At 39.8% G+C, this 72,089-nt stretch overlaps 1 protein-coding gene and 1 non-coding gene across 2 annotated transcripts; both read left to right on the top strand.

Moving 5' to 3' along the window:
* The first annotated feature begins 27,741 nt into the window (after positions 1 to 27,741).
* On the top strand, positions 27,742 to 27,848 carry LOC116646195. The gene has a single exon (XR_004302092.1). It is a non-coding gene; the product is annotated as a U6 spliceosomal RNA (small nuclear RNA).
* A 2,969-nt stretch (positions 27,849 to 30,817) lies between these two features.
* LOC116646002 (zinc finger protein OZF-like) lies at positions 30,818 to 32,302 on the top strand. Its single transcript, XM_032426483.1, has one exon. The coding sequence runs from the start codon at positions 30,818 to 30,820 to the stop codon at positions 32,300 to 32,302; it is 1,485 nt and encodes a 494-aa protein (XP_032282374.1).
* Positions 32,303 to 72,089: the final 39,787 nt, after the last annotated feature.

The raw sequence follows: 72,089 nt of genomic DNA, 5'->3' as shown, positions 1-72,089 counted from the left end.
AAATTCCTTTCCAATCAAAACTTGTCTCTTGAGTATTGGCCTTTCCAGCATACGAGCAGCCAAACTTGGGTTTGGTAACACAAATGCAGTGGAGTTTATGACCAAGACTGCCCTTAGCAGAAAACAAATGGACATTACACAGTCTGGCAGAAGGACTCTTCTATCATGTGGGCACTGCAACTAAAGGGCACAGTGGAAGGATTGGTACCACATAGAAACATTTTCAGAGAAATGAAACAGCAAAAAATCAGACAGAAATTACAATGTATTTCTATAAAGTTACACTGAGTGTGCCTACCTCTCCTGCCCCTCATTTCACCTGAACCTCTTCCTCTGCCACCTCTCAGACAGCAAGACCAACCCTTCCTCTTCCTCCTCCTCAGCCCACTCAATGTATTTCACTCCACTTCTTCTGCCTCTGCCACCCTTGAGGCAGCAAGACCAACCCCCACTCTTCCTCCTCCTCCTCAGTCCACTTGACACGAAGAGACAGGATGAAGACCAATGGTCCACTTCCACTTAATGGATAGCAAATAAGCATCAAACCATACAGTTAAATAAACTTATATGCTGTATATGTGTATGAGTGTCTTCATGTGAAAATCTACCAACTGGCTAATTGAATGTAATAATAAAAAAATTAAAAAATATGTATCTGTTAAAAAAAAAAAGAAAAGGGGCGCCTGGGTGGCTCAGTCGTTAAGCGTCTGCCTTCGGCTCAGGTCATGATCCCAGGGTCCTGGGATCGAGCCCCACATCGGGCTCCCTGCTCGGCGGGAAGCCTGCTTCTCCCTTTCCCACTCCCCCTGCTTGTGTTCCCTCTCTCGCTGTGTCTCTCTCTGTCAAATAAATAAATAAAATCGTTAAAAAAAAAAAAAGAAAATCTAACCGTATGACAAGAAATGTATGTTTCTGTGTCTTCATCATCATCATCATCATCATCGCGTAAGTATTCATTGTGTAGAACGTAGTGTGCAAGTCTTGTATGGAAGTTGTTAGCCTAAGGTGAGTGATATTTAATATAAAATTAGTAATGTGTTAGTTTTACTGTTTTCTAACTTTGCTTTCAAAGAATTATATTAACATACAGTATGCCTCTCTCTTGTAATTGAAGAAACTGTGTATCAGACTATCATCATAGGTAAGTGGCTTTTTAAAAATGTAACAATGTTTCCAATACTGTATTATGAATATGACTGTAATGCTATATGCCATAAAAATTTTTCTAACAATTCATTTATTAATGTATAGGCTTGCTACCATGAAGCAATCTTATCAATTATACTAGGCTAATGTAAAGCAATTACATTGCTGCTTCTTTGTTAATGCATGAATTGTAATGCCTATAAATAAATATAAATCTCTTTGCACATTATCTTTTCATTTTTGATACCTCATGTTAGCAATAAGTACATCTATAGTGTATTGTGTCATATAAGACAATATTGATGTAGATACTGACACAATTCATCTTATGAAGAGACAATGTAACCTTACAGTATTGATAAATACAGTACTGTAAATGTCTTTTCTCTTCCTTATGATTTTCATAGTAATATTTTATTTTCTCTAGCTTACTTTAAGAATGCAGTATGTGATAACTATAACATACAAAATAGGTGTTAATCGACTGTTTATGTTATTGGTAAGGCTTCCAGTCAACAGTAGACAATAGTCTAATAGCTAAGTTTGGGGGGATTCAAAAGTTATATACACATTTTTAACCCGTGTTGTTCAAGAGTCAACAGTAGTTTAAAATCAAAATGAAGCATATCATAGAGCATTTCACCTCAAGGAATGAAGATCCCTATCACTTTATTATTTTCCTAATATGGTTTGGCACTTTGTAGCCTTGAAATTGAAGAAAATGGCCAAGGATTTGCAACCAACCGTAAAATTCAAGCTTCTGCTTGGCTGTCCTAAGAGTAACAAAGGGGCCAGTTGGTAAAAATGATTATGGGTCAGTCTATTCACTACATCTCAAGGTAATGGAATGTGATAACTCTATTAGCTACAGTATCTTCAGTTTTTATTTTTTGTTTTTGTTTTTTTTCGTTGATAAAACCTTAAGTTTTATTTTTTTTTTAATTTAAATTTTGTTAGTTATATAGTGCAATATTTGTTTCTGGAGTAGACTTCAGTGACTCATCACTTACATACAACGCCCAGTGCTCATCACAACTGCCCTCTTTAATCCCCATCCCCCATCTAGCCCATTCCCCACCCACATCCCTCCATCAACCCTCAGTTTGTTCTCTATCGTTAAGAGTCATTTATGGCTTATTTCCCTCTCTCCTTTTCCCCCCCTTCCCAGATGTTTTCTTTCTTAAATTCCACATGAGTAAGATCATATGGTATTTGTCTTTGACTGACTTATTTCGCTTAGCATAATACACTCTAGCTCCATCCATGTCGATGCAAATGGCAAGATTTCATTCTTTTTGATGGCTGAGTAATATTCCATTGTATATATATACCACATCTTCTTTATCCATTCATCAGTCGATGGACATTTGGGCTCTCTCCATAGTTTGGCTATTGTTAATAATCCTGCTATATACATCAGGGCGCATATACCCCTTGGAATCTGTATTTTTGTATCCTTTGGGTAAATACCTAGTAGCACAGTTGCTGAATCGTAGGGTAGTACTATTTTTAACTTTTTGAGGAACCTCCAAACTGTTCTCCAGAGTGGCTGCACCAGTCTCCATAGTATATTTTTGGAAGTCATGTAATTGATATTTACTATCATAAAGGAAAATATTAAAAATCAGAGCTTAATATTTTTCTAAAACATAATGTCTTTATTCTGGGATAACCAAATATGAATCCAACTGTGAAGGTAAATGAACTGTTTATTTAATATTCAAAAAATTGACATGTATTTGGATATTTTATTCATTTTAAGTAAGCCAGTTCTATTGTTAAACCTGGATATGGGCTTTTGTTCTGTGAAAAAAAGCAAACAAAAAAGCTTAAGTATAGCAACAAGTATTCTATTCTTCTAACAGAAACTACTAGACACTTGAGTAAGAACACACTTCTCTATCCCTATTCCTACGATGACAAGCTGCCTTTTCACAGCTCATAGTCATGATTAGCCCAGCACTGTTTAGAATAATTTTTAGTAATGGACCCAGCAGGAAAAACATGTGGGCTTTAGAAATTAATGTGAATAAAAATGACAAAATTGCATTAAAAGGGTGTCCATTTATTGCAATTTAGTATTGTAAGACATTGGGGGGGGTTCCACCTTATTATGTTTTTAATTTTATACTGAACAATGTTAAAGTGTGCACTTTAACTATCCTGTTTTGAAGCCTACTGATCAGATTTACATTTTACTTTGAGAGTTATCATTTACATATTGAAATGCCAGCATCATTTACTAGTACTATAATAGAAGATGATCATTCTCCCTTTATGGCTGAAGCAAATCACCACACTGTCAAAGGTCAGTTACCTTTTTAGAATGTATTTTTGATTCTGCTTAGAAATAGATTCTGTTGGGCGCCTGGGTGGCTCAGTTGGTTAAGCCACTACCTTCGGCTCAGGTCATGATCCTGGAGTCCCAGGATCGAGTCCCACATTGGGCTCCCTGCTCGGCGGGGAGTCTGCTTCTCCCTCTGACCCTCCCCCTTCTCATGCTCTCTCTCTATCTCATTCTCTCTCTCAAATAAATAAATAAAATCTTAAAAAAAAAAAAAAGAAATAGATTCTGTTGGTTTTGTCCCTTCACATTTGGGTAGCATTCAAATCTCACCTGTAAGAGTGATGTCACCAAAATGGTGATGTCGGAGACACCAGCCTCCCCTCCGCATCTCCCTATAAATATCAACAACTAGACAGCTATCCACAAACAAAAACAGCTCTGGGAGAGCCCTAGAGTCCTATTAAGAAATTTCAGCCCCACAGTGGAACAAAAAACCTGAGAATAACTGCAAAAGAAGAGAAGGAAGACAGCTTCATTTGGCCTGCACCATCCCGTCCCACAAGCCAGAGTTGTTTAGTGCCAAGAGAGTTTCCCAGGCAGAGAGTTCCCCTCTCTAGGAAAGGAAGAGTTGGATGAGCAATCAGCTTCTCCGTCTTTTCAGGGCACTGAACAATGGCTTCACCCCTCCCATATGAGAAAGTTGAGATGTACTGAGATGGCTAGGAACAAGGAAGAAAAGCAGGGGCTACTAACAGCAGCTACACAGCAGGAGCAATTCTAGTTCATGGGGACCTGCTCTGCACACAAACCCAGCAGATTTCACCCCTGATGAAACCAACAGCCAGCACAGCACGGTGGACCACCTGCAAGTGTCATCAGCTTTCACCCCACAGGTATTCATATTCACTGATGCCAGTCACCTGAGTCACCCCCTGCTCCCTCCCCTGCACCCCCTGTCAGAACCGAGGAACAACCCTAGCAGCCAGCTCAGGCCTCTGCAGCTGTGAGAGTGCAAGAGGCCAGCCTACACCCCCTCTCATTTGGCCCCCCATGGCCCTGCAAGTGCGTAGGGACAGCCGCTTCAGCTGTGTACTTGCACATCCCTGGCCCACCCCCTGTCACCAGCCTCTACTGCAGTGGGTATGCCCAGTGGAATAGTGTGCAGCCATGGGGGGCATGCAACAGCCAGGGCCCCCACAGCTGTTTGTGGGCTCAGATGAGGCCCTGTCTTCTATCACTGGCCTGCACCGCCAAGCTCACCTGTAGCCAGCCCCTCCAGATGTGCACCTGCACACCTTCCACACAGACCGCCATCACAGGCTTCCACTGAAATGCGCTGGAGGAGAGTGTGTAAGCACTGGAGACCATGCTGCTGGCCTTGGACCCCACCACTGTATGTGTATCTGCAGCCAGGCCCTACCTCTACATAGGCAACAGCAGCTCGTTGCCATAACTGAGTGTGTGAATACCAACAGCTCAGGTGGCCACCGATGCTTGCCCTGGTACCTAGCAGCTGATCTTGGAAGGGCCACTGAAGACCTCACTAGTGCTTGTAACCACTGCAGACCCCCCACAGTGTCCACCAAGGTCCACACAGTTGTCAGTAATGTGGAACCAAGCAACCTGAGCCAAAAAGACATCCTGCCTCCCCAGACCCAGTGCCACCACATGCCCCCACACTAGGTGTCCTGCACTACTAGACCCAGAATCCCAACATGTTCCATTGCACCCCTGCCCACAGGTGAAAGTCTTCCCTTATCAATGGCAGTCCATAAAGTCTGGCAGAGGTGACTGCTTCTTCAAATGTGCAGATACCTGCACAAGGCTACAAGATCACAAAGAATCAGGAAAATATGACTCCATTAAAGGAATACAGTAAACCTCTAGTAACTGGCCCCAAAGAAATGGAGATACAGAAATTGCCGGACAAGAATAAGCAATTAATGATATCAGGAAAACAATACAAAAACAAAATGAGAAGTTTAATAAAGAGACAGAAAACATTAAAAAGAACCAAACAAATTCTGCAGGTAAAGAATTAAATGACTGAAAAGAACAACTCAATAGAGAACTTCTGCAGCATACTTAATGAAGTAGAAGAAAGAATCAATGATCTAGAAGGTGATGCAGGAGTTTTATCCAATAAGGGGAACAAAAAGGGGTAGAAAGTTTACTTAAAGAAATACTGGCTGAGAACATCCCAAACCTAGGGAGAGATTTGGACATCCAAGTTCATGAAGTTCATCGTTTGTCCCAAAAGTACAATCCAAAATGATCTTCACTAGGACACAGTATAACACTGACTAAAATCAAAGACAGAGAGAATCTTAAAAGCAGCAAGAGAAAAAAATTTATCTCATGCAAGAGAACCCCTACAAGTTTATCAGGGGATTTCTCAGCAGAGACCTTGCAGGCCAAGAGAGAATGGGATAATTTACTCGAAGGGCTGAAAGAAATAAACTGCCAACCAAGAATATGTTGCCCAGCAATCTGTCCTTCAGATATGAAGGCAAGATAAAGACGTTCCCTAATAACGAAAAGCTGAGTGAATTAATCACCACTAAACCTACCTTATAAGAAATGCTGAAAGAAGTTCTTCAGGCTGAGATGAAAGGATGCTAATTAGTAACATGAAAACGTATGAAAATATACAACACACAGGGAAAGACAAACATATAGTCAGATTCAGAATACTCTAATACAGCAATGTAGTGTACTAATTAACTCTAGAATAAAGAGTAAAAAGAAAGTATTAAAAATAACTATAGCTACAACAATCTATTAATGGATACACAAAAGGAATGAAATCTTGCCACTTGCAACAACGTGGATGGAACTGGAGGGTATTATGCTGAGCGAAATAAGTCAATCAGAGAAAGACATGTATCATATGACCTCACTGATAGGAGGAATTCTTAATCTCAGGAAGCAAACTGAGGGTTGCTGGAGTGGTGGGGGGGTGGGAGGGATGGGGTGGCTGGGTGACAGACATTGGGGAGGGTATGTGCTATGGTGAACGCTGTGAATTGTGTCAGACTGTTGAATCACAGACTTGTACCTCTGAAACAAATAATACAGTATATGTTAAAAAAAAAAAGATGTAAACTATGACATCACAAACACAAAAAGGATTAAAAGGGTAGTATTTTGTATGTAATCGAAGTTAAAGTCTTACCAACATAAAACAGACTTATTTTTAGAGAAAAGGCATAACAATCATAACTATGTATGCACACAACATCAGAGCACATAAATATATTGAGCAAATACTAACAAATCTGAAGGTAGAAATAGAAAACAGTACAGTGATATTAGAGATCTTCAATAACCCACTTTCAATAATCCAGAACAGACAGAAAAATCAACACAAAACATTGGACTTGTGTCATACTTTAGAGCAAATGGAACTAACACATATAAAGACCATCCCATTAAACTGCAGCAGAATATGCATTCTTCTCAAGCACACACAGAACATTCTAAATCATAAATCATATGATAATTCACAAAATAAGCCTTAGCAAATTAAAAACATCTGAAACCATAACAAGTATTTTTTTTTTTTTACCACAGGGGTCTGAAACTAAAAATCAATAACAGGAGGAAAACTGGAAAATTCACAAATATGTGGATATTAAACACTATATTCCTGAACAACAAGTGAGTCAAAGAAGAAATCAAAATTGAGATTAAATATATCTTAAAACAAATGAAAATGGAAATGTAGCATATCAAAACCCATGTGATGCTGCAAAGCAGTTTTTAGAGAAAAACGTATAATGATAAATGCCTTCGTTAAGAAAAAAGATCTCAACCTAAATTTCCACCTCAAGGAACTAGAAAAAGAAGAACAAACGTAAGTCCTGCTACCTAAGTCCAAAGGTAGCAGAAGGGAGGAAATAACAAAAATAAGAGCCAGTTTTCTGAAAAGATAAACAAAATTGACAAACCATTAGCTAGACTAAGAAAAAAAAAGAGGCCTCAAATAGAATCAGAAATGAAAGAGGAAACACTACAACTGATACCACAAAAATATAAAGGATCATAAGAAACTACTATGAACAAATATATACCAACAAATTAAATAACCTAGAATAAATAGATATATTCCTAGAAAAATATAACCTACCAGGACTGAATCATGAAGAAATAGAAAATCTAAACAGACCAATAAAGAGTAAGGAAATTGAGTCAGTAATCAAAAACCTCCCAACGATGAAAAGCCCAGGACTATATAGGTTTCACTGGTGAATTCTGCCAAACATTTAAAGAAGAATTAAAACCAACCCTTCTCAAACTCTCCAGCTTTGTTCTTCTCAGTTAAGCATCTGACTTCGGCTCAGGTCATGATCTTAGGGTCCTGGGATCGAGCCCTTCTCCCTTCTCAGGGAGTCTGCTTTTCTCTCTGTCGCTCCCTACCCTGTACTCTCCCTCCCTCTCTCTCTCTCTCTCTCAAATAAATAAATAAAATCTTTTTTTTTTTTAAAGCTGCATAGCAAAAGAAACCATCAACAAAATGAACAGGCAACCTACTGAATGGGAGAAAATACTTGCAAATCATGTATCTAATAAGGTGTTAGTATCCAAAATATATAAAGAATGCACACAACTCAATAGCAAAAAAGGAAAAAAAATCTGATTTTTAAAATGCACAAAGGATCAGAATAGACATTTCTCCAAACACATACAGATGGCCAACAGGTACATGAAAAGGTGCTCAACATCACTAATCATCAGGGAAATGCAAATCAAAACCAAATGAGCTATCACTTCATACCTGTTCAAATAGCTATTATCAAAAAGTCAAGAGGTAGCAAGTGTTGGCAAGAATGCGGAGAAAAGGAAACCTCTGTACACTGTCGGTAGGAGTGTAAATTGGCAAAGCCACTTTGGAAAACAGTAGGGAGGTTCCTCAAAAGACTAAAACCAAAATGACCATATAATCCAGCAATCTCATTTGTGGGTATATATGCAAAGGAAATGAAAACTGGATCTCAAAAAGATATTTGCACTTCCATGTTCACTGCAGTATTATTCATAATAGCCAAGATATGGAAATAACCTAAGTACCTGCCAACAGATGAATGGATAAAGATGTGGTATATATCAACAATGGAATAGTATTCACCCATGTGATAACATGAAAGAACCTCAAGGACATCATGCCAAGTGAAATAAGTCAGAGAAAGATGAATATTATACAATCTCATTTATATGTGGAATCTAAAAATACTGATCTCAGAAACAGAAAGTACAGTAGTGGTTATCAGGGGTTGGGGTGTGGGGGAAATGTGAAGATGTTGTTGAAAGATTACAAATGTCCACTTATAAGATAAATAAATTCTAAGGATCTAATGTACAGCATGGTAATTATAGTTAATACTGTATTAAATATTTGAAAAGTTGCTAAGAGAAGAGATTTAAGTGTTCTCACCACAAAAAAGAAATGATAATTATGTGACATGATGGAGGTGTTAGCTAACAATATGGTGGTAATCATTTTGCAGTATATAACTATATTAAATCAACATGTTGTATACCTTAAACTTAAAAAATGTTGTATGTCAATTTTATCTCCATAAAACTGGAAAAAATTTAAAAAAAAATCTCATCTGTAATATATAAAAAAAATTCCAAGTCTGAAATATAAGAAAAATTGAACTCTTTTTCTCTAATAGGATAAAATTTTAAAGAACAAAGTACATTGGATAGATTAGCAATGTACTTTCTGTCATTTATATCCTTTATTACAATAATGCATGAATAATGATTGCAATGAAACCTTTGTAGAAATATATATATATATATGATATTCACATTAATATCTAATGAATCCATTATGATTGGTGTTATTTTGATGAATACTAATTCACTTCAGAAGGTTAAGCTACTAAATTTAATAGTATGTTTAATTAATGCAAGGCTGCAGTGGAATTCTCATGACATTAAATATGATAGTTACATGGTATCGATTATATTAATATTGATCGGTGCCTTGACATTGAATATGAATAGGTGAAATTTTTATGATCAAATATCAAATAGTAAGGAGTCTTTCCAGTATATTCCAAATTATTACAAATCCATGACAATATCAATAAATATAGGATAAATCAACATTTTACACAGTTTAGTAATCCAAATTCACATTCTCCTTTATAACAACAACCATGATGATGATGATGATGATGAATTATAGTTAACATCCACTGACTGCATACTTTGTGCCAGGAACTATTCTATGCTCTAAGCACTTTATATGAGTCAATTCATTTATGAGAAATAATTCTAGAACTCTCTATCTAATTTACATACAATTAACAAAACTATACTGATGCTCTTTTGCAAGAAAGAGAGACCCTTAACTACTTATGAGCAGCTTTGTTGGAATTGAAGACTCATTTGTATCATCTTGAAAACCATCAAAATAGATGTATGTTCATCCTCATTCAGAAAACTGTGCTGTTGTTTTTTTTTTAATTTTATTATGTTATGTTAGTCACCATACAATACATCATTAGTTTTTGATGTGGTGATCCATGATCCATTGTTTTCGTATAACACCCAGTGCTCCATGCAGTACGTGCCCCCCTTAATACCCATCACCGGGCTAACCAATCCCCCCTCTCCCCTCCCCTCTAAAACCCTGTTTGTCTCTCAGAGTCGATAGTCTCTCATGGTTCATCTCTCCCTCCAATTCCCCCCCCCATTTTTCCCTTCCTTCTCCTAATGTCCTCCATGCTATTCCTTATATTCCACAAATAAGTGAAACCATATGATAATTGACTTTCTCTGTTGACTTATTTCACTTAGCATAATCTCCTCTAGTCCCATCCATGTTGATGTAAAAGTTGGGTATTCATCCTTTCTGATGGCTGAGTAATATTCCATTGTATATACGGACCACATCTTCTTTATCTATTCATCTGTTGAAGGGCATCTCGGCTCCTTCCACAGTTTGGCTATTGCGGACATTGCTGCTATGAACATTGGGGTGCATATGGCCCTTCTTTTCACTACATCTGTGTCTTTGGGGTAAATACCCAGAAGTGCAATTGCTGGGTCATAGGGTAGCTCTATTTTTAAATTTTTGAGGAACCTCCACACTGTTTTCCAAAGTGGCTCTACCAACTTGCATTCCCACCAACAGTGTAAGAGGGTTCCCCTTTCTCCACAACCTCTCCAACATTTGTTGTTTCTTGCCCTGTCCATTTTTGCCTTTCTAACTGGTGTAAGGTGGTATCTCAGTGTGGTTTTGATTTGGATTTCCCTGATGGCTAATGATGATAAACATTTTTTCATGTGTCTGTTAGCCATTTGTATGTCTTCTTCAGAGAACGGTCTTTTCATATCTTCTGCCCACTTTTTGACTTGATTATTTGTTTTTTGGGTGTTGAGTTTGAGTTCTTTATAGATATTGGATACCAGCCCTTTACCTGTAGTGTCATTTGCAAATATCTTCTCCCATTCTGTGGGTTGCCTCTTTGTTTTGTTGACTATTTCCTTTGCGGTGCAGAAGCTTTTTATCTTGATGAAGTCCCAAAAGTTCATTTTTGCTTTTGTTTCACTAGCTTTTGGAGATGTATCTTGAAAGAAGTTGCTGTGGCCAATGTCAAAGAGGTTACTGCCTATGTTCTCCTCTAGGATTTTGATGGATTCCTGTCTCACATTGAGGTCTTTCATCCACTTTGAGTTTCTCTTTGTGAATGGTGCTAGAGAATGGTCGAGTTTCACTCTTCTGCATGTGGCTGTCCAGTTTTCCCAGCACCATTTATTGAAGAGAGTGTCTTTTTTCCATTGCATGTTTTCTCCTGCTTTGTCAAAGATTATTTGACCATAGAGTTGAGGGTCCATATCTGGGTTCTCTATTCTGTTCCATTGGTCTATATGTCTGTTTTTGTACCAGTACCATGCTGTCTTGGTGATCACAGCTTTGTAATATAGCTTGAAATCAGGCAACGTGATGCCCCCGCCTTTGTTTTTCTTTTTCCACATTTCCTTGGCGCTTCGGGGTCTTTTCTGATTCCATACAAATTTTAGGATTGTTTGTTCCAGCACTTTGAAAAATGTCATTGGAATTTTGATCGGGATGCCATTGAAGGTATAGATTGCTCTGGGTAGCATAGACATTTAACAATGTTTATTCTTCCGATCCATGAGCATGGAATGTTTTTCCATCTTTTTGTGTCTTCTTCAATTTCTTTCATGAGTGTTCTGTAGTTCCTAGAGTATAGATCCTTTACCTCTTTGGTTAGGTTTATTCCGAGGTATCTTATGGTTTTTGATGTTATTGTAAATGGAATCGTTTCTCTAATTTTTCTTTCTACAGTTGCGTTGTTAGTGTGTAAGAAAGCAACTGATTTCTGTGCATTGATTTTGTATCCTGCCACGTTACTGAATTGCTGTATGAGTTCTAGTAATTTGGGAGTGGAGTCTTTTGGGCTTTCCACATAAAGTATCATGTTGTCTGCGAAAAGAGAGAGTTTGACTTCTTCTTTGCCAATTTGAATACCTTTTATTTCTTTGTGTTGTCTGATTGCTGTTGCTAGGACTTCTAGTACTATATTGAACAATAGTGGCGAGAGTGGGCATCCTTAATGTGTTCTTGATCTTAAGGGAAAGGCTCTCACCTTTTCCCCATTGAGGATGATATTCGCTGTGGGTTTTTCATAGATGGATTTTATGAACTTGAGGAATGTTCCCATTCTCCCTATACTCTGAAGAGTTTTAATCAGGAAAGGATGTTGTATTTTGCCAAATGCTTTTTCTGCATCAATTGAGAGGACCATATGGGTCTTCTCCCTCTTCTTATTAATGTGTTCTATCACATTGATGGATTTGCGAATATTGAACCACCCTTGCATCCCCGAGATAAATCCCACTTGGTCGTGGTGGATGATCCTTTTAATGTATTGTTGGATCCTATTAGTTAGGATTTTGATGAGGATTTTGGAATCCATATTCATCAGGGATATCGGTCTGAAATTCTCCTTTTTGATGGGGTCTTTGCCTGGTTTGGGGATTAAGGTAATGCTGGCCTCATAGAATGAGTCTGGAAGCTTTCCTTCTGTTTCTATTTTTTGAAACAGCTTCAGTAGAATAAGTATTATTTCTTCTTTGAATGTTTGGTAGAATTCCCCAGGGAATCCATCAGGCCCTGGACTCTTGTTTTTTGGGAAGTTTTGGATCACTGCTTCAATCTCTTACTGGTTATTGGCCTATTCAGGTCGTCAATTTCTTCCTGTTTCAGTCTTGGCAGCTTATAGGTTTCCAGGAAGGCCTCTATTTCATCCAGATTGCTCAGTTTATTGGCATATAGTTGTTGATAATAATTTGTAATAATTGTTTCTATTCCCTTGGTGTTAGTCGTGATCTCTCCCCTTTCATTCATAATTTTATTAATTTGGGTCCTTTCTCTTTTCTTTTGGATAAGTCTGGCCAGTGGTTTATCGATCTTATTAATTCTTCCAAAGAACCAACTTCTAGTTTCGTTGATCTGATCTACTGTGTTTCTGGTTTCTAATTCATTGATCTCTGCTCGAATTTTAATTATTTCTCTTCTAATGCGTGGCTTAGGCATTGTTTGTTGCTTTTTCTCTAGTTCTTTAAGATGTAGAGTTAGTTGGTGAATTCGGGATTTTTCTATTTTTTTGAGTGAGGCTTGGATGGCTATGTATTTCCCCCTTAGGACTGCCTTTGCAGTATCCCATAGGTTTTGGACCGATGTGTTTTCATTCTCATTGGTTTCCATGAATTGTTTAAGTTCTTCTTTGATTTCCTGGTTGACCCAAACATTCTTGAGCAGAGTGGTCTTTAGCTTCCAAGTGTTTGAATTTCTGCCAAATTTTTTCTTGTGATTGAGTTCCAGTTTTAAAGCATTGTGGTCTGAGAATATGCAGGGAATAATCTCAATCTTTTGGTATCAGTTGAGACCTGATTTGTGACCCAGTATGTGGTCTATTCTGGAGAAAGTTCCATGTGCGCTCGAGAAGAATGAGTATTCTGTTGTTTTAGGGTGGAATGTTCTCTATAGATCTATGAGGCCCATCTGGTCCAGGGTGTCATTCAGAGCTATTGTTTCTTTGTTCATTTCCTGCTTAGATGATCTGTCCATTGCTGAGAGTGGAGTATTGAGGTCTCCTACAATTAACGTATTGTTATCAATATGACTCTTCATTTTGGTTAACAGTTGGCTTGTGTAGATGGCTGCTCCCATGTTGGGGGGCATAGATATTTACAATTGTTACATCTTCTTGTTGGATAGACCCTTTAAGAATGATATAGTGTCCTTCTGTGTCTCTAATTACAGACTCTAGTTTAAAATCTAATTTGATATAAGAATTGCTACCCCAGCTTTCTTTTGAGATCCGCTGGCATGGAAGATGGATCTCCATCCCTTCACTTTCAGTCTGGATGTATCTTTAGGTTCAAAATGAGTCTCTTGTAGGCAGCATATGGATGGGTCCTGTCTTTTTATCCAGTCTGCAACCCTGTGCCGTTTTATGGGAGCATTTAGGCCATTCACGTGGAGAGTGATTATTGAAAGATATGAATTAATTGTCATCATGTTGCCTGTGAAGACGTTGTTTTTATAGATTGTCCCTGTAAATTTCTGTTGTAGATCACTCTTGGGGTCTTTCTCCTTTTATAGAATCCCCCTTAATATTTCTTGCAGGGCCGGCTTAGTGGTCACATATTCTTTCATTTTCTGTCAATCGTGGAAGCTCATCTCTCCATCCATTCTAAATGAAAGCCTTGCCGGATAAAGTATTCTTGGCTGCATGTTCTTCTCATTTAGTACCCTGAATATGTCTTGCCAGGCCTTTCTGGCTTGCCAGGTCTGTGGATAGGTCTGACGTTATTTTGATGTTCCTCTCTCTGTACGTAAGGAATCTCTTCCCCCTAACTGCCCTTAAGATGGTTTCCTTGGTTCTAAGATTTGCAAGTTTTACTATTACATGCCGGGGTGTTGGCCTGTTTTCCTTGATCTTGGGAGGGGTCCTCTCTGCCTCTAGGACACGAATGTTTGTTTCATTCCCCAGATTAGGGAAGTTCTCAGCTATGGTTTGCTCAAATACATCTTCTAGTCCTCTCTCTCTCTCCACTCTCTCTGGGATTCCAGTTATTCTGACATTGGAACGCTTCATGGTGTCACTTATTTCTCTGATTCCATTTTCATGGATTCTGAGTTGTTTTTCCCTGGCCTCCTTTTTTCCCTTTTTATCTATTATATTGTCTTCCAGGTCGCTTATTCGTTCTTCTGCCTCACTTACCCTAGCTGTAAGATTATCTAGATTGGATTGGATCTCATTGATAGCATTTTTAAGTTCTGCCAATTCAGCTTTCATTTCTGCCCTTAGAGACTCTATGTTGCCATTAATTGATTTCTCCATTCTAGCCATTGTCTTCACAATTGCTAGCCTGAATTCTATCTCCGACATCTTGGTTATATCTGCATCCATTTGTAAATCTGCAGCATAACTCATGATCTGTGAGTCTTTTCTATTTTGGGGGTTCCTCCTCCTAGTCATTCTGTTGATGGGTGTTTGAGGGAATGTATAGAGTCCAAATTATTGACCAGAACCCAAGCAAGATGCACCTGTTTTCTTGGGACCTTAGGGTTGCTGGCCTCTTGTTTTCCCAGCTTGTCTTCTGGGGGAGGGGCCTGCCGTGCTGTTACTCAGGCAACCCTGTTTGGGCGGAGTTGCCGGGCCCCCCTGTGGCGGGGGATGGGCTCAGCGGGAATCAGTCTTTGGGGCTTTTGTTCTCTGGCGCCTTTCCCTGGCGGCTTTCCGCGTCTCTTCCGCGAGTCAGAGCAGAAGAGACCGTTTCCAACCCTCTGCCTCAGAGCAGAGAGACCGCAGTCTGTTCTTCAGTGAGCTCTCCAGGCCACACTGTCTCCGTTTCTGTCCGTGCTGCTATAAACTGCAGCGTCCTGGGTTGTGCGCCCCTCCGCAGCGCTCCCAGTCCTGCCTCCAGGTCGGGGCACGTCTCTGCCCTTTGTGCTTCTAAAACCGCCAGCCGCTCCCAGTTCGCCCGCACGACCCTGCCGCTCTGGGTTTCCGTCCGGGGCCTGCAGTTCGCAGGCATGACCCCGCTGCTCCGGGTTTCCGCCCCGGGGGCTGCCCTAAAGTCCTTTCCCGACGCTACCGGTGTGCGAGTCTGTGCCCCGTCCCCAGAGCGCAAGGCTGTCACTCACCAGAGGTGTAGGATCCCCACGGCCAGGCACCCTCCCGCTGCCATTTATCCTCCAATATCTGCCCGCGGAATCACGGCTCCCTGCTTCGTACCTCGAAACCAACCACCTGCGATATTCTGTTTGTAGAGATCCAGATCTTCTTACATCTCAGGCTGGTTTCGTGGGTGCTCAAAGTGGTCTGGTAGATATCCAGCTCAATTCCGGGGACCAGTTGAAATAGGGTCCCCTACTCCTCCGCCATCTTTCCTTCCCCCCTCCAGAAAACTGTGTTTTTTAAGAAATACCAAGACTGATACTTTATTTTTCTTACCATTCAAAGAAAAAGCGTCTTTATAAATTACAACAGTGATAGACTCTACATTTAAATGAAATATTTTATTTTTGCATTTTAATAAACTTAAATGTAAATAAATATACATCACTTGTTAAAATGTAGGTCAGAAGGAAAAGGTGTTAACATAGTGTTGATCATAATCTTTTCACCTATGTCAGCCAACTCCTTTCCCACCCCACTCTACACCAAATCCCAACAGATGATTTTACTTCCAAGTTTACTGAGATTTTAACTATTTAACACATGCTTTCTCACCTCTACTCCAACTCCCTCTCCTCTCCTCTTTTTTCTTTCCTCTTATGTTTCCTTCTTGAGTGAGAAGACGATACATGTGTATCTCTTTCTAGGGCTAACACAGCCACCTTGCACTTTGATGCATGGGGCTTTACTCTATGAATGACCCACACTCCCTTCTAAAGCTTTAATTTCTTCCTCTAAAATTCATTTTGCTTGATTTGGGGTTATGATTCATTTTTTTTCTCTCCTCAAATATTTCTTTTCTCAACCCTGCTACCTTATAAAGATACTATCCTTCCACATTCTTCTAAGTTCTTCCAAGCCACCAATCCACACGACCACAGTTACAGTCAATTTTTCTTTTGACAATCAAAAGCTTTATCTCTTCACCCTCCTCAAATCCTCTGCAGAACTTAAACGGATGATTAACTTCTCCAAATCTTTATTCCCTTGGCTTTCATGATGTTATAGCCCATGGAGGTTTGCTCCTATTTCTCTGAACAGTCTGGTTTTCCCATATTTTTAGTGCTCACACCACCTTTTAAAGTAACATATCCTAAGATTCCATAGCAGCCTCTCATTTTTTACCTCACAGATTCCTAGTTGATATGCATATCTATCCCAACAATCTCATCTTTTCCTCATGGCAGAACTTTCAAACCTTAAACTTTAGCCCTGACTTCTCTCTCAAGTTCCACATACTCATGTACACATGATTCTTAGACATCTCCACATAAATATTTCCCAAGCACCTTAAACAACATATCCCGAGTTAAAAGGATTATTTTTCCAGACCTCAAATCTACCAATTACACTAAAAGGAAAACAACAATATCTCACTATTTTCTGTCTTCTTTCTCTTTGTTGATGCCATCAACATTCTTTCAATTACCCAGGCCTAACATTTGAAAAATCATATTTAACTCTTCCTTCTCCCTTGACCACCACTTCTATTCAGTTACCAAATCATTTGATTTTTAGCCTCAATTCAATCAAATACATAGCCCACCTAAAAATATCTTCTGTGGCTTTCCATTTCCTAAAGTCCATGTGAATTATTTAGGGCTCTCCACATCCTGACTTGTACCTCCTTTTCTAGAACCATCTCTTGGTACTCCTCTCCAAGCACCCAAACTAGCTAACTTTTCTTATTTCCATGACACTGTTCATAATACTCCTTTGGCCTGAAATCCCTCTCCTCACGTTCATACACATATTCATCAATTCATTCAGTGAGTACTTACCTACTACATGCAAGATACTGTTCTAGATGCTAGAGATGAGATGGTGAAGAAAACAATGACCCTCCCTATGCTAATGGAGCCTGTATTCTAGTGAGAAGATAGAAAGTAAGTAAGTGAATATAATACAAGGTATGAAAAATAAAACAAAATAAGGGGAGAGGGGTTAATCCCTAAAATCTAGTACTCAGGGAAGCATTCCCTGACAGGAGTGACATTTGAACAGTAATCTGAATGATATGAGAGAACCAGACACATTATATTGGGATCTGTGTAATAGTAGGTACAAAGGCCCTTGACAGGAGTATGTGTGAAGTGTTAGAGGAATAGCAAGGAAACCAGGGTGGCTGATGTACCTTGAGTGAGGGGTTTCAAAAAAAGAAGGTAAGAAACAAGGTCAAAATAACCAGAAATCAATTCTCCAAGGCTACAGACTATAGTAAAGATACAGGATTTATTCTCATTGTGATAAAAAGTATTTGGAGGATGGAGAGCAGGGGAGTGATATGATTTTATTTATTTTTCAGAAAGGTCACTTTGCAGGTATACAGAGGCTGTGGGGTTGGTGGAAAGAGTGAACATAGGATAGGAGTTAGGAGACTGTGGGACCAGTCCAAGTAAGAGATGATTGTGGCTTAGGCTGGGGAAACTGGCATAAAGGTGGTAAGAAATGAGAAAATTAAAGATTAATATGAAAGACAGAAACAAAGAGAATTGCTGATAATTGGACATGAGAAATGAAAGAATGAGAAGAATCCTGGATGACTCCTAAATTTGGGCCCTGAGCAGTGGGGTGAATTATGACATGTGCCATCTTCTGAGATAGGAAACACTGAACAAGGAGCAGATTTGAATAGGGAATCAAAAGGTCAACTTTGGACTTGCTAACTTTGAAAATGGGCATTAGGCAGCAAAGTGGAAATGTCTAGTCAATCCTTTAATTATGAGTCTGGAGTTCAAGGGACAGCTCAAGGATGGAGAGTTCCATTTGAATCACCAGATTTTTTTGTGTCCTTTGGGGTCATTGAACTGGATGAGATCACTCCACTCAATGATTCTCAACGCTGGCACACTTTCAATTCACTGGAGAAGCTTTAAAATAAAATACCGATTCCCTCTCCCATCCCCAGAATGACTGAATCCAAATCTCTGCAGGGAAACCAGGGTATGGGTGAATTTTTAAAACTCCTCTAATGTGCAACTAGATCAAAGAACTCCTGACCTATGGAAATGATGTGGAGAGACGTCTGAGTACTTAACTCTGGAGCACACCAAAATTTAGAGATCTGTAAAAGCAGGTTACAAAAAGGACACCAGAACCAAGCTTGGCCACCAAGGCACAGAGGAAATCAAGAGGACAGTGCAATATCCCATAAGCCAAAAAAGTGTTTCAAGAAGGACAAATGAATTCAGTCAAATGCCATTGAGAGTTCAGTTAAGGTGAGGACTGAGATTAGACCACTGGATTTGATCATGTGAAGGCAGCTGTAACAGGTGGTTTATTTAGACAGTAGACAGGGACCAAAGACTTATGCCATGCATTCAAAAGAGTGGAAGATAGGGAGGTAAAGAGAAGAAGCAACAGGAACTCTTGGCCATATGCATCTGTCAGTGCTTTGCCCATTTCCAAGGCCTAGTTAAAAGGCGCTGAAGCCTCTGCTAATCTCACCAGCTAGAGGCAATTTCTCCTTCGTGCAATTTCTACTTGCCCTTTCCTTTGAGATGTCAACTTGAACTCTAGTTATTTATGCTCTTTGTGGAGAAGGATCACATTTAGTTCATCTTTCTATGACCCAAAGTAAAGAAGTAGATTCTTAGTAACTGTTGGCACAAGGTTTAGGAAAGAAAAAGCTTTGAAATGGGGCACCTGGGTGGCTTAGTCGGTTAAGCATCTGCCTTCAGCACAGGTCATAATCCCAGGGTCCAGGGTCCTAGGTCAAGCCCCAAGTCCTCTGGCAGGGGAGAGGCACGTGGTTCCCCGCTTAGCAGGAAATCTGCTTCTCCCTTCCTCTCCCTCTGCCACTCCCCATTCATTCACCCTCTATCAAAAAAAAAAAAAACCAAAACTTAAAAGAAAAAGAAAAAGCTTTGAAATATGCTAGAAAAGTGAAAAGAAAGGCCATATGCACCCCAATGTTCATAGCAGCAATGTCTGCAATAGCCAAACTGTGGAAAGAGCCGAGATGCCCTTCAACAGATGAATGGATAAAGAAGATGTGGTCCATATATACAATGGAATATTACTCAGCCATCAGAAAGGAGGAATACCCAACTTTTACATCAACATGGATGGGACTGGAGGAGATTATGCTAAGTGAAATAAGTCAAGCAGAGAAAGTCAATTATCATATGGTTTCACTTACTTGTGGAATATAAGGAATAGCATGGAGGACATTAGGAGAAGGAAGGGAAAAATGAAGGGGGGGAAATCGGAGGGGGAGACGAACCATGAGAGACTATGGACTCTGAGAAACAAACTGAGGGTTTTAGAGGGGAGGGGGGAGGGGGAACGGGTTAGCCTGGTGATGGGTATTAAGGAGGGCATGTACTGCATGGAGCACTGGGTGTTATACGAAAACAATGAAGCGTGGATCACTACATCAAAAATTAATGATGTATTGTATGGTGACTAACATAATAAAATAAAATTTAAAATAAATAAATAAAGTTAAAATAAGAAATATGCTGGAAAAGCAATGAGGGGTACTGCAGTACTAAGTGAGCAGAACTCTCATCTCACATACCAGAAAGGGAAGATGTTGAAATTTACTCAGCTGTTTCAAGTAATTGTGAAGTATAGGGAGATAAAAAAGGCAAAAATAATCAGAGTTGAAAAAAAGTTTCTTTAATTATCTCTAATGCTATTTTTGTTCCTGAGCACCTGTGAGGCACTAAATGGCAGTTACGTGACAAACTACTGACCCATGCATAGATGACAACAAACCATTCCTCCTCCTCTTAACTCACACAGAACCGCCAGCCCTCACCTGGACCCCCAGCTCTGCCTCTAACAGGGTGATCAGCCGGAAAAGGCTGAAGTTGTTGTTAAGGAGCTGCATGGTATAATTTTTGTTTGTTTTAATTTTTTTAGTAACATAAATTTTACAACACAGAAAATTTTTGCAAAATCTGCCTAAATAAGTTGACAAAAGAAAAAAAAAAAGCAAGCTGGAGGGCTTGGAGGTTATTTAATAGGTATATATCCAGTGGTGAGTATCAGACTCTTCAGGGGATTTGAATGTCCCTAAAGGGCTTAGTATTTACATAATTTTCTCTTTTAGTGGATCTTTAGACACATTCACTCTATCTGGTAATGATTTTCAGTTTAAATGCTTTGTAAATTAAATGTGTTTCAAAATATGAACTATACATAGCAAAAGACCTTGGGTATATTTTGATTTTTAAAAGTCTTCCAGGGTTTCATTGCCTCTCTTGAACCCCTGAGGCACTAAGCCCCCCATAAACCTGAGTACAATTGCCTCAGCTGTCATCTTCAAACCTTTTTCCCCCCAAATCAACAACCTTCCCTCAAATTGATGAGTAACCCCCAATGTGTGGAGCAAAGATGATTTTTTTCTATCTTTCTTTTCTTAAATTTTATTTTATTTTATTATGTTATGCTAGTCACCATACATTACATCATTAGTTTTTGATGTAGTGATCCATGATTCATTGTTTTCGTATAACGTCCAGTGCTCCATGCAGTACGTGCCCTCCTTAATACCCATCACCGGGCTAGCCCCTCCCCCACCCCCCTCCCCTCTAAAACCCTCAGTTTGTTTCTTGGAATAGCATGGAGGACAATAGGAGAAGGAAGGGATTTTTTCCATCTTTCTTTAAAAAATGAGATACAAGAAAACTGAGTCACAAAAAAAAAAAAATCTTCCCTCTCCTCCCTGTGGAAAAAAAAATTAAGAATACATTTCTGATGAAAGAGCTCCATGAATAAAAAAGCAACTGCTTAATAAAATTAGAAATGAAATTTGAACTTGCTTTCTCTAAAACAAGAAAATATATAATACTTATTTCAACATATGTTTCCTTGGAAGAATGTGTTGAATCTGGTTCATGATTAAGGACTACATTTTCTGAGTCAGAGCCACGAATTTGACTGGTATTTCTCAGAATGTAGATAAAATTATGTATTGTACAACACAGTGTTTACTATAGTGAAGAATAAAGGGGAAATTGTTACTAATTAGAAATAATTTTCAATGCTTAGACATATCTATTATAAAGGACATAGCTTTTTCTAACAACAGAAAACACCCACAAACCAGAGATATTACTTACAAGCCCTTTTTTTCTGGTAAACCTTACCATGAAAAGAAAATCTTAGGTTGCTATGAAAAACTATAGTAGCAATCAGTGCCTCACAAAGATCCCAAATTTTTCTGCTTTTATTCAATCTGTGATTTTTAAAATAATATCAAAGAATCACTAGTACGTGTTGGAAAGTACTTACTTTTTATCTAGTCCAGCTCCAAAATCAATAAGGAATCCCCCTAAAGCAATCTTAAAAGGTGGTGTTCATACAGCACCTTCTGGAACCTTCCCAGCAACGTGAAGTTCATTACTTTGTTAGGCAGGCTGATCCACTGTTAAAAACTCTAATTGTTAGAAGGTTCTAGCATAAATATCAAAATTATGAGCCTGAAGTACAACTAAGGAAGTCAGCCCGGATGGCATTAGCCTTCAATCCCTTAATATGCTCCTCACACTAAGGAAAAACATCCTTAAGTCCTTTGCTGTTAAGAAAGTGAAAGAAGGAGGTCCTGGGGCATAAAAATTTCTTTTAACAAGTCCTAAACACAGTGCTACTGTATGGTTTTTTTAATGTTGCCATGTGACAGAAGAATGGTTTATTAGGACAAATTCCATGAAAAATCATATGAAATAACCATTTTCAGAAAGACATCTATAAGAATACCTGAGGACAAACCTACAGAGGTACCTCCAAGAAGCCAGACAAATAAATTATGGATCACGAGTTGAAGGCTAGAGGGGAGAGGAACAAGAACTTGTGAATTAAAAACAAAAAACAAAAAACAAAAAACACTGTACAGCAATCACATGAAAAAGGGGGGTGTAGACAAAGGAGAAAGGCCACTGCTTGTTTTCAGGGGACACGCTGTGGGCAACTGTGCAGGGCAGGTGCATGGCAGAGGTGGGGGAGGTATAGGATTATTACCTCCTCCTTTCCCATATGTACACAGTAGGCTTGTGGAGTGAGGGCAAAGTGGGGACCCCAATGCCTCTCACATAAACATGTGGGGGCGCAAAGGCACGCAGGACATGCACACTCCACTCCACATCAGCTAAATGTAAACACAGAGAAACGCATCACCCACTGCTGGCCCCAGAATTGCACCCCGTGCACCCTGGGCCCCAGCCACCATAACATCTCCCCCAGCAGTCCGTATATATACATATACTTCTTTTGTCTCCATTATACCCCTTTTTATCTCTGCCTTTGAAGGAGGGAGCAGTGGGACAGAAGATAAAGATATATCACTTGTGTACCTGGGTGGCTCGGTCGGTTAAGTGTCTGCCTTCAGCTCAGGTCATGATCTTGGTGTCCTGGGGTTGAGCCCCGTGTTAGTTGGTCTCCCTGCTCAGCGGGGATCCTGCTTCTCCCTCTCTCTCTCTCTCTGCCTCTCCCTCTGCTTGTGCTCTCTTGTGCTTTCTCTCTATCAAATAAATAACATCTTTAAAAATTTTTTAAAAATAAAAGTGATACATATTTGAGATAACAATAAAATAATAAGATTTTAAAGTGGAATTTAAAGTCTATGTAAAAATCAAGTGTTTTCGTTTCTGACTTTACTCAATTAAACATGGGTGTTAAGAAACAAAATTAACCTAATACATATTATTCTCAGAATATAAAGACCACCTTCAGAACTCATGCTCAGACATGCGCATACATATAAACACAGCCTCACATTTTACATCTCATTAGTAGGATGGTTTAGAGGCAGTAACTATTTCTTCTTTGACTTTATACTCTTAGTTTCTAGTCCACTATGGTCCTGCTTGATGTTCGGTGCCTTCCTTCTTGTTGATGCTAAATGAATGAAGCTCGCAAGATACTAGCCGGCAAGCTCTTCCGTGCGGTGCTACTACGCACGGCCTGACCGGCTATTTGTCCTCTCCCTGCTCTGACTCTGCGTTGCAAAGAGGAACTTCTGTCTTTACGTTTCCCTACATCAGTGGGAGCACTGTTCTTCCCAGTATGTAAAGCATGGGCTTTATGCATCCTGCTTTATGCAATGATGCATTTCCAGTATCTGAGGACTTTAACAATTGCCCATAAATGTCAGCCAAAAATCCATAGGCAAATTGGCCCTTGATCATCTACCATGTTACTTCAGAGTCTGTATTATAGGTATGAAGATTTATTGTGGCACCAGGCCATGCATCTAGTAAGTGAATCTCTTCATTATTTTCTGCTCAAACAGAACAAACTAAATCAAACTCTTTTCACCCTAAGAGCTCTAAGATTTTGGAAAGAATACAACTGATATCCCCTGAAATCTACACTCTTGGCTGAAAAATCAAAAGAACCCTGTTTCCATGCCTTACATGGTTGCTCTGGGTTACCTCCCTTGAGCTACACCTAGGATGAATTCAGAAAAGTAGTTTCTGATCAATACAGTAGAACTCTCCCCTTCTGTGAACTAAACACTATTTCTTTTTTTTATTAATTTTATTTTATTATGTTATGTTAATCACCATACAGTACATCATTAGTTTTTGATGTAGTGTTCTATGATTCATTGTTTGCGTATAACACCCAATGCTCCATTCAATACGTGCCCTCTTTAATACCCATCACCGGGCTAATCCATCCCCCCACCCCGCCTCCCCTCTAGAACCCTCAGTTTGTTTCTCAGAGCCCATAGTCTCTCATGGGTCATCTCCCCCTCCGATCTCCCCCGCTTCATTTTTCCCTTCCTATTATCTTTTTTTTTTTTTTTAACACAGCCTAAGATGGCAGCAGATGGGATGTGGCATTAAACCCTGCCAAATATTTCATGGTTTATATTCTGAGAGACATCACTGCAACTCATGTAATTCTAAATGGAAGTGTAGGTCACAGTTGCTATGTGTCCTTACAGCTCTCTATTTTCACCCAAAATCATTGCCAATCATGGCACTTAACTGCCTGGTCTATATTGTAGGTCTGAGAAAATACCTTTGCTTTCTCTCATATTAAATAGTGATCATTTCTTACCTTATAACTTCTAAAATTATCTATTTCCCCTTATACACAGGACCTTAGCTGGGTACTATTTTTATATGAGCCAATGTCTTTTTCTAAATATGTTAACTAAAAGATATCCTCTTTTAATTTTTTTCACATTTAAATTTAAATTCAATTAATTAACATATAATGTATTATTAGTTTCAGAGGTAGAGTTCAGTGATTCATCAGTTGCATATAATACCCAGTCCTCATTACATCACGAGCCCTCCTTAATGTCCATCGACCAGTAAGCCCATCCCCCCTACCCCTCTCCCCTCCAGCAACCCTCAGTGCGCTTCCTATGATTAAGAGTCTCTTATGGTTTGTCTCCCTCTCTGATTTCTTGTTTTATTTTTCCCTCTCTTCCCTTATGATCCTCTGTTTTGTTTCTTAAGTTCCACATATGAGTGAGATCATATGATAATTGTCTCTCTCTGATTGACTTATTTCTTTTAGCATTAATACCCTCTAGTTCCATCCACGTCATTGCAAATAGCAAGATTTCATTTTTTGATGGCTGAGTAGTATTCCATTGTGTGTGTGTGTGTGTGTGTGTGTGTGTGTGTGTGTGTGTATACATATATACCACATCTTCTTCTTAGTGGATGATGGTTTTAAGGAGGGCACTAGTTATGATAAGCACTGGGTGTTATGTGTAAGTGATGAATCACCAAATTCTACATCTGAAAAAAAAATAAAAGATGTCTTCTTAGGACAAATGCCCTTGAGAAAAATAGCCATATTCATTCTTTAAAACAACAATCTCTTTAGCTCTATCCACTGTAAAAACATATGTGGGAAAAATACTGATTTTACTTAGTTGTAAATTACCTTAATATCCAATTGGTTGGAAAAGCAAAAAGCCACCTTAAAATTATACATGTTAGCTGTATTAACTATAAATCTGATAGTTTCAAAATGATGTCTGAAGACTTTTCAGAGAGACTTTTATAAAGTTATTTATCATAAATTACTAAAAATGCTAGCAAAATGTATGCTTTAATTTATCTCCTAACTCCTTTCTACCCCTCTGCTATAAAGCAGGATGGTGATTGTCTTAGTACTATCAAAAGAATGCAGAGTACAAACACTATATATGATTCTAATAATACCATAAAATAGTCTGAGTAACTTTTTTGGATAATATTATTTTCAAATCTTTATGTAATTGTACTCAGTACAAAATACGAGATTCATTTTCCTACAAGGTCAATTAAATATGCAATTAAAAGTTATTCCCGCATGTCTTCCTCCCATGGCTGTCAGTGCAACTTCTCCAGGGTACTGATTTGTACATTGTACAGAATCATTCATGTGAACTGTATTTCAAATGGCTTTAAAATATTAAAAGTTCCATTTTACAATTTCTTCTGCTCAGTGATCAGTGTGGTGAATCTCCTTCATCTTGATAAAGGTCATAAAGTTTTTTTATTCTTCAAAGTGCCTGATTTTGTGGGTTGTAGCAGGAAGAAAGAGTGAAGGGGAGAGAGCAGGCCATGAGAAAGAAACAGAGCGCAATCAGCATCAGGAAAGAGATGATATTTAAGTAGAATTAAACAAAATTCCCCTCATTCTGGATATTTCTTTCTACCCATTCAGTCAGATGGCCATTGTTTATGAGTCAACAGAAATGTAAAGAAGGGAACCTAAAAATAATCAAATTTTGTCTTTATAATTTCAAACATCTAGGTTCAGAGGAATAGGGATGATTTTTATTCAGAGTCAATATATTTAGGAGAAGTTTTGATCAGTAGAAAAAACTTTAATAGTTTCCCTACTACCTCTCCATCTCCCCAAAGTGGGTAATCCTTTTGCACTGTTGGTGAGAATGCAAACTGGTGCAGCCAATCTGGAAAACAGTATGGCGATTCCTCAAAAAAGTTAAAAAAAGTACTACCCTACAACCCAGCAATTTCACTACTAGGCATTTATCCAAAGGATACAAACATAGTGATTTGAAGGGGCACAGGCACCCCAATGTTTATAGGAACACTATCCACAATAGCCAAAATATGGAAAGAGCCCAAGTGTTCATCAATTGATGAATGGATAAAGAAGATGTGGTATATATATGCAATAGAATATTACTCAGCCATCAAAAAGAATGAAATCTTGTCATTTGCAATAACATGAATGGAACTAGAGTGTATTATGCTAAGCGAAATCAGTCAGTCCGAGAAAGACAAATACCATATGATTTCACTCATATGTGGAATTTAAGAAACAAAACAGATGAACATAGGGGAAGGGAAGGAAAAATAAAATAAGATAAAAAGAGAGAGGGAGGCAAACCATAAAGGACTCTTAACTATAGGGAACAAACTGAGGGTAGCTGGAGGGGAGGTGGATGGGGGGATGGGGTAAATGGGTGATGGGCATTAAGGAGGGCACCTGTGATGAGCACTGGCTGTTATATGCCACTAATGAATCACTAAATTCTACCCCTGACACTAATACTACACTATATGTTAACTAACTTGAATCTAAATAGAATCATGGGAGAAAAAAAGAGAATGAAGATGTGAATAAACAACATCAGCAATGAAAAATGAGTAACTAATTATTAAGTAACCTATCACTTAAGATTAAAAACCATACATATGACCCAGCAATCCCTTTTCTGGGTATAAATCCAAAAGAAACTAAATCAGTATTATTTTGAAGGGATTTTTGCACACTCATGTTCATTGCAACACTACTCACAATAGCCAAGATATGGAAACACCTAAATGTTCACCAATGGATGAATGGTTAAAGAAAATGTGGTGTGTGTATATATAATGGAATATTATTCAGCCATAAAAAGAAGGAAATCCTACCAGTTGTGATAATATGGATGAACCTGGAGTACTTATGCTAAATGAAATAAGGTAGACACGGAAAGACAAATACTGTATGTACTCACTCATATATGGAATCTAAATAAAACGAAAGTCAAACTCATAGAAACAGTAGAATGGTGGTCACCACAGTCTAGAGAGTGGGGAGAATGGCAGATGCTGATCAAAGAAAGGGTCAAACTTTCAGTTATAAGGTGTATAAGTTCTCATGCTCACTTCAGCGGCACATACACTAAAATTGGAATGATACAGAGGAGATTAGCATGGCCCCTGTGCAAGAACAACATGCAAATTCATGAAGCATTCTATATTTTTCCACTTTCTTACACCATACAGAAAAATACATTCAAAATGGATGAAAGACCTAAATGTGAGACAGGAAACCATCAAAATTCTAAAGGAGAACACAGGCAGCAATATTTTCTACCTCGGCAGTAGCAACTTCTTACTAGACACATCTCTGGAGACCAGGGAAACAAAAGCAAAAATGAACCATTGGGACTTCATCAAGATAAAAAGCTTCTGCACAGTGAAGGAAACAATCAGCAAAACTAAGAGGCAACCTATGGAATGGGAGAAGATATTTGCAAATGACATATCTGAAAAAGAGTTAGTATCCAAAATCTGTAAAGAACTTAGCAAACTCAACACCCAAAAAACAAATAATCCAGTTAAGAAATGGGCAGAAGACATGAGTAGACATTTTTCCAAAGAAGACATCCAGATGGCTAAGAGATACATGAAAAAATGCTCAACATCATTCATCATCAGGGAAATGCAAATCAAAACTACAGAGATATCACCTCACACTTGTCAGAATGGCAAAAATCAACAACACAGGAAACAACAGATGTTGGCGAGGATGCAGAGAAAGGGGAACCCTCTTGCACTGTTGGTGGGAAGGCAAACTGGTGCAGCCACTCTGGAAAACAGTATGGAGGTTCCTCAGAAAGTTAAAAATAGAATTACCCTATGATCCAGCGATTGTACTACTAGGTATTTACCCAAAGGATACAAAAATACTGATTCAAAGGGACACATGCACCCCATTGTTTATAGCAGCATTATCCACAATAGCCAAAATATGGACCCAAGGTCCATCGACTGATGAATGGATGAAGAAGAGGTGGTATTTATATATACAATGGAGTAATACTCAGCCATCAAAAAGAATGAAATCTTGCCATTTGCAACAACATGGATGGGGCTAGAGTGTATTATGCTAAGCGAAATCAGTCAGAGAAAGACAAACACCACATGATCTCACTCATATGTGGAATTTAAGAAATGAAACAGATGAACACATTGGTGGGGGAGAGAGGCAAACCATAAAACAGACTCTTAACTATAGAGAACAAACTGAGGGTTGCTGGAGGGGAGGAGGGCAGGGGGATGGGTTGAATAGGTGATGGGTATTAAGGAGGGCACGTAACTGTGATGAGCACTGGGTGTCATACGTAAGTGATGAATCACTAAATTCTACTCCTGAAACTATTATTACACTATATGTTAATCAACTGGAATTTAAATAAAAACTTGAAACAAAACAAAAAATACAGGATGAATAAGTTATTGGGACCTAATGTACCACATTGTGACTATACTTAATCATACTGTGTAGTAGACTTGAAATTTGCTGAGAAGAGATCCTAAGCACTCTCACTATGCACATGCAGAAAAAAAAGGTAACTATATAAGGTGAAGGACATGTTAATTAACTTGATTGTGGTAATCATTCATAATATATACATATATCAAATCATCACATTGTATACTTTAAATATATACAATTTTATTCATCATAATACCTCAATAAAGCTGGAAAAAAACATTAAATAAAGCTAAAAATAATAAAACGCAGTGATCAACATAATAGAAATAAATATGAAAACCTAGATAACATGAAAAAAAATTCTAGGGAAATAGAAACCAGCAAAGTGGCCCATCATGAAGAAAATCATAAAATCAAAGAAAGGGTAGTTAAATTTTTAGAAGCACAAAGGTATCAGACCTACTAAATTTTTTTTTTTTAAAAGCTAATTTCAACTGCAAAAAAAAAACTGTTCCAATATATAGAACAGAAAATAGACAATTTCTCATTTTCTGAGCTTAGTAATGTCTGTAGTCCCCAAGACAGAAAAGCACAAGGAAGCAAAAACATATATTAATCACACTTATAAACACAGAAGCAAAATTCAAACATAGTATCAGCAAACCACAACCAATATTTCATTTTAATGCCTCATGACCAATGGTTTAATCTCAAAATTCAAGGATAACACAATTTAAGAAAATTCACCAACAAAGTTAATTCACTAAAATAATGTATCTAAATGAGAAAAAACATAACTAAATATAGGTCAATATACCATTCAATGATATCCAGCAATCATTCATGATAAAAAAAACTTGGCAAACAACTTTCATAAATGTATCTACCAAATATGTATAGCAAATATATGTACAGCATAAGATGCAAAGTGTAGAATAATTTACATTAAATTCAGAAATAAAAGTCATCTCTTATCACCACTACTAATCAACCTTGTCCTAAAGGTTCTGGCCTCTGCAAAAGATGAGAGAGAAAAAAATAAGTGGAGAATGGATGTAGACGTTGGAAAATATGAAGTAAAATATTTTCAGTGGATATGATCATCTATATAATCAATCCAAGATAACCAACTGACAAGTAGAACTAAAGAGGGAATTCAACAGTGCCTAAATACAAGATCAACACAGAAAACAACAACAACAACAAACTAATAGCTACCCTGAATAGCAACAATGAATCATTAAAAAAAAAAATTATTCAGGACTATGAAATTTGGAAGGGAGACATTTGGATGGATTTGAATGAAGCTGAGAAATATGAACTTTAAAAATACCTGAAGTCACATTTGCCAAAGGAAACCTCCATTCCTCTCTCCAATCTAAGGAAACCAGTCCTTCCTCCATTAAAATATATATATATGTATCAATTTAAAGCGACCTCCGGGCGGGACTTCCTGCTTCCGCGCATTGGACCATCCTCCGTCATATTTGGTTCCAGTTCATTTGAGAAAGACAGCCGGAAGCACTAGGAAGAGACGGTTTCTCCGTCTGTTTACCCACAACTGAACGGAAGCCATTTTCGAGGTTGAGCCCTACCTCTCTGCTTTGTAGGAGCCGTGTTACCCCAGCTTTAGTTGTGTGTGGTGTCCCTGACCGCGGAGTGGACGATCTTGTGCCTTGTATTTCCTCACACCCGCTGAGGCGTGCCCTCTCGGGGCCTTGATACTCTGGCAATGGCGGAGGCTGGCGCACAGACGGATTCGACCCGCAACATTGTAACCTTTGAAGATGTGTGTATATACTTCTCCCCAGAGGAGTGGGAGCTACTTGATGAGGCTCAGAAACGCCTGTACTGTAACGTGATCCTGGAAAACTTTCTACTGGTGACCTCACTGGGACTTGCAATTTCCAGATATCATTTAATTCCCCAACCACTGCCAGTGAGAGAGCCCGTGGTTCCTGCAAATGTAGCGATAGCTCCAGCAAGGGCAGCGATGGTCTCAGGGAGCCACGGCCCTTGTCATAGAGTAGAGAATGAAGACGCATCTTCTGAGCAGGAAGTTTCTGTAAGAGAGTCACAGGGGAGAATTCTCAGTGTGGGTCCTTCCGTCCACAAGAGCCACCCATGTAACATGTGTGACCCGATCTTAAAAGACATTTTGCATCTGTCTGGGCAGCAGGGAACATCCATTGGGCCTCAACCACACCCATGTGGGTCATGTGGAAGAACCTTCTGGGTCACTGTCAACATTGACCAAATACCGAAGCAGGAGAGTGGAGAGGCAGTCCCTTGGGAAAAAAAGGACCAAGATTCCTTTGTGAAGAGCTACAGAAGCTATAAGTCAGAGAACGCCTTCACTTGCAAGGAGGATGAGAAGGACTTCTTGGCCAGCTCTGGATTTGTCCAGCACCATGCCACTAAAGATGAGGAGAAGCCATGCAGCAGCACCCAGTGTGAGGAAGCCCTTCACGCTGGACAGAAAAATTACAAGTGCAGTGAATGTGGGAAAGCTTTTAGCACCAAAGGCAAGTGTGTTCGGCACCAGAAAATCCACTCTGGAAAAAAGCCTTATGAGTGCAACGATTGTGGGAAATCTTTCATCTGCAACATCAACCTCCAAGTACACCAGAGAGCTCACGTGGGACCAAGGCCTAATGAGTGTGCTGAATGTGGGAAATCTTTTATCAAAAAATCCCATCTTATTCAGCACCAGAGCATACACAGCGGATCAAAACCTTACGAGTGCAGTGAATGTGGGAAAGCCTTTGGCCGCAAAGACACACTTACTCAGCACCAAAAAATTCACAGTGGAGAAAGGCCTTTTATGTGCAGCCAATGTGGGAAAGGCTTTCTCCGCAAAGATGCACTTGCTGAGCACCAGAAAAGCCACACTAGGGAGAGGTCTTACGAGTGTGATAGATGTGGGAAATTCTTTAGCCACAGTTCCTACATTAAAGTACATAAGAGAATTCACAGTGGAGCAAGGCCTTATGTGTGCAGTGAATGTGGGAAAGCCTACATCAGTCATCCCCAGCTTCTTCAACACATGAAAGTTCACACCACAGCAAGCCCTATGGATGAAGTGAATGTGGGCAGTTCTCTGGTGGCAAATCCAGCTTCATCATGCACCAGAGACATAAAACCAGAGCCAAGTCTTATGTGTTCAGCGAACGTGGGAGGGCCTACAGAAGACCCTCCCACCGGGCTTGGCACATGAAAGTTCATACCCAAGAAAGGCTTCCTGTGTGTGAGTGTCTTGGTGATCCTTTTGCTACATCTTCTAAGTTCATTTAGCACCAGGAACTTCACACCAAAGGGAGGCCTTAAGAGAGCAGGGAGGGTGCTTTCTCCTTGCTCAACACAGTATGACTCATAAAAGAGAAAAGCTCTGAAAGTAGCCTTTGAGATGGAGTCAACACCCTGAAGTTGAACTTCGTACATCTAGGTATCCACGCTGGGGAGGTAACTACAAGTGCCAGGTATGTGGGGAGGTTTCAGGACTTCCTTTTACATTTTCTAATCTCCCCAGGGCCTTCACTTGGCCTGAGCTATAGCACCGCCTGTGTCTGTTGCAGAGACCACTGCACCTCTGCTAGTGGTCAGGGCCCCACCCTGTGTGGCTGTCAGCCCAGTGTGCTCAGGCAAGGCACACCTCCACCCTCCCTCCCATGTCCTGGAGGGAATCATGAGTGGTATGAACCCATTAGGGATCCACGTTGCCTACCCGCGGATGGTTTCAGTGTGGCCATGACCCAGCACCAGCCCAAAAGATCTGAGCTGGAATCTGCTGCAGTGTTCCAGAGGTTTTTGTTTCCCATGGACAGTACTGACTCTACAAGAGGTAGCTAAGATGGATTTTTCCAGCCTCCAAATCACCCAGCCTTGGAACTGCCTGCCCCACGCTGATCTGCTTCATGTCCTGAAAAAGCCTTATTGTGAAAGCCCTCGTTCTGTTCACTGTGTGGGTTTGAGTGAGGAAAGAAATGGGCTCTCAAGAAACAGGTGATGACTCACTGAGCTCACGTCTTCCCTTCACACCTGTATACAAGGGTGTTGATTGCTTTCCACAGTCAGGAAGAAAACCAGGACTGTGGGCTAAATTGAGTTGTGCCGTCCAATACGGTAGGCACGAGCCACAAATGACAAGTGAGCACCTGAAATGTGGCTGGGGTGAGCTGAGATATGCTCTAAGTATAAAATGTACACTAGATCTCTAAAACATAGTATGAGAGAGAGAGGGAGATAGAGTGTAGAACATCTTATAACCTTTATTTGACTACATATTAAAATGATAATATTTGGGGCATATTGGGCTAAATAAAATACGTTATTAAATAAAATTTTAAAAAAGAGAGAGAGCGAGATACGGGCTTTGCCAGCATGAAGGGAAGAAGGTCTTTTGTGGCAGCCCCAAATTTTATGTACATCAGAGAAAAACGGCAGGATGGCAGACAAGAGCTCTCAGTCTAATTTGGCCTAATTGGCAATGCCGTCTAAACCTTCTTAGGAAAAACTACTCAGCCTTGTGGGACTGATCTTATGACCTAGATGTCAGGATCTCCTCTGAGTCCTAAGCTCACCCTGATGAAGGGGTGAGTGGCATGACAACCTCCATTTCTTCTGGGAATGGCAGGACTTAAGTCCCTTTTTCCTAGGGGATGTCTCACATTCCCCAACACCGTTGGGCTGTAGCTGTCTCCCGAGACCTACCCAGAAGTTACAGCCCCCGTGAAGTCCAAAATTCGGGAGGCAGATAAGACCTTCAGGGGCTAAGTAGGAAACACAGTTGATATATTTCTTGTTCCAATGCATAGAATGTTGTCATTTTTCCTGCCGTTCGAATTTATTAAGGGTAAAGATACAAGTTTTGTTTTTCTACTTTCCAAAATTTTAAGCATTAACACTTAGTAAGGCTAACTCCGGTAAAGACTGTTTTATTTAGACATCCTAAAGTAGGCTTGATTATAGTTTACTTAGTTATAACTATAATATAAATCTTTCAAAACTTAAAATTAACAAAGTATACCTTTAAGATTAAAACAACATAATATAGAAACACCAAGTACAGAAACCTTGATTAATTAGGGAGTGGTGGAGATGGTGTCAAACTAGAGGTTATGTGTCTGCTCTGAAGGGCAGATGTAAATTTCATGCGACTGTGGCTCTGGGTTAAAGGTGTACAGAAATTCTTAGAACCTACAGACCTCTTTATCTCCTGTGGCAGAGGTCAGTGTCAGAGCAAATAATCTAAAGGTTTTCTGGATTCCTATACCACCCTGGGCTGTTGACCTTAGGCCAACAGTGCACAGGCAGGTACCCCAGAGCAGGGAAGAGAGATCCTGCAGTCTCGGGTGGGTCTTGTGACCCAGCCAGTGTTTGGGTGAACATGGTATTAATTGTTCTCCAGTTTTTGCTGCCACGGAGGCAGGGCTGACCCTACCAAGATATGAGAAGTGGGAAATAGTTGAGTCAATATAAGGTTGGTTGATTTTCCAAGAGAAATGGGAGATCCAGATTTTTATGTGGTAGCATTATAGCTCTTAATAGCGTTACTGGTGTATAATTAGAATATAATAAACTGCACATATTTAAGTTGTACAATTTGATGAATTTTGACATATGTAGACATCTGTGATACCATCACCATAATTAAAGTAATGAGCATATCATTAGCCCCCAAAGTTTGCTCATGCCCCTTCATAATCTCTTCCTCTTGTCCCTCCCTAATCCCTCATTCTCATTCAACCACTGATTTGTTTTATTTCACAGTACTTTAATTTGCACTTTCTAGTATTTTATATAATAAATAGTATATAATAATATATAATAAATAACAAAGCCAGTATGGCCTTTTTTTTAACCTTCTTTCAGTAAGCATAATTGCTCGGAGATTAATTAAATTATTTCTTTTTGTTGCTGACTAGTTCACTCTGTATGGATGAAATATGGATGTAATACAGTTGTGCACCTATCAATTGTTGGTGGACATTTAATTTGTTTCCAGATTCTGACTATTAAAAATAAAGCTCATTTGAAGAAAAAAAAACAATCTTTAATGAATTTACAGAGGCAGTTGCCTTGCAAAAGAAAGGCAACTCTTCAAGAACAAACCCCTTCACTCACATTGTCTCTCCATTGCCCTTGAGGAGTCAGATTCTAGCATGGTCCAGGGAAGAATTTCAAGATCTGGGGAGGAGATAGCACTTACATCCAATGTCATTGCGAATTGTTGCTAATTTGTGTAAGCAAGAAATCAAGAAGTATTGTGGGAATGGATTTTAAGTTTGCCGGACCAAGGAGAATAGAACATGAGGTTAAATTAGGTAAAATTGAACAAGATAGGTAAACTTGGGCCACCCGCACTGCTCGGTTGAGCATCTGACTCTTGATTTCGGCTCTGGTCATGATCTCAGGGTCTTGGGATCCAGCCCCGAATGGCATCGGACTCCACACTCAGTGGGGAATCTGCTTCTCTCCCTCTCCCTCTGACCCTCCTCTCTCTCTCTCATTCTCTCTCTCTAAAATAAATAAATAAATCTTTAAAAAAAAAAAAGGTAAACTTACTGAGATTTGGCATTTAATGGGCAAAGTGAAGCAGCTAGAAGCAGCTCTAACTATTGGTTAAAGCCTGGCCTGAATGGTGGCCTACATGAAAGGGTTCAAATGCCCCAGAATTTCCCTGGGACAATTTTTCTGTATCTCAGAGGTATGACTCCCGGGCAAATTACATCTCCAAGTTTTTTGTTCTCTGGCTTCCATGTAGGTTTAGCCAGTGGGAGGCACTTAAGGGAGACTGGAGGGCAGAAGGTAAGGAAGATTCAGGTTTCTTCTCCCCCCTCCATGCAGCCACCGGCTTCTCTGGCAATGTCTGTGTCTCCTTGTTTGCTCCAGGAGCCCTTCCAAACACCCTGCTACGGTTCCCACATTTCCCAAGCAATCTTGAGCCCTGGACACCAGCAACACCACCCTAGGTTTGTCCCTCTAACCTAGGGGTGGTAATTGTTTCCTGCTGATACTCATGTCTGTGCTGCCCCACCTCCCCTCAGTTTGGAGTTCCCACCCAAAACATCTATCAACTGAGTGGCCAATTTCTTGACTTAAACTCCTTCTGTTTAAATACTTCACTAAGGTATTTTGGGTTAAGTCCTATTTTTCTCTAGTTATATTGTAACTGTGAATGAGTATGCTGAAAGAATAGGAGGAGGATGTGAGTGAGAAATGTGGGAGCTAAACATTTGTTAGTCAAAGTTTCTGCAGAAAACAGATAGCTTATTCCAAAGGTAGCCAAAGAAAATTTAATGAAAGGGTGATTTATAGAGTTGAGAAAAGGATTAAAGAACTCAGCTGAATGGTGATGCACCCAGAGACTAACAATAGTATAAAGCTAGTCCCAGCCTTTGAAGAGACGGCAAGGGAGAGAGCGGTGTTACCGGAACTGACAAGATCTGTAGCTATTGGAAAGGGCCCCCCAACAGGAGTTGTGGCCATAGGTAGGGGCACTGTAATCTGGCAAGGATCATCCGGAAATGGGAATAGACACCTGACCTCTCTCTGCTCCTCACTAGATCCTGTTCCAGTACCTGTCATTGGCAAAATGCAATTATAATCCAAAGCTCAGGGGGGCTCTGGCGAGCCAGTCCATAGGGGCCATCCTGTCAGCACGTAGAACAGAGCAGAGAGAGACAGATTGGATCTAGAAAAACAAATAGAGATGGAGCAGCATAACCAACTAATGAATCGAAAGTTGAGGGTACTTGCTAAAACTGATAAATCCAGAAATAGCTGTAATAGTATGTGGCAAGGGGAAAACACAGTTTCCTCACACACAACATTTCTGACACTGGATGTGTGGGGTTTTTTTCCCTCTAACACAAGCCAAATGTCCTGCGATTCAATCCGGTCATGACTCTAACTGGAGTTAGCACGGACACCACAAGTTAAGGGCTTAGTCCCATAAGACTGCTCCCTACTTCAGATGCCAATTGTGCATAGTAGGTCCACACATGACTCACAACGTCTGTCTGACTTGGCTTCAAATCAGAGATTCCCATGACCCCCTCCTCAGGTTTGATAGTTTGCTAGCTTGGCTCACAGAAGCCAGGAAAACAGTTTACCTACTGTTGCCAATTTATTACAAAGGACATTTTAAAGGATACAAATGCATAGTCAGATGAAGAGAAATACAGGGCAAGGTCTGGAAGGGTCCCAAGCATAGGAGCTTCTGTCATCGTGGAGTTGGGGATGGCACCCTCCCAGCATGTAGATGTGTTCACCAATCTGAAAGCCCCGCAAGCCCCATACTTTGGGGATTTTTATGGAAGCTTCACCATGTAGGCATGATCCGACCATTAACTCAATCTCCAGCCTCTCTCTCCTTCTGCGGGTAGGGAGTAGCACTGAAAGTTCCAAGCTTCTAACCATGGCTTGGTCTTTCTGGCTTACCAGCCCCCATCCTGAAGCTATCCAGGAGCTCACTAAGAATTACCTCATTGGAACAAAAGAACACTCCTATCACCCAGGACATTCCAAGGGGTTTGGGAGTTCTGCGTCAGGAACCAGAGTTAAAGACCAAACATTAAAAGATGCTCCTAGTGCTCTTTCTAGGAAATTTCAAGGGCTGTAGGAGCTCTATGCCAGGAAATGGGCAGAAACCAATATATATATTTTATATTATTTCACAGTATATCATATATAAAATAATATAGCTAAAAGAGTTGAAAATGACCACTACCGAAAGTGAGATGCAAAAGTAGTTTTTTAAAATAAGCCATAATGAACTATTTGAATACTTAAATTATGTATATGTGTGTGTGTGTGTGTGTGTGTATACATATTGTTTTGTGTGCTGGTCTCAGCTTATCAATAACCGATTTTGTGGCTGGACTGGCCCTTATGGTTATTATGATTGCAAACTGCCCTTCAGCAATAACTACCAGGAAATTTTGAAAAACGAAAAAAGGTTTATTACTTATAGATCCTGGAAATTACATGGCACACCTGGGGCCATACAGCAAGGTCATGGGTAGAGAGAGAGCACAGACCTGGGGTTCTGCTTTTATTGGGGTCAAGGGTGGGGGCCTAAGGTTTCACAGGCTCACTCTTAATTGGTGAATTTAAAACATGAGAGTGGGGAGCACCTGGGTGGCTCAATCAATTAAGCATCCAACTCTTGATTTCAGCTCAGGTCATGATCTCGGGGTCATGAGATGGAGCCCCACACGGGCTCCATGCTGGACGTGGAGCCTGCTTGAGATGCTCTCTCTCCCTCTGCCTCTGCCCCCCACCCCCAACCCCTGGTCACCACACACTCATACTCACACACTCTCTCTCGCTCTCAACACACACACACACACACACACACACACACACACACACACACACACAAGAGCAGGAATTTAAAGCTTGGGAAGGGAAAAAACAAGTGGCCCCAACCGAGATCTCTAAAACAAAGGAGCAGCATGGGTGGCCTGGCTCCTTCTCTAGTCCTGTGACTGGCCATGTGTTTATTCAAGATAACTGTTGTTGGAGCTGATGCCTCTGCAACCAAAGCTTAAGTCAGGCACTTCCATTACAAAAAAGAGAAAACCAACTGTCAGGGCTTACACTACAAACTTATACACACACTATACATATATCATGTAATTTAATTAAAAATAAAGTTCTTAGAAGAAAAGTGAAAACACTGTTGTCAGTATTGCGGTTTGGCCGGGACAGTCCCCGTTTGCCCCTGTTGCTACTGTGTAATTATTCACAATGCTCTCTTTGACTGTCTGTGGTAGGCTGACTAATGATGCCCCCCTCTCCGAGATATCCAAATCATAATACCTGGAACCTGTAAATGCTACCTTAGATAGCAAGGGGAAAAAAGATCTTTGCTTATGTAGTTAAGGTAAGGATTTTGAGATGGGGAGCCTGTCCTGATTATTAGGGTGGGCCCTCAACGCAATCACATGTACCTTTGTGAGACAGGGGCAGAGGAAAATGGGACAGACACAAAAGAGAAGAAGGTGATGTGACCATGGAGGCAGAGATCGGAGTGAGGTGGACACGGGACAAGGAATGTTGACATCCACCAGAAGCTGGAAGGGGCAAGGAACAGATTCTCCATTAAAGCCGGTGGAGAGGAGGGAGCAGGGCTCGGCCAACACCTTGATTTCATTGCAGTGAAACTGAGATAGGACTTTCGACTTTTCTGTTTTTATTAAGCAAACCAAGTTTATGGTAATTTGTTACAACAGGAGACTAACACATTGTCAAAAGTGCCCCCATTTTGGAAGGTAAATTCTATGTTCACTCTATCTCCATCTCAGCTAGTTCACAATTTCTTGGCTGTCCTTTCATCCCATTCTACCCATTTCCCTTCACTCTCAGCTAATGAATGTAGGATCTATTTAAGCAATAAGTGTACATGTTCAGGTAAGAGATTTCTCAACATCTGGCCTCCAGTTTACCCGTGATTTGCATGAATATTAACCTTTACCTTACTTCTTGCTGCTCTCGGAGGAAGTGTTAACCTCACATTTGTGCTCTCTGTTTGGAGGCAAATTTGAGATCTTCAGATTACTGAAATGTTCTTTCCTAAGTAACCCTGAGGCAGGAAGCCTGGACAATGGTCACCATCCACTCAAGAAGGTAGGTTGCAGAGGAAGCAATTATCTGTGAGAGAGACACAGAAAGCTGCTGGCCCCACACAACCCCCGTGTGTGCATCCTGGTGGGCGCAACCCAGCACCGGGGTGGATGCATATGGCCGCTCTGCAGCAAGCAGTCTTCACAACCAGGTGCAAGAGCCCCAGACAGACACCAGCATCATAGAAGATGCGGAAGAAAAAGTGTTTGTTAAGAAGTTTGGAATTCAAAGAAGAGAGGCTGAATTTGAACCACTGATAAACACAGATAGAGAACATGAGGTGGAAATAGCTGATTTCAAAATTCCTAATGGATATTTACTATGAACTTCAGGCACTATAGAACTTTCTTCATGATGAGTGGGCACCAAACCTTCTAACGCAATATTTTCCCAATGTTTCTGCTCACTTCTTCCTCTTGCCTTATCTCATTTCCTCAACTGCCCAGATTTCTGTGTGGGAATCACAACTTGGTAAAAGCTATAATCTCTTCCTGATAGGGAACATTAAGATCTGACTTTTTTTCCTTAGATTGTCTATTTAAATGCAAATCCATTAGATAATTTCAACTAATTTTTCAACTTTATGCCGTGCAGATGCAGCTTAAATGTAAATTTCCTAAATTGGAAAAATACAATTAAAATAAGAAAATTAAATATAAGGCAGACACATCCTTCTTTTTTTCCTTTCAAATTTTTTATATGCTACTCCCCAAGGTTTAGTTGGAAATTCTGAGGAGCATGAAATTAGTTTCCTTAATGAAACAAAATGTCCTGTTTAAGCAAAATAATTTCTTCAGTTCTCCTACTCAAAAAAACATATTTAGTTAAAGAATGATAGAGAGTGATAAAGTTTGGGGGGATGAAAAACAAAACCAGCCCTGCAAAAGACACTACTTCAAGAATAATATATACTCTTTATTAGTCTGTTGATAGTTACGACAATACATGAGCATTGTTTTGAGTTGATAACAGTATTCTATCAGCTCCAAAATGTATAAATTGTATCATGTAGTTTCTTGATGGAATGCACACATAAATAAAAAACAGATCAAAGCCAAACGATTTTTCATATGGAAATGAAAAGGAATGAAGAAATAGAGGTAAGTAAATATGCTTTCTCAACTCTGCAGAAAAACATAGCGCTACACTGAAAACATTTCTATTAGATTTTAAACCTGTTGATCGGCAAGCTATTTTTGCTATTGTTTCCCTTGGAGATGCACTGGATACGCACACACATAATCCAGTTCATTTCTCATATGCAACAACACTTACAATTGAGTAAAAACAAACGGCCTTCTAATCTCATGATGTTTGGAAAACAGCATGTGGAAAAGAAATTACAGTATATAAAAAAAAGAAATTACAGTATGGATTTGGCAGTAAAATAAAATGACAGAAGTGGATTCCCTCATCTATTCTTCTTCAGCTTGAGGGAGATCTAAATTAAGAAGGTGGTAAAGAAGGTAAATTGAGCCAACCATAAACACAGCAACCTATTTCAAAAGCATTTCATTCTTAAATGCGCCAGTGATTCATTTATCCATCTATTCCTTTGGTATTTTTCCATAACTTGTAAATTTTGAAAGTTACCCTTTGAGACAAGTTACTGACAACAAGCTCAATCTCTTTCAATTTAGGAAAATCAAGTCTACTCAAAGTGGCCTGTACTTAAAACTTTGCATTTTGAAAGGTAGCAAGCTGTTATAAAAAATCAAATCTCTTCTCTATGGTAATGGAGTTAGAAGCCTCCAATGCAACAGTGCTAATAATAAGATTTTGAAAGCAATTTTAACCCACAAAGTCAAGCAATGACCTGTAGGATTGATTTTACTTCACTGAGGATGTATTAATGTGTTATTTCTTTGGGTTTCAGCAGTAACAGATTTATTTCACTATAAAAACAAAACAATGAAGTAACTCTAGTTTTTTTTTAAAGATTTATTTTTATTTTAAAGAAAGAGAGCACACATGTGCAAGCGGGGGACGGTGTGGGGGGCAGAGGGAGAGGGAGAGAAGAAGACTCCCCGCTGAGCGTGGAGCCCTAGGCTCCATCTCAGGACCCTGAGATCATGACCTGAGCTGAAATCAAGAGTTGGTCGCTTAACCGACTGAGCCACCCAGGCGCCCCTCAACTCTAGTTTTAAATGACTAAATTATTTCATGCCTATTTTATGAAATATTTTTTTTAGAATTAGACCTTGGGAACTACTTTAATGTATTAGGCTAATGTTCTGCAGCTCCTAACAATATAGCTTCTTTGGCCAAATGCATTGCTTTAATCTATACAAAAATGCCCCTTATGCAAATAGGGCATGTGTATAAATTCCACTTTCTAAGTTGACATTAAGACATTATTTAACTTTGGGGCGCCTGGGTGGCTCAGCCAGCTAAGCGTCTGCCTTCAGCTCAGGTCATGATCCCAGGGTCCTGGGATGGAGCCCCGAATCAGGCTCTCTGCTCAGCAGGGGGTCTGCTTCTCTCTCTCTCTCAAATAAATAAATAAAATCTTTTTTAAAAAAAGACATTATTTAGCCTTCTCATAATAAGAACAGAAATTGATCGTGGTGCTATTCAGGAAAATAAATAGTTTTTTATATTTATAAATATTAACTGCAAAAGAGAAAAACAAAACATGCTAGCACGTGAGCTTATATCTTCAGAGGGTAGATATAATCCACCAAGTTCTCAAATAAACACTGTTTTCTCTAGGGTGCATGGGTGGCTCAGTCAGTTAAGTGTCTGCCTTCGGTTCAGGTCATGAACCCAGGGTCCTGGGATCAAGTCCCACATCCGGCTCCCTGCTCAGCGGGGAGCCTGCTTATCCCTCTTCCCACTTGTGCTCTTTCTCTCTCTCAAATAAATAAATAAATAATCACTATTTTCTCATTAAGTGATTTTATAGAATGGAGTGTGGCTACCTTCAAAATTGAATGATTTTAATGGGACAACCAAGATAACAATCATATGTATGGCACTAGGGGTTATGGCCCTCTTTTTACCCCATCTCTCCTCCATCACTCACTACGTCATTCTCAAACCCTCCTGTGTCCTAAAAACTTCTACAAATTGGGTTTAGCCCTGTCTTTTCTGTTTCTATCTTATAAGTTTTGAAATTTTATAAAGTAGGACTGTTATCACAGATTTTCCATAGTTGCTGCTGTCTAGTATGTGATGTTCTAATATGTGATGAACAGGCTTCATTTATTAAATAATTTATTGAGATCATGCCTCTTGTAAAAATTTATTCATTGCTCTACCAAATAAATTTCGTAAGTTTGACATTCTGGGCTAAGTGGGACTAGGGTGAAGTAAATTACTCAACCTACTATATATGGGGCCTAAAATTGTTGATGGTTTTTAAAAAGTTAGCAGCTCTCATGACAGTTCCAAGTTTGTTAGAGGAGGAAATGTTGGAGGAAATGTCAAGGATAAATGTCTAACTCTTCTCCATACAATAAAACATAGGTCTGGAAGAGTGAGGATAGACTACACAACAAAAGTGCCGTTAGGACCATTTTACAACTAAAAATTTATATTAAATATAATTGTTTTATAAAATCAATTCATTTTATATACAAATACAGATATATACTGTTCTCCCGATACATATTTTGTGCACTTGTTCCCCGTGAGGCATCAGAAAGTAAAAATCCAAATGAGCTAGACTGAAAAACTGATCCACGGTACTCTGTATGGTAAACCCCATCTCTCTACCAAAGCACAGAAGAGAACTGATATTTTGAAAAAATAGAAGTACATCTTGGACAATGCCATTCAACATAGGTGTCAATGTACTAACCACTGGGCAGAAGAAACTACTAAAACCTACATGGCTTTTTTAGTGTATTGCAGAACAAAAAGGCAGGGCCTATGTTCTTCACTTGATGTATTCTCTTCTAATGCCACTGAAGTGTAATAGAATAGCTATTGTTGGGCTATTTTCTGCCTGTAATAGAATCTTTGATTTATAAAGGCGCTGAATCATGCATTAGTCTTATTTCTCGGTATACACACAGGAGTCATTTCAACCAGAACTGAAGGGCTGCAGCCCTGATAGAACACGGTAGCTGTTTAACATCACACAATATAATCATGCATACGAAAGAGCAGCAAGGATTTCACTTTATTGATTTAATTTCAGAACATTTGCACATTACAACAGCAATCATACCAAGACATTTTCATTTTAAGGGACACCACTGGTCCACGTTTAATGAGATTCTATCCTCAATAGAATTTAAGGGTCATACAATTTCAGAGTTAGAAAATTCTTTAGAGAATCTATTCCCCTCCCCCTCAATTTCTATACTAAGAAACCAAGGCCCAAAAGAGGTTACATGATTTGACCAAGATCACATGGCTAGTAAATAGCTCTGACTAGAGCCCAATTCTGAGCCCTTTGATCTTTTTATATAGCGCAATTATTGAAGAGAAAAAATATGTAATTCAATTCTTCTTATGTTCCACACAAAATCTGGTATTTAAAATACACATTAGGAACCAGTGATTCTTAGCAATTATGTGGCATGAAACAGAATGAATGGCAATCATTCAGTGTGCTTTTGTCTCACTGAAAATTCCCATAGATTTTCTAGGTTTGAATACTTGACTACATGAGGAAATTCAATATAGTAAAAGTGGATTCCAGGAGGGACACAGTGAATATTTGTTCTGAGTAGGATTTCTTTAAGTAATTTTCTTAATTTCCTGGGTCATTAACTTTTCTAGTATTCTAATCTCACATGATCTTAGTTAGGCTCCTCAACTTCCTGTAATCTGATGGAGAATAAGAAAGAAACATTTTTAAAAAGGCAAAAAAAAAAAAAAAGTGGTTGAAGAAAATTGTAGCAGAATGACCAAGTACTCCTATTTTTCCAAGCATTCCATAATGAGTGACGTAATTGATAGTAGCTAAGATCAAGTGAAAGGAGTATATTTTATTTTATCGTAATTAGTTGTTTCAGTTAAAGACTATTGGGGCCCAGTTTTGACATTAACACTAGAGGCACCAAGCCCATGCCATTTTTTTAAAAGATTTTATTTATTTATTCGCCAGAGAGACAGCACGAGAGTGAGAGAGAGCACAAAGCAGGGGGAGCTGCAGGCAGAGGGAGAAGCAGGCTCCCTGCTGAGCAAGGAACCTGACGCAGGACTCGATCCCAGGACCCCGGGATCATGACCTGAGCTGAAGGCAGACGCTCAACCGACTGAGCCACCCAGGCATCCCAAGCCCATGCCATCTTTAACTGCAATAGATGAGAGATCCAGACTGCCTGGAACCCAAGCTAGTGGCACCGTAAGCATCTGGCAAGTCAAGAATTACCAAAACACAGAGAAAAGGTTAAATGACTGAAAATACTTAGCAACAAATAATTCAAAAAAAAAATAATATCTAATCCTTAAACTCAACCTTTAAAGCCTGCTGTGATCGGTAGGTGAGTGATCTAAGTGATTGTAAACTCTATCTAGAAGCCAAGTAAACAGTAGTTGAGGTCCTAGGAAGTGAAAGGAGAGAAAGAAAAGCTAGGTCAGGGAAAGTGGGAGAGGCCTCTCAAATTTAATAACATTTTTAAAAAAGATTTTTAAATTTTTCTTAAGTCATCTCTACACCCAATGTGGGGCTTGAACTCACAACCCCGAGATTAAGAGTCGCATGCTCCACCAACTGAGCCAGCCAGGCACCCCAACATTTTAAATGCAGAAAACACTGTTACTTGAACATACCCATATAAACCATAAATGTTCTATTAAAGCATTGTTTTTAACAAACTGAAAACTACATGAATATGCATCAATGGATACATGACTAAATTAATAACTTCACATTGATACTTTGAAATAGCACACTTCTATTATATTGAATGTAGTAGATCCAGATGTATTGACTTGAAGGTATATCCTCAACATAGAGTTAAATTTTCAAATGCACAATATTGTATTTTATCATACTAATTTCATAAAATCTGTTTTTGTACATCTTCAACCATATAAGGGTATATTTGTTTTTATACATGTGCATAAAGAAGGAAGCAGGATGAAAGAAAACCCATTAGATTCTAAATGGTGGTTATATTGCAGAGGCAGAATTGGAGTGTGGTGGACGGGGAGACCACAGATTTCATTTTAGACCCTCTGATAATATCTATATAATGAGCACATGTAATTTATTCAATTAAATCACTGGATTTAAAAAAAAAAAAACTGAGGTTCAAAATAACAAGTTTCTAGAAACACATACTATTTCTTTATAAAGACCCAACTAAAACACTTGGCAGTTCCTATATAGACTACTAAAATGCAAATACTTAACGAAGATATATACATGAACATATGGCCAAGAAGAAGGAACAGTGAATTGAAAATCAATGGTGTTCTCTAAAAGTCAATAGTCTTAAACTTTGGTTCTCATTCTCCTCTTTACAACTGTGGTCTCAAGCAAGCTTTACACAAGATTTCCTTTACAGAGTCTCTGTAAAATGCAGGGCAAACACTGAGCAAAGGGAGTTACACTTCTCTTTTGAGATCCTTTTGAACTGAAAGCCAAGACATTTGATAAAACAGTGATGAAATGTAAAATTGTGTGATACTATTGCATGGCAAAGGCCTTTGGAAGTCTGTGTAAGAGAAGATCAGTATAAACTGGTCTGACTAAAGCAAGTTACCATTGACGAAGGAGACTTAAGTGAGCTTCAAACGATGCATCACTAGACTTCACATTGAAAAATCCAAGAAACTGATTTCATATTGCCAGATCCAATAGATATCTTTCTAGATTTTGATACTCTGTTGGGCACCAATTACTACATTCTTTGGTTAAAGTATCAGGTACTTTCAATTTCATGGGAACATTCTCATTTTCTCCTGTTTTTCATCCTAACTCCTTTCTGAAGTCTGTAAGTAACTTCTCTTTCCTTGTCTCCTGCCTTACATTTCATATCCCAAGGGCTCTATCCAGATCATTGCTCTGTTCATTCTAGATGATATGCCTATGTGATTTCATCCCCCCTTTTCTTCCTTTTAACTACCATTTAAATTCCAATGGCCCTTGGTTCTTATCTCACCCCAGAGCTTCATATTTATATATCCAACTGTTTGTTGGAAACATCCACTTGAATGTTCCATAAAAAACTCAAACTTGGGTTTGTTCTTCTCCACCCTACAACCCTAAGACCTGCACCTATTTTTGTATTCCATTTCTCAGTGAATATACCATTTATAAAGTTAGCCAAACCAGAAATATGTTCTTCCTAAATTTCTTTTTCCTCCATACCTTCGAAAATATTCAAAATATATCCTTCATTCACTTATTTCTCCTTTAATTCTCTGAAAATACCCTACAGACACTGTAGCATTTGTGTGTTAGAATTCAATGATTCGAAGACCGGCTGAGATGACTCTTACAAAATAAAGACTGGAATTATCTATAGCAGTGCTTCTCAATGAAGGATTTTACCCCCAGGGGACATTTGACAATGTCAAAAGACATTTTTGGTTGTCACAACTAGGGGAGGGAGGGCTTCCTAGTTGGTAGAGGCCAAGGATAGGACAACGCATAGGACAGTCATGCCACAAAATCTCTCCCACCAAAATGTCAGTAGTAGCTCAACTGAGAAACTCCGACTTAGAGTTTTGTATTCCAGTTGGAGGATTTTTTTTTTTTTTTTTTTTTAAAGATTTTATTTATTTATTTGAGACAGACAGAATGAGAGAGAGAGAGAGAGCACATGAGAGGGGGGAGGGTCAGAGGGAGAAGCAGGCTCCCCGCTGAGCAGGGAGCCCGATGCGGGACTCGATCCAGGGACTCCAGGATCATGACCCGAGCCGAAGGCATTCGCTTAACCAACTGAGCCACCCAGGCGCCCACAGTTGGAGGATTTTTAAGACATATTTACAGATTGGATTGTAGAACCAGTGTATAGCCACTCTCTAAGAACACAGCCCAATATTCTTATGTGACTAATTAAGTCACAGAGATCATTTATTTTGAATCAGTATTAGTAATACTACAGTGGACATGTCCTAAGGTGGCCCTCAGGGAGTCATGTCTTTATATAACCCCTTCTTCTTGGGATCCATGGAATCTGTGACTTGCTCCTAGCCAATAGAATATAGCAAAGGTGATGAGATAATCACTCTTCTTGATTATATTAAACTACATAAAACTCCCTCTTAACACAGGGGAGCAAGAGAGAGTCTCCTGCTGGCCCTTGAAGAAGCAAGCTATGTTTTCAGAGGGCCAGGAATGTGGGGGTCTCTAGGAACTGAGAGTTCATCCAAAAGACTGCCAGAAAGCAAAAACCTCAGTCCTACAATTATAAGGAACCGTAAGGCACTGAATTCTGCCAACAACCACAGGAGTCTGGAAGAGGATGCCAAACTACAGATGAGAACACCAGCCAGCTGACACCTTGATTACAGCCCTATGAGACTCTGAGCAGAGAACCCAGCTAAACTGTGCCAGGACTCCTGACCCACGGAAACTATGAGATAATAAATGTATGTTGTTTTAGCCATTACGTTTATGATCATTTATTATGACACAACAGATAACTAATACAAATGCCATTAGGGAAAAAAGAAGCAAAGAAAAACAGGAAGAGTGAACACAAATGCCTTGGGTGAATAAAGTATGATCATCTGTAAGTTTTATTCTCTTCTAGCCATTGATTTATTTCAAATCCTTTTCTTTTTTATATTTGAGAGACTGTATTAATGTACACATTAATCTAAATACATACCTTAAGATACTCCCAAGGTTTTTTTCACTTCGAAATTCTAGCAATGCGATAGTTATGGTGAAGAGAATTTTGGCTGAAGGTCTGGAATTAAATAGAATACTTCAGCAAATGGATGGTCGAGTGTGATGACAGGCATATGATATGGACATGATAAGGATTTCTGTGTTTTTAGCTTTGTTTAGTAATTTAGATTTGATGACCATTTACTGTAGTTATCTTCAATACATATTATTAGGTTTCAAATGGATGTGATGTCTCTCTGGTGCAGAATAGTTAAAAAAAAAAAGTCAAAAATTCTGGTAACTTAGCAGAGGATGAGAAATATGCTGTAACAAACTACAAAGGAAACGTAAAGGAAACAGAGCTAACTTGTGATTATTTTAGCACTTTGCAATAGCCACATCCATTAATATGGCTACATTATATTAAGTATTAGGAGATTTCTTCGAATCTGAAATACTTTTAAATTTTTAGATATAAATTTTTTTTTTCTCGCATATCTTGACCCTTTAAGGCAGAGATCATCAAACTATTACCCCAGGGGCCAAATCCAGCTCACTGCTTGTTTTCGGATAGTCCACAAGCTAAGAATGGCTTTTACATGTTTAAATGGTTGAACACAATGAAAAGAAGAGTAATATCTAATGACCTGAAAACTGTGATATTCAAATGCCAGAGCAGATAAATAAAGTGTTATTGGAACCCAGCCACTCATGATTTACATATTGTCTATGGTTGTTTCGAGCTACACTAATAGAGACAAGAAGTTGAGACAGAGACTGGATATAGCCTGCAAAACTTAAAATTTATCTGCCCCTTTTTAGAAGAAGTTTGCTGATCCTTTCTCTAAAATATGTTGTGTTTTGCGGGGCGCCTGGGTGGCTCAGTCGTTAAGCGTCTGCCTTCAGCTCAGGTCATGATCCCAGGGTCCTGGGATCAAGCGGTCGGGCTCCCTGCTCAGCAGGAAGCCTGCTTCTCCCTCTCCCACTCCCCCTGCTTGTGTTCCCTCTCTCGCTGTGTCTCTGTCTGTCAAATAAATAAATAAAATCTTTAAAAAAAATAAAAAATAAAAACTAAAATATGTTGTGTTTTGAAAACCACCCTAAAAAGAAAGAATGCATGCATATATTGTATTTAGTATGTGTAATGTATGTATTTATATGTGTGCATATCTATAATCCTATTTTTTTCTTTAATCCACCTAGTTGATATTTTATTCAGTTTCAATTAAACATCACATTCCATAAATACAGGATATGATTCATTTGTATAGCTCCATTCTTCAGGACTCTAGGGTATAAGCTTCAAGTTTGGGTTCCATTATTTTTTTCTTTATCTCCCTTTTTTATGGATGTTTCACGCCTCATCCTGACTGCACAAAGCCTCCAAGACATTCCTGAGACCCACAGCCCTGCATCCACATTGCACTGTTTGGGAATGTTTCACACCATCTGGGTGACTTCTTTAGAAAGGCCCCTCAGGGGCAAGGAGTTGTAAATCATTGCTTGGCATTTCCAAAGGGGTAACAAAAGGGATGGAAATTCTACTAGCATGGCTTGAGAAGGACAGGCCAGTCCCCATCATCCCTGTCTGGAGAGTTTGATAGCATGATGTTTCTATAAAATGGAAACAGGCCCCAAAAGAAGATAAAGATGCCAATAGTAAAGGTTAGAAAACTCTAGTAAAATTACTCTAAGAAACATAAAAGCATCATGGCTGTTTTTGACATATAAAAAGGGAGAGAGATGAATTAATGTATTGTTTACTGCCATGGACATTTGGCTGCTATGCTTGTGACAGAATGATTTTGAAACACACTTGAGATTTGTCTGATATTTATCTTCTCAGACTTCTCCAATATGTATAATTCATTTGTAATTTAGCTTGTTAAACAAGGAGACATAACAAAATACGTTTTAAGATGCATGTTTTTGCAGATAAACATTTAAATTTTTATTCTTCCTTCCATTTACAACCTTAATTTTACTAATATCTGTGATACATGAAGATAATAAAAAACCAATTTTTTTTTTAATTCCAGTACAGTTAACATACAGTGTAATATTAGTTTCAGGTGTAAAATATAGTGATTCGACACTTCCATACATCACCTGGTGCTCATCACAAGTGCACTCCTTAATCCCTGTGAATTGTTACATCCATCCCCCTCAATCCCCTTCCCGCTGATAACCATCAGTTTGTTCTCTAGAGTTAAGAGTCTGTTTTGTGGTTTGTCTTTTTTTTCCCTTTGTTTGTTTGTTTTGTTTCTTAAATTCCACATATGAGTGAAATCATATGGTATTTGTCTTTCTCTGACTGACTTATTTCATTCAGCCTTATATTCTCCAGATCCATCCATGTTGTTGCAAATGGCAAGACTTCATTCTTTTTTATGTCTGAGTAATATTCCATTATATATAAACATAATAATATATAATATATATCACATTGTATATATAGATAGATAGATAGATCTCACTTCTTCTTTATCCATTCATCTATCGATGGACACTTGAGCTGCCTCTGTATTTTGGCTATAATAAATAATGCTACAATAAACATAGGGGTGCATATATCTTTTTGAATTAGTGTTTTCATTTTCTTTGGGTAAATACCCAGTAGTGGAACTCCTGGATTCTAAGGCAATTCTATTTTTATTTTTTTGAGGAAATTCCATACTGTTTTCCAGAGTGGTTGCACCAGTTTGCATTCCCACCAACAGTGCAAGAGGGTTCCCCTTACTCCACATCCTCGCAAATGCTTGTTGTTTCCTGTGTTTTTTATTTTGACCATTCTGACAGGTGTGAGGGGATATCTCAGTGTGGTTTTGATTTATACTTCCCTGATGATGAGTGATGTTGAACATCTTTTTGTGTGCCTGTTGACCACCTGTATATGTCTTCTTTGGAGAAATGTCTTTTCATGTCTTCTGCCTATTTTTAAATTGGATTATTTGTGTTTTGGGTGTTGAGTTGTATCAGCTTTTTATATCTTTTGGACACTCTCCGTTTATCAGATGTCATTTGCAAATATCTTCTCCCGCTCAGTAGGTTGTCCTTTAGTTTTGTTGTTTCCTTGCTGTTGTGGCACCCTTTAGATTGGGCTCCAGCCAAAGGCGCATTGGAGGGGGCAGGTCTGAAGGAGAGCGGGGGAACTGGGGGTGGGGGTTGTGCTATTAGCAAGTTAGCTAACAAGTATCATGCTACACTGGTTCCTGCAGATGTCTGTGTGTCTAGGCTGGGGGGCAGGGGAAGGAAATGGTACCCACAAGTTCTTCTGTTCTTGGAGAAGTCTCCCAACAATCCCCGGCCCTCCAGCACAGGCGCTGAAATTAGTAAACAAATGTCCCTCCCCTAAACCTCAGGCATTTTTCAAACTGCTGTTTCTATGCTCTGTCTGTGGGGCTGTTTGTTGTTCCATCTCTTTGAGGGCAGGGACTCAAGTTTCCTCTTGTCCTCCCAGCTCTCCCATAGCCAAGACAGCTGATTTTTGAAGTTCCAGGTGTTAAGCCCCACTGATTGTAAGAACTCATGAAATTATGGTTTTCATGCAGGTGCCCAGTGCCTGGGGCCCTTGGGGTGGGATCTGTTCCTTTCCCCTCTCCATGCTCCTGACTTTCCTCCCTCCCACTGACAGTCTCCTGGGTCCATTTAGCTCCCAACCGCATCTCCGCTGTGCTACCCTATTCGATGTAGCCGCTTCTCTACATTTAGCTGTGGAGAGTCTGTTCTGCCAGTCTTTGGGTTGTTTTCTGGGTTATTTATACTGATGTGGGTGTTATCTAGTTGTAACTGTGGAATGAGGTGAATTTAGGGTCCTCCTACTCCTCCACCTTCCCTGGAAGATCCGTCACAAACCAATTCTTAGATGAATGGAATACATTATAGAAACTTCATACTAGGCATCTACTCTAACCTCTCTGGCCCAAAAGGAGAAAGTCCTCATCAATATTCCTGTCAATACTTATTGGAAAATAGAAAGATTGGGGTCCTGTTATAGAATGGTATTAACTGTGGCTCTGGGCCAGGAACCCAGAATTACTTCAATCCTACTTAGCCCAGCAAAATCTTCCCTATCACCTTCCTAAGGAAGGTACATGAGAGGCACAGAATATAGAGAGATCCTTTATTGTTCAGTGGGGCTTTGTTCCTAAACCTCACACAGAGCACTACAAGATGATCTAGGTCACCTGTCAGGGTCCATAATCCTATAGTCTGGAGGAGAGATACTCAGAGCTTAGAATCATAGCAGGCTGAGTGGCCTTCTGGCTTCCATAGACCCACAGTCAAAAGTTTTTGTTTACTATTTCAACTAGACAAAAGGCTGCACCCCATTTTCAAGTTAAATCCTGGCCCGTAGGCCCCACTCCTATTGAACAAGAAAAAACATGTCAATGGAGAAAAAAAAGAGCTGTTCAGATGAGGCCAAACCATATGGGTGGAGAGAGTGTGGAGACAGGAGAGAAAGGTCAAGGTCATTTGAGCAGGCCCTTTACACACTCAGAGCACAAAGTCCAATGAAGGACTGACCCACCAGATGAGGATCATAACATTTTCTTGAAGAAAGAATAATGAGGAAAAGAAAGCCTGAATTAATCTGAAAATCTCTCCTCTTAATAATCTAAGTTATATCTCTCTTTTCTTTGTGACTTCCTCCCAATGATTTATTCTAGTCCTGCATTCTGGATGTAAACAGGTAAAGCCAATTGAATAGTTGTGCAAGAAGTGGCTGGAATTGCAGGATTTACTCTCTCTCTCACCTCCTGTGGAAAACTTCATCACTACTCCCTCCCCATACACATACACAAAGAGGTAGCAAAAGGTAGCATGTGAATGCACAGAGAACCCTGATTTTAGGAAACCACAATCTTTTAAAAGGGGCTGCTAGTGAACCTGCCCAGCCTTTACTCTTGAAGGAGATATTATCTTTTTTTATTCCGGACAGCAAAAAAAATATCTGCCCTCTGTTCCCTGTCCCAGAGGGAGACACTTTTTATCTTTCAAGGCTGTTTGTTGTTGTACAATGTAGTCCAAAACAAAAGCTGATACAAGATGTGCAAATGTGAGAAATCCATGGATGCCTGTCTCCCCAAGTGTATGTATGTATGTATGTACACACACACACACACACACACACTATTTGTACTCTTCACACTCATAGAAGTTAATTTTTGCCTACATTGGATCAATTTTAATATATTTTGTGACATGCTTTTGCCATGGGCATTTTTCCTTGTTAGCATAACTTACTCTTTTTAGCAACAACATAGGATTCCATAGTACTTACATACCATGATTTATTAAAAGTTTTGAATCATTTCCCTATGAATGAACTCTTAGTAATTTCCCAAAGTCTTACTATTGCAAAAAAAAAAAAATGCTGGGAAAAACAGTCTTTATAGAGCCTTTTTATCTTTGTGCCTATGTCTGAGTATTTCTGCAGAAAAAATAAAGAGAAATGAAATTACTTGATCAAAACCACGTGCAGTGAAAAATTTGAAGGATATACACAAGTTGCCTGTGTCAACTTATGTTCCTCCAACAGTATTTGAGAATATCTAAGTCCTGTTAGCCTATGTGTGCTAAAATACTTGTATGTCCCTACTAAGGATAAACTTACGGAAAGACATGATTTAAAATGATCATTGGAAAGTACTTTGGGTTTTAATGCAATTTTGTCCTCTCTATTAAATTTATCCTTATACAAACCCTGGGAGCTGGGTATTATTAGTTCCAATTTTAGATGAGCAAAGTGAGGCATTTCAGTAAATGAGGAAGCTATGGAAAAGAGAGATGTAATCAGAACTTCCGTTGCTAATTTCTTATATTTTGTATTCAGTGCTGCTGGCTTCCCCTGACACAAATAAGCTATGTGCAGTCCAGGAGGTCATACATCAAAAAGAATGCAAGAACTTCCTACTGGAGCATTTCTAGAATGTATTTCATCCCCCAAAGGCAACTTTACTATATAGCTTCATCACATTTTCCAAAATTGAGTTTCATAGCAATGGACTTGCAACCAGGGACTCATATTGAACCTGAAGTCAACTAAAACTTCAGGTTCCTTTTGTGCTGTGGTTGTGGTCATTATTGTTGCTTTAACATAATCTACCACTTATCAAGGTTTCCCCAACCTGTTTATATATGCCATTGATTTTTGTATCCTGACTGAAGAACTTCATATGTATTGTTGCAAGATATGCATGCATATTTCCCATGTGTCAAGATCTTTTTGACACTTGATTCTGTCATCCATCATATTAGCTGACTCTCCCAATTCTGCATCATCCATGAATTTAACAAATATACATCCTTTCCATTAATTACTTCAACTCACAAAACGTTGAACAGGATACATCCAAACCCAAGCACATGTCTGTTCTACCAGCAGCTCGTCCAAAGGTGGACATCATTCCGTTTATAACCCTGTCTTGCTTTTCATCAGGAGAGCCATGGCCCTGAATTGAAATGAGTCTGATGTCACTAGCCCAGGCAAGTGGTATATGAGATGACTGTGGCAGGAAGAATCACTAATGGAAAGGAGAAAGCTGCTATTTTTCACACAGATCTATAGTTAAACAGGCCTCATGGGAAAGGTAGTAGAGAAGGACAGAATATAAATTGAATTAAATTCTCATAAAATGAGATGCCCTTAATTTATTTTTTCCTGAGCATCAGTGTAATGAATAATTAAAAATGCCCTTTCTCTTCTTAGATTTGCAGAAAGCAGTGAATTTCTCATATCCACTTGGCAGCTTTATTAGCTACTATTGTTCCCTTTTTTCAAAGAGGTCATCCGCCTGCTGAATTGTTTTTTTTTTTTTTTTGGCAATTATGTTTCGATGCTTATATATGCATGATTATGTTCAAAGCTCTCATGTCTAATAAATACATTGAATGTAGAAAAAAGGCAGAAGGATAACATTGGATATGAAGGAAATGATACTTTAAATGCCCATATGTAATTGTGGTCTTAATTAAAGACCAGTCAAGAAGAACTTTAGGTATAAAACCATTTTCCTTCATTTTTACTTAGAACTTTCCTATTTTCAAGATGAAGAAGAATTTTTTTTTTTCTCAGTTAAGTTGCCATTGGGAAATTTGCTCTAGTGAGAGGACCCGACTTATGTTTTTAAATATTATTATTAGGTTAATTCCTTAGTAGTAGTAGCAAAGCAGTGATCAAACCTGGAATACACCCAAGCTTGAGAGGATAAATCCATGACAATTGCATCCCCAAGGCCCTACAAGATACTGTGCTAGGCAAGATGCAGAAGATAAGGCAATCCCAAACCTTTCGGTGAAGGAGGAAGAAACACCACCAGAAGAGAGGTGGGTGAAGCCCACAGATGTTACCAACATGACTAATCCTCAATGCCAGGATCTGCTCAAGACGGCGGCACTTCTTGGCCAAGTTGCTGCTCTTTGGGGACTACACTGCATGGCCCTATTGTGCGCCTAAAATGCTGTTTGCAATAGAAAACCCAGCCCTTGATCATTCCATCCAATTTATTCATATTTCAAGATGTTACATCTTGAACATCTTAACATTGATGTGACCAGTCTTCTTGTCCATCCTGATCAAGTCTAGTATTGAAATAGCTGTGGGGCACACACCACTGCTATACTTCTTGCACGCAATAAATAAATAACAAATACAATCCATCCTAGATATTTTTTGCTTTGTATTTCACTTTCTTCTTTGACTCAATTTGTATTTCTCCCTCTCTTTCTTGTTTGAAATGACTAATTCTATGCAGTAACTACTTAGTCTAATAAGATGACTCTGCAAAAAACATTGCAACAGGAGGAGGGAAATAACTATGTCTAAAAGGTCTTTTTGTGTGTGTGGAGTAAATAGAACAAGTAACAGTAATGTGCATAACATTCATTACTTGTGGATTTATAAATATCTATCACAAAATCACCAGTACTACAGGGCTAAAAGGCACTTTAGGAATTTTTCTCCTCTTCTACAGGATTTAAACTTTTCTAACATATTTGACTTTATTGTTATAGAAATTTCTTCCTTCTTTTCTGGACTTTAATTCTGTGGAGTTGACTGTGGTTTCATTGATCACTCAATCCCCGACAGGTTTGATAGTGCCTGGCAAATAATAGGCATTCAATGAATATTTGTTAATCAAATCTTCTCTATGTAAGGTAGAGGAACTAAAACCCTGAAAGATTGATGTGATTTGCAGGGGCTTACACAGCTACTCAGCAGGGAAACCTAGCTGAAGCCCTGGATCTTCCAGTAAAAATCTTATGTTATTAACTATTTTGCATTTGAATCTTGCCTTGCTTCCTTTATTTGCCTGGAGGACACAAACCATGTGTTGAACTTCTAGAACATTGTCTTTGTCCCTCCATGTGCTCAATTCCAGTACAAATGCCTGGCTCAGAGATTGTTCCAAAGGGTCTTTAAAAATATATATATATATATGGTGGGGCGCCTGGGTGGCTCAGTCAGTTAAGCGTCTGATTCTTGGTTTCGGCTCAGGTCATGATCTCAGGGTTGTGAGATTGAGTCCTGCCTTGGGCTCCACAAAGGGCGTGGAGCCTGCTTAAGATTCTCTCTCTCTCTCAGGGAGGCAAACCATAAGAGACTCTTAACTCTAGGAAATAAACTGAGGGATGATGGAGGGGACGTGGGTGGGGAGATGGGGTAACTGGGTGATGGGCATTAAGGAGGGTACTTGATGTAATGAACACTGGGTGTTGTATGCAACTGATGAATCACTAAATCTACCTCTGAAACTAAAAAAAAAAAAAAAAAAGGTTCAAATTACCATCTGGACACCTGGCTTAAGGGGCAATGTACTATAATCAGTAGGGGACTTGTTTTCCATTTTATCTTACAATGTTGTATAGCACATTTATGTGGCTGTGTTTTGATTAAATCATATTCCCATGAGTCTTAAAAAAAAGATTCTCTCTCTCCCTCTCCCTCTGCCTCTTCCCCCAACCCTCTCTTTCTCTCTAAAAACAAACAAACAAAAACACATATGGACTACTTTATTCTAAAAATTGTGTTGTTAAAAAATGCTTTATGAGACAAAAATGTTTTATTGTCAAACCCAGCTGCTATATTGTAAATTGTTGACCCACCATTTTTCCTTGCCAAAAATCTCCCAGATTCCTATAAATCTCAGGGCAATGTAGATAACATGGGGTAAAAATTTCTGTCTATTGTTTGGTAGTTCTTCCAAAAGAAAATCTATGCCTTTGACTGCCCACTTTAGATACTTTGCAGCTCTTAGAAATTCGGTAAGGTAAAACCTATGCGGTAAAGATATCATGCAACAATATATATCACTCCTCACCTCGAGAGGGAGAAAAGTACAAAGGTAAACCACGTGAATCTAAGGAACAAAGTGAACCACATAGATCTGCTAGATTTGATATAATCAAGAGGAAAATCGTCTATTTCCTTCATTGTGCATAACACTTCCGAGAATAGCATCACTCTAAAATGCTAATCTTTACTCAGTGCTCTCAGGCCTTGCCCTCATCCCCCATAGGGGTGATTCTCTCAGACAGTGGCCACTAGTTCAGTCACCAGTAGGCAAAGGCATAAAACTGATAAACATAAATCCTCGCCCTTAGCCAGGGAAACAATAAATAAATTCAACAGATACGTAATGAACAGGCTGCATAGCCAGTGAGCTCCGCAAGCAGGGATTTAAGTCCAAACATGCACCAGTGTGTCCCCAGCAGACAAAAAGCAGACAAAAGAGAGAACCAAGATAAAAGCATGCAGGCCCCCCCAAATTCAACCAGAGGCTTAGTATCCAGTAATCCTATCAGTCTGTTTAGGTCAAACACTGATACTCTCTGCCCTTGGAAGTTTCCTTAGGTCCAGCCAACAACTGTTCACCCTTGTTTAAAAAGGAAAGTCTTAACACAGGGGCTGGGGAGACACATGGAAAGAAAAGGCAAACATTCTTATGGCCAGCACTCCATGTTTTGTTTTGCAGGATTTGGTTGTAAAATTTACTTCTTGCTTCTGAGAATTGTTTTTCAGCCATAAAGCTTTCAAAAGTCTGGTACACCTAATTCAAAGCCTTTAAAATTTATGTTTAAAATTTATTATAGTGCCCTTATAAATCAGCACTTAGTAGTAACAAATCATCAGAATGTGCCATATATTAAAAAGATAAGTCAGAATTAAATAGTAGAGAGAAGGTGTTTTCAAATCAGACAGCCAAAGCACTAATGAATGGGAACATTTGCGTGTACACGACAATGATTTACAGCAGGGCTCTTGGCTACAGTGCATAAATCTAGCTGAAGATTTTTGCATCTATCAACTGGGACTTTTGGTCCATTGTTTATAAATCAGGAAGTTAATGAAGAGTCAGGGATCTGTAAATCCAGACACTAAATTAGAGATTTGTAGCTTCTGATTTATAAATAAGTTACCTCAAGAATTACGTATATAAATAAGCAGAAAAAGAAATTGCATTTAAAATCAGGTGGAAGGGGCACCTGGGTGGCTCAGTCGGTTAAGCGTCTGCCTTCGGCTCGGGTCATGATCCTAGAGTCCTGGGATCAAGCCCTGCATCGGGCTCCCTGCTTGGCAAGAAGCCTGCTTCTCCCTCTCCCTCTCCTACTCCCCCTGCTTGTGTTCCTGCTCTTGCTGTCTCTCTCTGTCAAATAAATAAATAAAATCTTAAAAATAATAAAAATAAAAATAAAAATAAAATCAGGTGGAGGTTAGCATTTATAAATCATGGTTGTAAATAAAAAGATTACCAATATCAACTCAACTAATTCTACAACTCTGCATTTCATAAGACCATAACAGGGATGTGTAGAGCATAGCTCATTCTTTTTTTTTTTTTTTTAATTTTTTTATTGTTGTGTTAATCCCCATACATTACATCATTAGTTTTAGATATAGTGTTCCATGATTCATTGTTTGTGCACAACACCCAGCGCCCCATGCAGAACGTGCCCTCCTCAATACCCATCACCAGGCCAACCCATCCTCCCAACCCCCTCCCCTCTAGAACCCTCAGTTTGTTTTTCAGAGTCCATTGTCTCTCATGGTTCTCTTCTCCCCCTCCGATTTCCCCCCCTTCATTCTTCCCCTCCTGCTACATTCTTCTTCTTTTTTTCTTTCTTAACATATATTGCATTATTTGTTTCAGAGGTACAGATCTGAGATTCAACAGTCTTGCACAATTCACAGCGCTTACCAGAACACATACCCTCCCCAGTGTCCATCACCCAGTCACCCCATCCCTCCCACCCCACCCCCCACTCCAGCAACCCTCAGTTTGTTTCCTGAGATTAAGAATTCCTCATATCAGTGAGGTCATATGATACATGTCTTTCTCTGTTTGACTTATTTCGCTCAGCATAATACCCTCCAGTTCCATCCACGTCGTTGCAAATGGCAAGATCTTATTCCTTTTGATGGCTGCATAATATTCCATTGTATATATATACCACATCTTCTTTATCCATTCATCTGTTGATGGACATCTTGGCTCTTTCCACAGTTTGGCTATTGTGGACATTGCTGCTATAAACATCGGGGTGCACGTAGCCTTTCGGGTCTCTACTTTTGTATCTTTGGGGTAAATACCCAGTAGTGAAATTGCTGGATCATATGGTAGCTCTATTTTCAACTTTTTGAGGAACCTCCATACTGTTTTCCAGAGTGGCTGCACCAGCTTGCATTCCCACCAACAGTGTAGGAGGGTTCCCCTTTCTCCGCATCCCCGCCAACATCTGTCATTTCCTGACTTGTTAATTTTGAGCATAGCTCATTCTTATTCCTTTAACTTTAATAGGTTACTTTTTCAAAAATATAATATTGACAGTGCAATTTTTTTTTGCTCTACCATAAAAGAACCCAAAAAATGGCAAATCATAACCAAAAAAGACACTGTCTAGTTATATACATGAACTTGAAAGATGTTCCTTTTCCCTTCAGATACACACACAGAGAGAGAGAGAGAGAGAGAGAGAGAGAGAGAGAGAGAAAGAGAGAGAGAAAACATCCCAAGTAAGAACAATTATCTCACGTTTTGGTTTGCTTCCTAACTTTATCTCACAGTGGAATCGTAGACAAGCACATGCCATTTTGGGAGCACATTCCTCAAGCTCCACATGGTTGCTTTCCAGAAGCCACAGGCTATGACACTGAAGCACATGAGCTTGAGGGACCCTCATAGGCTTCTGGTTTGTTCATCCCCAAATACTTCCTGAAAGGAGAGGGAAGACTCTCATCACAAAAGAACACAAGTGAAGCAGAATCAAGGGACATTAAAGAGCATGGGGCTAAGGAACCTGGACAGGTGACTGACTTGGAGATGAGCTTGAATGGAGCATGTTTGCCTTTCCCTGGCTCTGTGTTTCAGAGAGACCCCATTGCTGGATTGTCTTCCTCTGAGTTACCAGAGAAGAGCTGAGCCCACTGGAGTTTCAGGGAGACTCGTCCTGTCAAAGCTCCTCTCTTCCCGTATCTTCACATCCCACCCAGCCCTTGAGAGTCAAGTGCCTTATTTCCAGGGCTACCCTGAGGCTGAGGTAAACTATCATGCCTTCCCATTCCCACTGCAGCGCCCCTGCTTTCTGTCTTCTCTCCATATCACATTAGTTAGTGTCTCACTAATCAGTAAAATCATGTATGCTCCAGATTTGAATGGTGGCTAATCCGTGACCCCATGTGGACAAACAGCTTTACATGTTAATAGGGACCTTTAGTACTCTTCCTTCAGATAGGTCTGAATATGGGACTTTATCAATATGGGACTTTGTCAGTCCACTGCATCATGAAGACTAAGGACTTGAGTAGAAAGTATCCACCCTAGCCATCAGGGAAATACAAATCAAAACCACAACGAGATACCACCTCACACCAGTCAGAATGGCAAAAATTAACAAAACAGGAAACAACGAATGTTGGCGAGGATGTGGAGAAAGAGGAACCCTCTTACACTGTTGGTGGGAATGCAAGTTGGTACAGCCACTCTGAAAAACAGTATGGAGGTTCCTCAAGATGTTAAAAATAGAGCTACCCTACGACCCAGCAATTGCACTACTAGGTATTTACCCCAAGGATACAGATGTAGTGAAAAGAAGGGGCACCTGCACCCCAATATTCATAGCAGCAATGTCCACAATAGCCAAACTGTGGAAGGAGTCGAGATGTCCTTCCACAGATGAATGGATAAAGAAGATGTGGTTCATATATACAATGGAATCAGCCATCAGAAAGGATGAATACCCACTATTTGCATCAACATGGATGGAACAGGAGGAGATTATGCTAAGTGAAGGAAGTCAAGTGGAGAAAGACAATTATCATATGGTTTCACTCATATATGGAACATAAGCAATAGTATGGAGGACGATAGGGGAAGGGAGGGAAGTCTGAAAAGGGAGAAACCAGAGAGGGAGATGAACCATGAGAGACTATGGACCCCGGGAAACAAACTGAGGGTTTCAGAGGGGAGGGGGGAGGGGGAGGGGGTAGCCGGGTGATGGGCATTAAGGAGGGCACGTGTTGTGATGAGCACTGGGTGTTATACATAACTAATGAATCGTTGAACACTACATCAAAAACTAATGATGTCCTATATAGTGGCTAACTGAACATTAAAAAAAAAAAAAAAGTATCCATCCTTTTCTCTGTTTTTACTGACTAGTTATTTGTGGACATGAACACCCTGGACTCCCCCACATACCTCTTGTACAAGGTCTGAGATCATAACATCTTAAGGCAGATACAGGCTGCTGAGAGGAGTGAGGAATAGAACGGGAGACCTGAGGTTTATCCTTCCAACCCCATTCTCCACCAAGACTTCATAACATGCCCCTGTTTCTCTTCACTTCACACAGTACTTGCTATACAGCAGCCCCAAGTTCACATTTGTGGACTGTGTACTTCTATTGACTCCCTGCCTTTCAGCTGAGCAACTGTGCTGCTCTTCACAGCATGACATTCTTTGGGAAAACCATGTAAAACTGTACATGTCAACTGTGTCCTCATCTCTGCCTATAGATAGAACCACTTGTCCTATTGTGCCATCAGATCCCTTAGGAGCCACCTAATGTTATTTGGTAAATTTTTAAAGCACAGGCTTAAAGACACAATGCATTTCAATGCTTGTTGAAAGGTATTGTGTTATAGTGTTTAAAAGCTAATTTGTATTTCATAAATTAATTGAATGAAATCAAAGAGCACAGATCCTAAACCTGGAGTTTGAAGATAATATTATTTCTTCGCTTAATATTTACTCTCCGGTTTGTTTAACATCAGTCCTAAAGTTCGATCTGATATGGCATTGCAGACTCATTGTACCTTTCTACATTTTGCTCAGAACTTTAGAGAGCTGGCCAATAGAGTATTGGGGTGGTAACAAAGTAGAAAACCAGAGTGAGTGGTTTCATAAGTTAGATACAAAAAAATTTTCCATCATACTGATGAAGAAACTCCATTAGTTTCAATATAAGCCAAGTAAAAACTATGAGATTGTATAGCACAGTATTTTGCTTCATAAGCATTTGCTTATGTTTCATCTATTTGGAAGAAAGAAGAAGAGCTATTAGTCAGAAGACAGACAGACACACACACATACACACACACATACACAACCCAGTATATGAACATATATTGATTCTTATAAAGAATAAAATCAGGGATTTTTCACTCTTCATGTTTTCATTTGCAATGTTAAATAGAATAATGCTAGTTGTAAAGTTCCAAACACTTTAATATTTTCTCCGTTATAAGTTCTTCAACACTAAACATGTGTTACCCTAATTGTAATTATTCTAATATCACCTACCTTAAGACGACTACCAAAGCTGTGTTGCTGATAAAATTTTATTGTCTGCAAGAAATTTTTTTAAAAGATTTTATTTATTTATTTGACAGAGAGAGACACAGTGAGAGAGGGAACACAAGCAGGGGGAGTGGGAGAGGGAGAAGCAGGCTTCCCACGGAGCAGGGAGCCCAACATGGGGCTTGATCCCAGGACCTGGGATCATGACCTGAGCTGAAGGCAGACGCTTAACGACTGAACCACCCAGGCACCCCAACAGTACTCGTTTCTAAATTGGAGTTTGTACATTTCGACCAGTCCTCAAATAAAGATCAATGTTTTTCAGCTATCCTGGAGAAACCGGCTGATTTATGAAATGGATACTCTATCTGCAAATGACCAGAGAGCACTTGCACATAGAGATGGAAATAAAGGCTGTTTCAATGGATAAACAATCAAACAAACAAATCACAGCTAGAACCTATCATTGCAAACAGAACAACCAAATTAGCATTTGGGGTCTCCAGGATCTAGGTTCCATCTGCCCTTAGACCCACTGAAAGCCATTCTCTGTCCTTCTCTGTGCTCAGGGAGGCTGAGTATACATCACCTGGGCTCCTCTGCACTCGGGCTTCTGTTGGGTTTGGTCAACGGGAGGTGTCCGCAGGAGCCTGGGGGGCAGGAGGAGAGCAAGGTCATGGACTCTAGTCCCGTCCCTTCTCCCGGCTAGGGCCATTGTGGTAGTGGTTGTACCCCCGTAGGGCTACAACTTCCACCCACCAACCCCTCCCACAAGGCTCCCTCTCTCCACCACTCACCGAAACACCTTTCTCCTTCAGGTGTGGTTAAGGCTTCTGTTGTTGCAGGTCCCTGGGTGCCTCACCCATTCCCCTGGGCTTCCCTAGTCCTGCCCACACCTCTGTAACTAGCCCTATACTAAAAGAAGTCACCTAAAGGATGGTCTTGTCGACCACCCTCTTTGTTTCATAACAGATGAAATTTGTCACACATCGTACAGCTATTGCAAAATTGGGGTTAGAATTTAGGTCTGGACTCCCAGTCTAGGCCATGCCTCAACACAACCCTCTGCCATGTTCCCAGATGGAAGGAGGCCCAGAAGGCAGGGGTTATAGTAGTAAGAGGAAAGCCCAGGGCGCATCCATAATGAGAAAGTGGGGAAGGGCATGAAGAGAGAGGTATCTGTGCACGTGCACTGAGGTCAACGGGGTTATAAAGAGGGCTACGCCCCTTAGAGGTAGATCAATTGCAATCTGCTCAGGGAGAAGTGCTCATGCAGACTTCACTCCCCCTCCCACAAAGGTCAGCTCACATTCCACCTTCCTTTTGAGGCCTCCCTGGAACTGAAACGACCATGTAAAATTAAATTCCCGTAGAATTTATTGCTCGTAATGTTGTGAAGATCAAGTGAGACAATGCATATTGGAATGCCTTGTAGAAAGTGATAGATTCACAGTGTTATTGATGACAACCATCAAGGAAAGATGAGAATCCTTGCTCCCTTGGCATGGTGTTTGTTTGACATGAAAGGAAACGTGCAAAAGATGCTACTATCTTAACCTATAATTAATATTTCTGAACTTTCTTCATAGGGTTCAAATGAAAAGGCTCAGTGAAGAATGCGTAAATAAACTTGAATTGACTCAGGTTGGCCTCAGAATTTTGGCTTCGATGTCTGTTTATGTCTTGATTTATATACCTTGAACACAGTCTGTGGTAGATAATTTTTCTTTATATAGCAGGGGATGAGGTGGTCTCAGTGGAGTCTGAGAGGGTCTGTACTATGCACAGAGACACAGACTTTCTGGCTGCCGAATTCACAGAACATAACTAAAACCTTTGCTGAAGTGTCCAGTGTTGGATGGATTATATCATCTCCAGCAGATTTTCAACAACCCTCCAATAAAACAGCTACCACAAAAGATGAGGATTTACTAAATCATATTTTCCAGAGGAATCACTTGACTCAGGGCTGGTAGAGTCAGCTCTAAGAGAGAAGGAAAACTGATCTTTCCCTGAGCTATACGTAATAGAAAAGCAGCCAGAGAATACTTTGAAACTGGGCCTCACAAAGAACGTGTGGCTTCCAAAGCCCGATAGAGGTGCCAGGATCTCTCAAAGCGAGAAAACCCCAACAGTCACCAGGAATTAGACATCCACTATTCCATCTGGGCTGAGGACACTGAAACAGTTTAGAGAAACAGTCTGAATGGTGAAGAATGAAGCCCCAGTTTCATTGAAGCTCAGTTTCCCCTCAAGAACCTCAAGAAGAACTACAGGCTGCCGACGCAGCCAACTCGGTGTCTCCCCTCCCCAATGGACCCTGAGGAAATTCTGCCGGTTAATAGTCACTGAGCAGCAGTGGATGCAGCATCATCTGCCAGGTGCTCTCAGGAAACAGATTTCTTACGTGGAAGACATAGTTCTAGATCGCTCAAGAACCTGCCACTAGCCACAGAACCAGCCCAGGCCATTCTGCAGAGAGCTCGGTCAGGCAGTTCAGAGAGAGAACCGAGGAACTGCAGCTGCCGTGGGCACCACGTGTGCTCAGCTGCCACAAGCAAGCAGACAGACAGACATACACACTACGACCCTTGTAGACAACCCTGTTTCTTTTCATGAACCTAAATCTGCAGCACCGTCAGCATGTTTGGAAGAAGGCAGATAGGTATGTCCAGACACTTCTGACTTAGAAGAGACAAAAAGAGTAATTTACTTTTATTTAAAGGACCACCAAGAAGCAACATTGATTCTGACTTGAACAAGGAAGTGGAATAGTTTGGCTCAGAGGAGGACTTTTAGGGGAATCAATCTTCATTTAACTTGGGTTGCTCTTGTGGTCAAAGGCTGGGGAAAAGCTCTTTGAAGTTGGGCCACGGGCGCAGGCCCTAGTTCCTATAACACAGGCCTTAGCTTGTAAGTTAAGAAAACATTTGCCTTTGGAGCAACAAAGATCAAGCGAATTTTCCAGGCTGTTAGGAGACCATTTGGTCATTTGCCTGCTGCCCATATGTTAACCTTTTGTCGTTTTTAGACGGGCGAGGTCAGGGACCTTAGCCGCCACCACCCAGACGAATTCTCCCCAGGAGCTTGATACTGTGAGAATGTATCTGACCTCGGGGCCTAAGTTGACATCACCAGATCTCAAGAAGCACTTCATAAAGGGCTTATCCTGCAGGCTTTCAAGTCAGGAAATGCTGTTGCCTACACCCCTTATATGCCACATCTAGACTTTTCATTGGCAATAATGCTCTGAAGGGGCTATTTGGACTCTAGCTGCGTCCCTCCTCAGCTTGCCTGGTGGGTGAGCGCCCTCCTATACACATGTCTGTTACTGCCCTGGAGAGTCTGTCTTCCCGGTAAGAGTCCCAGTTTCTTTAGGGGAATGTGTATTTAACCTTCACTGACATGTAGCATTCTCAATACCAGACTTAGTGCATAGAAAAATGAAATATTTATAGAAGAAAGAAAGAAAAGGAGGGAGCGAAGGAAGAGAGAAGGGAAAAGAATTATACAGAATTATAAGTAATAATCATTGTCACCCTCTTTGAATCCTCAGTATACAACAGCAGTGATCTTGCTTGCTTAATAAGTATTTTCTCATGAAAGTCTCACAGAAAATCTAAGGTATCATTATCTCTCTTTTAGTGGAGAAAACTAAGCTCAAAAGAGTTAAACTTACCTCAACTCCCAGAAAGGGAAAGTGGTAAAATCCACATCTGAAGCCAGTTTTGACTAACTCCAAATCCTGTGTTCTTCTTTACCAAGCCCAGGAGACACGAGAGCCCAGAGAATTTGAGTATCTTACATGATCCCATAACTAGTTAGTGGAGAGGAGTGGAAGACTCCCAATTCTAGTGGTTAAAAGCTCTTTGAAGTCAAGTGACAGAAGCCGTATCAAGCTCAGTTAAACCAAAAGTGTGCTCTTTAAGTGTTTCACGGATCACAGGAAAAAAAGACGGTGTTCTAGGCCTCAGGAACCACTGCAAACTACAGATTGGAACCAAGGCTGAGAAAGTCAGTGGGAGCATGCATCTCACTTCTTGATTCCTCTGCACATCTGCTTCATTCCTCCTTGGAGATGAGCATTCTCTGCTTCTCAGTTAAGTAGTGGAAAAATCGCTGCCTCACAGTCCCTGAACACAATGACTCAGACACGCCCACAGAAAATGCTTTAGTTTAGTCCCAATCCAGGGTTTGTGGAAGAGCATTTGATTGGCCTAGACAGGTCTAGATGTCCACCCTGGTCCAAATGCTGCAGGCAGGGGGTAAAGTCATGAACTACTATGAAGGCTGAGAGGGACTCACCCAGGTCTGTGATCCTGTGGATTCAAGGATAGGTTGAGTCCTAGATTATGGAGAATACCAGTAAGGTAGAGAGACACTCTAAAATTATCTACTTCTTACTGCTCCATATTGTTTTTCTTTTTCTTTTTTTTTTTTAAAGATTTTTTTTTAATTTATTTATTTGACAGAGAGAGACCCAGTGAGAGAGGGAACACAAGCAGGGGGAGTGGGAGAGGGAGAAGCAGGCTTCCCGCTGAGCAGGGAGCCCGATGCGGGGCTTGATCCCAGGACCCTGGGATCATGACCTGAGCCGAAGGCAGATGCTTAACGACTGAGCCACCCAGGCGCCCCTGCTCCATATTGTTTTTCAACCCTGTATTAAAGGATCATTAAACTAAATTTAGAGCTTTTTACTCTATGAACACATTTTACCTTAAGGAGTTTTGCTTATAGTGAAGAAAAATGGTTAATTTTTTATTACTCTATAGAAAAATTTTGAAAATGTATAGTTTTACAAAGGTTTTCAAAATCTTGAAATTCCAAATTCAAATTCAAAAGCCTTGAAAAAGAGCAAGCTACTGGTACAGGCAACACATACTATACCTTATCTAAAATAGAAAAACAAAAGCAAAATATTAAATTCAAAAAGCCTCGATACCACTGAAATTTCTGAATTATTCCTCTGGAAGTTTCAGAGAGGACCAGAGTATCAAACATTAAATACATGCTAGTCTTGCCCAAATGAAAACCCTAGTTCACGTAACAACTAGGCTTTCCCAGCTATTGTTTATAGATTTGTCTCATTTGCAAAAATAAAATTTTCTTAGTAAGAACTATAGGTTCTTTCATATATACAGTTTTCATATATTATTTTATATGTGTGTATATTCATTTGAAAATAAAATGAATACCCACTCTTAGGTATTTTCCCAAGAGAATGAAAACATGTTCACACAAAGACTTACACACGAATGTTCCTAACAGCTTTGTTCGTAACAGCTCAAAATGGAAATTAACTAAATGTCTTTCCACTGGTGAATGAAAAACTTATTATGGTATGTCAGACAATGGAATACTACTCAGAGTTAAAATGGAGCAAGCTACTGGTACAGGCAACAATATGAAAGAATTTCAAATGCCTTATGCTTTGTAGGTGAAGAACGCTGGGCACAAAAGGCTAATATACTGTGTGATTCTATTATAGGACAAGATTCTGGAAAAGGCAAAACTATAGGAACAGAAATCAGATCAGTGCTGGGGATTCAGAAGGGGATGGATTACAAAGGGGCATGAAGAAACTTTAGGGAAATGTTCTCTATTATGGTTATGGTGATGGGTACATGTCTGTTTATATTTGTCAAAATTCATTAAACTGTGCACCCCAAAATGGTGAATTCTAATGTATCTAAATTACACCTCAGGGGCATCTGGGTGGGTCAGTCAGTTAAGCATCTGACTCTCAGCTTTGGCTCAGGTTGTGATTTCCTGGGTAGTAAGATCAAGCCCCTCATAGGGGTCTGTGCTCAGCAGGGAGTTTGCCTGAAGATTTTCTCCTTCTGCCTCTCCCTCAACGTGCATGTTCTCTTGCACTCTCTCTCTCTCAACTAAATAAATAAATCTTTAAAAAAAATAAGTTATACCTCAGTAAATCTGACTCTACAAAATAAAAGATATATATATTTATGGTAGATAATGAATACAGCATACAAATGTTCTCTTAAATCCACAAAAACAGGTTTTATTTATATAACATATACTTAAAAATTGAACTGTGTTCTGTAATCTCCTGACTATTCCTTATTTTAATTAAAAATAATGCTTTTTGATGGATTGGACAGTGATGTTGTGTTGATCAACCCATTCAAAACCTAAGTAACGTAGGAAAACATTGCAGTTTTGTTGTTTTTTATTAAAAGCCAACATGCATATACTCCCCAAATACATGCACACATGCCCAGGGAGCATATCAGGAAATTCCAGACAGCCCTGGTTTCATCTGACATTTAGATATCTAATTTATCATAGCACATTCAGAAAACTAAGTGCATTGTCATTTAATCAATGTGAGGTTACTGGGACCTTGTAAAATGGAAAAAATCAATTCAATCATTGACTAGGTCATTCTGGTCTTTCCTTTATAGAACATTTCTTCATTTACAATTTTCAAAGAAATAGAACGCTTAGGTGCTCCAGATGATGAGTTTAAAACTTAACTCAGTCTTGTGGAAAGAAGCAAGTGAAGGCAAAGAACAAAGTGAATGATCCAAAGATGAAGAAAACGAAATCCTAGGGACAACTCCAAGGTAGGAGATGAGAATCTTATTCTTGATGAGAAACTTAGGAGTAGAAAAGGTTCTTCCATTCCCGGGTGCTAGGAGTCGGGCGAAAACCTTTACGGCTCCCTCACGCCCTGGAGTCCAGCTGTGGTTGTTAGGAAGAACAGCTGCCTGGGTGATGTGCTGTAAGGACACATACATCCTCAGTTGCATGACCACTGGGATCAATGCTTCCCAACAGAAGTGCACGGCATACAGGCCTATGTGATGTCTTTCCCTTACCGGGCCTATGTGATGACTTGAGGCATTCTTATGAGCACCACTGTGCTTTTCTGTAGCCCTGGGATCACCTCAAAGGCCGATTTTTCTAGTCAGTGCTGGAGTCAGCAGAATGAAGCACCTGAAGGAAAGGCCTCTGGCATAACAAGAAAGAGAAGATGACATTGGGTTCTAGATGCTTTGTTGGGAGCTGCCGTCTTCCTACATGCCAAGGGCCCATCCAGGGAGGAGACACTCAAACAAGAAATGAGCATCAGGTATCCTGGCTCCAGCTCTGGCTCAGGCTCCCGGGGGCCCACCCGCATGCCAGTCTTCCCAAGAGAGACGGGTTGGCAACTAAGCATAGAAACAGGAGGAAAAAACCGGATACTTGCAGCATACATGCTATGGTTGTGTTTGTTGTTCTCCCTCCAAAATGGACTTTTATGGTGTTCTTTGGTACATACAATTTTTTAAAAAGATTCTTTTATTGGCAAAGGATAGAGAAGTTCTTGAGTAAAATGCAGGGATACAGGTAGTTTGAAATTGGACCTGACAGCAGAATGCCATACTGACCTAAGGCAGTTCTGAAGATTACCTCTCTTTTCTTTGTCCTGGGAAGTGTGGTTTTCCACAAGCTATCCTTGCTCTTCTTTGGTCTATTCCATTGCATTTCCTTTTCTCAAACAACTGGTATTCTCTCTTTACTCATGGGTTTTCATCCCTCTTAATTTTAACCTGGACCTTTATACCAAATTCACTCTCCTCTGTAGTCAGTGTCATGCAGTGATTAAGAGAAGAGACTCTGGAATCACATAGAACTTGGGTTGAATCGTGGCCCTACCAGTCATTGCATGGTCAAGTAACTTACCTTCCTGCAAATTAAGAAGAGTGCCTGGGTTATAGAGCTATTATGGGGGTGTAAAAGATAGCCCATGGAAGGTGCTAGGTAGCATCAGGCACATGGTAGGGACCCAGTAAATGTTAGCTTTTTATATTCTCACTTCATCCCTTCAGCTTCTGCCTACAGTTTCTGACCTGTAAATTATTTCTGACTCTCTGTGTTCAAATCCCTAAGAAAGACAGTTGGGTTGGCATAACTGTCCTTTCAAATCACACAGCTACAGGGTTGCCCATGGATTAATGAGTCTTCAGTCAGGTACCCTCTTCCAACCACCTCCCCAGAACCTGGACGTGAGCTTAGGTTACAAACCTGCCTATGAAGGCAGCATCGGCTCTGAGGGAGGCAGTTTCCTGCAGTAGAGGCAGAGCTGGTCAGTACTGATCAGCATCCTAGAAAGAGTTTGTTTATATGTGTTCACAATATTGAACCAATGTCCCTTTAGATCAGAAATGACCATGGTAAATGCTTGTTACTGGGTTTCATGAGTTTAGCTGGTAATGTACATCTGTCTTTTACTTACGCCTACTTACTTGGAGAACTTCTGTTGTTGTTTGATTAAGGTTATCAATACAATAAAAATAGTTAATTCAAAGGTGATTCTAGAAATACAAAATAAAACTGTTTCCATTAAACTGCTGTCACAGCAATCAGTCTCGGACATGGCAGTGGGCGGGGTAAACCTGAACTCTATCTGCCATTGCCTGTGTGGCGAGCATTTTCCTGAATGTAAATTAGCTTCACAGAGCAGGCGGGCATGCCAGAAAACATCCAATAAACCTACTAGGAGGGGTTTGGGGAGATCAAATTCAAATGAAATCATCTGTGCAGAGAGCTCTGTGAAGCTGATGAGTATGTTATTTACAGGCCAATTCCGTGAGGTTTGCTGGCTGAGTAACTAGGACAAAAGCTGCTCTGGCCTCTCACCCCCCTTTGACTCAGCTGACACAATTCATCCACTCAGTCGAACAGACCAGTTCTCCACCACCCTTCGGACCAAGCACACACCGTCTACTGTAGGGCATAATTTTATTGCCAAATTATTGTTGACTTTGGCACAATGATTTATTTTTTCTTCATTCATTTCCTTTTAAAACTACTAGGAGATAACT

This window comes from Phoca vitulina, unplaced genomic scaffold, assembly GCF_004348235.1.
Source record: "Phoca vitulina isolate PV1807 unplaced genomic scaffold, GSC_HSeal_1.0 scaffold35, whole genome shotgun sequence".
Lineage (NCBI taxonomy): Eukaryota > Metazoa > Chordata > Mammalia > Carnivora > Phocidae > Phoca > Phoca vitulina.
Note: the sequence above shows the minus strand (reverse complement) of the source record. Positions and strands in the feature narration are given on the sequence as shown.

Excerpts from the sequence above, each read along its gene's own strand:
- LOC116646002 (XM_032426483.1), top strand. The coding sequence starts at position 30,818 with ATGGCGGAGGCTGGCGCACAGACGGATTCGACCCGCAACATTGTAACC.